Consider the following 72,089-nt stretch of genomic DNA (forward strand, 5'->3'; position numbering starts at 1 on the left):
CTTCCCGGGGGATACAGTCGAATGCCTTCTCCAAGTCCACAAAGTACATGTAGACTGGTTGGGCAAACTCCCATGCACCCTCAAGGACCCTGCCGAGAGTATAGAGCTGGTCTACCGTTCCACGGCCAGGACGAAAAACACACTGTTCCTCCTGGATCCGAGGTTTGATTATCCGGCGTAGCCTCCTCTCCAGTACACCTGAATAGACCTTACCGGGAAGGCTGAGGAGTGTGATCCCACAATAGTTGGAACACACCCTCCGGTTACCCTTCTTAAAGAGAGAAACCGCAACCCCGGTCTGCCAATCCAGAGGTACCGCCCCCGATGTCTACGCGATGTTGTAGAGTCTTGTCAACCAAGACAGCCCCACAGCATCTAGAGCCTTAAGGAATCCCAGGCGGATCTCATCCACCCCCAGGGCCTTGCCACCGAGGAGTTTTTTAAACTACCTCAGCAACTTCAGCCCCAGAAATAGGAAAGCCCACCACAGATTCCCTAGCCACTGCTCCCTCATAGGAAGACGTGTTGGTCGGATTTAGGAGGTCCTCGAAGTATTCCCTCCACCGATCCACAACAGCCGCAGTAGAGGTCAGCAAAACACCATCCTCACCATACACAGCGTTGACAGTGCACTGCTACCCCCACCTGAGGCGGCAGATGGTGGTCCAGAATCGCTTCGAAGCCGTCCGGAAGTCGTTTTCCAGGGCTTCCCCAAACTCCTCTCATGTTCAAGTTTTTGCCTCCGCGACCCCTGAAGCCGCACTTCATCTGTTCACTCGTCGCTGTCAAATTTGCGGGAAACTGCTCGAATATGTAATCAACATGTATTACAACAATTTGACGATACTATTAAAATCTTCAACCAAAATGTATATAGTTTATGTATTGTCCATATCGTGCAACCCTAGTGTATAGTATTGATGTTTTCGCAAATTAGTAACCTTTTAGTATTGATACTTTTTTGAGACGAACCTACAACAAACTAAAACCTGCAACTTTAGATACAAGATTCGTCAGTAGCTCTACGAACAAATGAATGTCTCTTTTCTACATTTCTTTGAAGAAAAAAACATGTTGAATACCTTTGAGAAAACCAACTTTTTCCATGGCCTTCAAAACCTTGAATAACCTGTGTCAGAAATGTATTTTTTTCCTCTTTACCAGTTCATTGCTTCAACTGAATTTATTCTTCCTTTGAAAAAATATTTTCACGGCATTACAGCTGTATTTTGTAACATTCAATTAGATTTTTCATGTCAGATTTTTAAATTGGTTCTAATTATAAGTCAAGTAATGAAAAGTTCCCAAGCATATTGCATGTAACCTTTCACATATCCAGAAACTAAAGGTCAATTTTCCAAGCAGCATGTGTTATGCGCAGTGAAAAAAGATGGCGTACACCCGGTTGTCTATGTGAAACCAACAGACTAATCACAAAAGACTTAAATGTCATGAATTCATGACCACAAAAAAACTCTGTATAGTGTCAATTACACGTCAAACCTTTTGTGCGTCAACACTACGTTTCAATCAGACGCTGGCTGAGCTCCTATTACACGCACGTTGCATTGTTTACATGGTGGAAAGGTCCATAAGTAGTTCTAAATGCTCTTTATTTGATTGGATTTTACATTATTAACATTCGAGCAGAAACACACTGTTGTCCCCTGACTGCCATGATAAGCTGCAGAGTGAGTGGCTCCATTTGTTTGCATTTATTGACCAATCGAGACTCTGAAAACATACAGACTGAAAAAACAAACCGCGAGAACATTATTTAGCGTGGGTGAAAATTGAGATTTAAAAATGAGTCGACACAATAGAGATGATTCCAATCCTTCATGCTTCTGTCTGAAGAAGCTCTTTTTGTCACAATCAATCCTAAAACTGTTTAAGTTTATTTATTGGCAAACAAAGAAAATGTCATTTTATCAGTTCTACAGTTATGCTTCACCTTCTCTGCTGCAGCAAAACCAAGGTATTGGTCTTTGTCACTTCAAGTTGCCGTGCATTCTGCAATATAAACATGTTTATTATGCTGCATTGCCGGGAAATGCAGCCGAGAAAACCCAATGGCGTTGAAAATGGAACGCTTTGGAATGCAAAGAAATTCAGTGTATTGTACTATGCTGACCTTTGCTAACAGCATGAAAAGGACACAAAACAACCCCTCTGACCTCCTGCAAAACAGCAAGTAAATATGTTCATATACTGTATAATAGGCCATAACTACTTTTCTGTTTGCAGAATCCACTCAGGCAAGCTCCTATGGATGGACTGGCTATTATGTAAATGAAAGTACTGTACACGTTAAGCGCAACACATGGAGTGCTGATGACAGATTTCCACTGATTTGACTTGATTGAATGATATGTCTGAATTGAATGGTAAAATACATGTATAGGGTATTGGTTTAGTTCATGTTCAACATACTTTAACAAAGTTAATGTTATATGAGTACCTGAGAAGGTTAAACTGGTCACGATTTATAAAGCCTTCACAAACAAATTGAAAATGTGGCTCATCAATGCCTACAGCTGCCAGTACTAAAATATCATGTTAGATAAATGTTATGTTGTGATCTTGTATTTTATTTTCTATCATATTGTATATGTATTTTGTGTTTTCTTTCTTTTTCTCTCGCTGTCTTTTCTTTTTCTTTTAAAATGTAATTTTACTGCCTGTTTTACATCATGGCCAGGGGACTACAGATGAAAACTAGCATTCTGGTTAATTATGGCTTTTTTAACCATGTGTAGTCATATGTTTTATAAAATTCCATTGTCCCCTTTAAAATAAAATAATCTAATCTAATCTAATCTAATTTTACATTGCATGAAAAAATATCAAGTTCCCAGTTCCATGTCCAAAAATAGGTAGCTTGACTTGTTGATTTGCACGTTATTCGACTGTATAATAGATACCTTATAGGACCACTTGTAACACTAAATATTTATGAATGTAAATGTACAATCCACTCATTTTATCATTACATAGTTGCCTCTGCAATTGAGACAATATTTTATTTATTCCCTAACAAATTGATGCATAACAAAAAACTTTTGAAATATCAAATTACACCATTAGATAACAGTGAGTTTCAGAAGATCTGTGTTTGCATGTAGTTAATTTTCCTGTCAAATATTAAAAAACTAAATACTTTCAGCTAGAAAAATTAAAAGACCCCTTTAATGTTAGCAACATTGACACTTATATCATAGTTCCGCATCTTAAATCTTCACAGGTAAAATCCCCCCCCAAAATAGACACAGTAGTAATTTTAGGCTAAGGTCTGAGCACATTTTGGAACGCCCACCTTTATCTCCAAAATGTGGGCAGGTCTGCATCAGTGTGCTGACGTCACCTACAGAACACTAGAAGCAATTTCATATTGAGTAAAACATGTTTTGGTAGCATCTTTGTACCGCAAATAATTTAAATAAATGATCAAAGACCAGGGTGTACACCGCCTTCCGCCCGATTGTAGCTGAGATAGACTCCAGCGCCCACCGCGACCCCGAAGTGAATAAGCGGTAGAAAATGGAAGGATGGATCAAGTATTTCTCTAAGATGCATTGTTGTAGGCTGTAGTAATACAACTAAAGAAGTTGTCAGCATGCATACATTACCAAATGATGGGAATATTGAGCAAAGTATGGACCTCTTCAGTCGAATTGATGAACGCAAAATGAGACGGACAAAGCGAAAGGAGTGTATTTTGTAGCAATCATTTTAATCATTCTGACTTTTTAGAAAGAAGGTTTTGGTTGGAGTTTCACATAAAAAATACAATCCTGAAGATCAGGAGCACCCTCAAGGGGAGAAGCAGACCTGGTACTAAAGAATGAGAGAAAAAAAAAGTAAGCTGCTAGTATTCTATTTTGTGCCCTCTTTTACTGATGTTTTCCTCATGCATGAAGAAACACAGGCTACGGCGTCTATGGAAGAGGAGATTGAAGAGCAGGGAAGCCCTGAAATTGCTTTTTTTTTTTTTTTTTGGCCCATAATTGTTAACCATATCTGCTTTGAAATAATCATAAACCAGGGTGACAAAAACATGCAATTAGAGTGATCAAAAAATTGTTTTACATGTTTTTATCCACATTGTCAATGCGGAGAAATGGGCTCCAGATCTGTAAAGGATCTCACACCGAGAGGTAGTGGCATATAGAGTCTGGCAAAGAAAAGTTCCAAGTACAGTTAATTATCTACTGATTACTCAAAAACGAATTGATATTTTCGGAAATGATTGCCAGAATCATTTTCAGGAGCACAAATTACATAGAAAGTACTTGGAGAAATTTTGGTCACCCGGGCGCTTTGGGTCCTTTAAGTTATTTAATAATGACTCACATTATTTCCAGTCTTTCGCTCGCTACATGAAGTAATGTGGTGTACTAGACCTGGCACTTGTGCACGATCTAAGTAGCAATGTATACCTCCAACAAGGTTTTCAATAATGTCAGTAATAACAACTACGGGTATCAAAAAAATCTATATTTTCAAATCAATCGCAATTCTTATTTGTTACGATTCTTGATCGTTAAAAAAATCAGAAATGAAATGAAAAAATATATGTATACTGTATACACATATACATTAGAGATGTCCATGATAAATGCTTTAAAATATAATATAGGAAATTATCTGTAATGGTTTCAAAATTATCGGTGTCGGTTTCAAAAATGTATGACTTTTTAAAATGCCGCTGTGTACACGGACGTAGTACAGAGCGCCAATAAACATTAAAGGTACTGCCTATGTGTGCCAGCCCAGTCACACAATATCCACGGCTTTTCACACACACAAGTGAATGCAATTCATACTTGGTCAACAGCCATACAGGTCACACTGAGGGTGGCCGTATAAACAACTTTAACACTGTTAAAAATGTGCGCCACACTGTGAACCCACACCAAACAAGAATGACAAACACATGTCGGGAGAACATCCGCACCATACCACAACATAAACACAACAGAAAAAATACACGGAAACCCTTGCAGCACTAACTCTTCCGGGACGCTACAATATACACTGCCCTGCTACCCCCTAACCCCCCCCCCCCCCATTCCTTGCAATAGCTCGTTGAGAAATGTTGTTCTAAAACTGTTCGACAATTTGCTTACAAAGTGGTGACCCTCACCCCATCCTTGTATGTGAATTACTTAACATTTCATGGAAGCTGCTTTTATACCCAATCATGGCACCCAGCTGTTCCCAATTAGCCTGCATACCTGTGGGATGTTCCATATAAGTGTTTGATGAGCATTCCTCAACTTTATCAGTATTTATTGCCACTTTTACCAACTTCTTTGTCACGTGTTGCTGGGATCAAATGCTAAATTTAATGATTATTTATCAGTTTGAACATCAAATCTGTTGTCTTTGTAGCATATTCAACTGAATATGGGTTGAAAATGATTTGCAAATCATTGTATATTTACATCTAACAAATTTCCCAACTCATATGGAAACGGGGTTTGTGTATATACATATATATACATATATATATATATATATATGTATATACATATATATATATATATATATATATATATATATATATATATATATATATATATATATATATATATATATATATATATACATATATATAAATATATATATATATATATATATATATATATACACATATATATACATTAAGATATACATATACACATGTACAGATATGTATGTATGTATATATACATATATACATACATATAAACATACATACACACATATATATATATATATAGATATGTGTATATATATATATATATATATATATATATATATATATACACACACATATCTATATATATATATATATATATATATATATATATATATGTGTGTGTGTGTGTATGTATGTATGTATACATATACACACATATATGTACATATATACTTTATATATACATCCATACATATACATATATGTACATACATATGTAAATATATATACATGTATGTACATATATACATACATATGTACATATATAATTATATGTACATATATACATGCATACATACTGTACATACATACATACATACTGTACATACATACATACATACATACATATATTTATATCTCGTGGTTTTTTTTACGATATCTGTCCTGTTTCCAAACAAAAACTGTTTTTTTAAGTAAGATTTATTTATTTATTTTATGGAGGAATGTAGTTCATTCCAGCCACCCCTGCAGCCCCGACAGGGACAAGCGGGAGAAAAAGGATGGATGGATGGCGACATTTTTTCAATCAAGAATTATTTTGATCCGAGAATCATTTCTGAATTGAATCGTTACCCCTAAGAATTGAATCAAATTGTGTGGTGCCCAAAGATGCCCAGCCCTATAAGAAGGCATGGTTTGCAGTGGATCATTGGCTGTGTAAGGGGACTTTGCATTTAAAGAAGTTCCAAGCAAAATATCGAATCGAATCGAATTGGGTGGTGCCCAAAAATTCACAGCCCGAATAACAGGTACATATCTTTGAGGACTTACTTGAAGAATAGAGTTGGATGAGCATTTCTTCAAGCCCAAAATAGGAACAGCCTGATTGCTCTGTAAGTCTTCTACAGTCTGGACCAACACCTGGTTCTGGTTTGCAAGGTCATCCAGGTAAGACCTGAGACAATCAACTGTCCTCTGCAAAAATGACAACACTTCACAATCAAAAACAAGTGGGATATTTGCAGTGTTTTCACAGGATGAGAGTATAATAAAGCAAGTCAGTCAACAATAAAATGTGTGTGATCATTAATCAAGTCAAAGGAAAAAACTAATTCCTATTCAAAACAAGACACCAGTAACCGTCCAAATATTCAATGTGTATGGAATGCCTTGGGGCTATTTCGACATTTTGCTTTTACAACAAGAACATTGAAATACAGAGTGGAATAAGGGATGTACCAATTAACCGGCAACAAATCAGTATCCGCTGGTTTTCGTTATAAAATGCCAATTAATCCAAGCACAAACACGATCCCCTCTGGACGACACCGTATTTATTTTTAAGCGGATAGCAGCTGATTGTGTATTTCTATACACAGTGCGGGGCCACTCCCCTACGCTAATAGTAATCACCTCCATTATTACAAATAAACTGCATTTCTTAGTGTCTTAAGTGTCATTTTCCAGTACAACTATAACTGGAGGATGAGGTTAAACATGTTACACAGTGATAGCAAATCAGGACCAAGCAAGCTAATGGATATGCTAACCGTTAAGTCAGCTTAGGTGCTCAGTGAACTTTAAAGGGGAACCACATTTTTTTTTTTTTTTGACTACCCTTCACAATCCTTATGAGAGATAAGAACACCTATGTGTTTTGCAGTCTAATTCGTAATAATCAGCTCGTTCTAGGTGGCGATCACAATGCTACTAATGGGAGCAATCCATTCTGCCTCGAAATCATTCACATTTTTATTTTTTTCACGACAACAACACTTTATTCATGTGCCGTAACCCGTATAACAACCAAGCTGTAGTGGCTTTGTAACTGTAAGAGCGAACACTGAGGAACTGATGTTCTAGTGTTGTAACATATCACCTTGCACACAAAGACACTTACACTGCTACTAGGTTTAGCTAGTCACTCTCTTGATGGATAGTTGTCCGTTTGCTCCAGCTGGCTGGGTACGTTTTTTCCAGTTGATTTTGTGTAGGCGGAGAGAAGTTTCTATCACTGTAGGGTTGGTTAGCGCAAACACTAACAGGTAGTCTTTCGTTGTGATGCAGTTTCTTCCTTGCCAGATACAAAAAGCCATGTTGTCAATAATATTGTGTAACAAAAAGGACGCCATTTCTGTCGGCAGAGCTTGGCAATCTCCACATTGACACTGACCAAATCATGCCGATCCTAACTCTCCCAGCTTCAATCTGCTCCATCATTTCACCCTCTTTTATCCTCCATTCATTCAGCTGCAAAACAATAAAGTTGTGAATCCTCATTTGTCCAAAAAGTAGTCGTCTTTGTCCTGTTACCAAGTCTGCCACGATTAGATGGTTGTTGACGGAAGTCGGGCATGTGTTGCTATGTGCCCTGAAATAAATAAGCCAAGGACATAAGTTCTGGTAAAGCTTAAAAAAGACCAAAATGAGGTAAATATTCTACATATTGCATATGTAATTACATCATATTTATACTTTAAAAAGTGTAAATAAATTGTTTATGGAGGGTTTTGAAGTTGTTTTGGAGGGCTTTGAAGGCTACATAGGGGGACTCCTATTAGCCACATTTTGCAAGGGTGTTTTTTTTTCTCTTAAGAGTCTAAAAAAAGATGTGCTCTTGTCTCTTATAATGATTGTCCATCCATTTTCTACCGCTTATTCCCTTTCGGGGTCGCGGGGGGCGCTGGCGCCTATCTCAGCTACAATCGGGCGGAAGGCGGGGTACACCCTGGACAAGTCGCCAACTCATCGCAGGGCCAACATGTGAAGTGTAAAATTCCCCCAAAAGTGCAGTTTCCCTTTAAGAAGTGTAGATGGAACCACGTTGCATGTTGCAAATAAGGAGCTAGTTTAAATATTGTGTTGATATTGTTAACTTACCATAAATAAATGGACAAGTGCGAATGCAGATTTTACTGTTTGATTCGCTAGTTTTTTGCTCCTGAATAAATCCAAATATGTTCAAACCACAGTCAAAATTTCACACATCTAAGTTGGAAGTAAACTTAAACTATTAACCATAACACTTAACCAAACGGACAAGTTATTGACGCGGATGTGTCACTGATCACGCGCGCTGACAGTTTTGTGTGTGTGTGTGTGTGTGTGTGTGTGTATACAGCTGCAACTGCATATACCAGAATGGGACTGACAATCAACACCCAGAAGACAGAGGTACTCTGTCAGTCCAGTGCAGACCTCCAACAAAACCCCACAATAGAATAGAATAGAATAGAATAGAAAGTACTTTATTGATCCCTGGGGGAAATTCAGCACCACAGTTCGCTCACAATAAACAATAATAATAATAAATAAGATATGACATATATTATATTTATAATATATGAATAATATAAATATAGTCTACATTTAAGTGCAGTCAAGAAGGAACATATGCATTATACAGTCTGATGGCTGTCGGTATGAAGCACCTCCTGTGTCGTTCCGTGTTACATTTTGGGAGTCTGAGCCTTCCACTAAACGTGCTCATTCTCTCCACAAGGTCCGAGTGTAGTGGGTGGGAGGTGTTGTCCAAAATGGCTAGGAGTTTTGCTAGACTTCTCCTCTCTGACACCACCGCCAGAGAGTCCAGCTCCACTCCCACCACGTTACTGGCCTTCTCAACCAACTTGTCCAGTCTGTTTGCGTCCGTCACTCTCAGCCCGCCGCCCCAGCAGGCCACGGCGTACAAGAAAGCGCTCACCACCACCGACTCGTAGAACATCTTCAACATCTTTGTACAGACGTTGAAGGATCCTAGCCTCCTGAGGAAGTAGAGGCGGCTCTGTCCCTTCTTGTAGAGGGCCTTAGCGTGCTTTGACCCCTTCAGCTTGTTGTCCATGTGTACTCATACAATAACCCTCACAGCAGCAGGGCAACAGCTGCTCACGATGCACACCTTCAAATACCTGGGAAGCATTATGTCGGACACCTGGTCAATGGATGATAAGATCCAGAACCGCCTCACGCAAGCATCAGCATCTCTTGGTCGTCTAAGGAGAAGGGTTTTTCAGAACAGTAACCTCAAACTCCACACCAAAGTGCTGGTCTAAAGAGCAGTATGCATCCCTGCATTACTGTACGGATGTGAAGAATGGACTATTTACAGCCGCCATCTGAGAAGCCCAGAGACCTTCCATGTAAGATGTCTCCAGAAGATCCTTGGCATCACATGGAAGGACTGAGTGCCGCACACAGAAGTGCTGGAGAGGGCAGACAGCTGCAGCGTGGAGTCCATCATGACCCAACATCAACTCAGGTGCTTGGGGCATGTCATCCGAATGCCCAACCATAGACTCCCACGCAGAATCCTCTATGGTCAGTTACACCTAGGCCAACGCAGTGCTGGTGGGCAGAAGAAGCGGTTCAAAGACCAAATGAAGACCACACTGAAGAGATGCCAGATCAACCCCTCTTCACTGGAGGAACTTTCTTCCTGCCGAGACCTCTGGCGCTCCCACTCCTCACAGGGAGTGGATTATATAGGGGAACAGCGCACACAACACTGTGCAGCAAAGCGTGCAAAGAGGCATACTCGCCAAGCCACCCCTGGTTCCCCTAACACCTCCTTCACATGCCCGGTCTGTAATCGCGCATCTGTGGGTCCAGCACCGGACTGTTCAAACATAAGCAGACTCACAATTAAAAGAAGGTGGTCATAATCGAATCGATAGACAACCATAAGCAAGCAAGTAGGTGTGCGTGTGTGTGTGTGTGTGTGTCTGTGTGCGTGCATGTCTCCTGCGCCGCAGCGCCATACACACAGGGGAGCGTGCCAGTAGCTGTTGCAGGGCTGTGTGTGAGGTCTAAGACTTGCAACATGCAAGACCACAAGATCTTGGTCTGAGGAACGGTTGTTTCCCCAATTTAGAACTTGACACAAACTGCACTGCGCCCTAGTACTGTAACTATCATGATCGGTAACATTAAACAGCAAATCAATTATTGAAATGACATACTTGCCATCTAAACAATACCCCGTTTGTTGACAAGAACATACAGCCATGGAAGCACATTCAATCTCTGTATTGAGCAGAGGTAAAACATACCAGTGAAAGATTCAAAATAGCTGCCATTAGAGCAAACTGCTGCTGCTAGCCTGCTAAGCTAATAAAACAGCTCAAACTATGCCTGCGACTCAGACCGAGCAGGCTACATTTTCACATTGGCTTAATGTTGTCAAATTATCAATTCAATGTTGGAAAATTGTTAAAAGTACAAAAGCCCTTAAATGTATATCTTTATTAAAGAAATGTAAAGAGATTTATAAGCTTGTTTTTGTCTTTTTGAATGTTGTATGCTATCATATTTTTCTTTTTGAATTATTATTATTAATTTTATTTTTTTAATACATTTGTATTTGCTTTTAATTTCTTCCCTTGACATGTGTCAAAGACAATGACAAATGACTGCTCAACTTGGTGAATGGTTAATATTGTTGCGATATTTAGAAAGTGCCTTGGTTTTTGTGTACATTGGGAAAATATTTTTGTGTGTACATTTGTTAAATTAAAAAAATAAATTTAAAAAAGTCTCAGACCGAGCATGGACTCACTGACGTCACACGTCATTAGGCAACAGGTACTGCTTTTTAAAAGGCACACATTCACACACAAACACACACTGAAACTTAGCTTAACTGCATTATGCCAGATAATTGAAGAGTTTTTTAAGTTAATAATGGTAAATGGGTTACAGTATTTCCTTGAATTGCCGCCGGGCATATAGTATGCGCCTGTCTTGAATTACTGCCGGGTCAAACTCGCTTTGCAAAATAACTAGCGCATGCTTAGTATTACCGCCAGGTCAAACTCGTGACGTCACGAGTGACACTTCCCCTGTCATCATTTTCAAAATGGAGGAAGCTGATTTCAATACCGGTAATTTGAAATCGCATAAAGGAAAGAAGATTAAGAGCTATTCAGTAGGATTTAAGGTCCAAGCTATTGAATACCAGTATGCTAAAAAGAACAGTAAGCAGCTATGTTTTATTAATATACCGTCGCTGCATGTGTCAAATATGAGTCATTAAATGACTCCCGCCTCCTGGTGGTAGAGGGCGCTAGTGATCCTTCTTGCGACTACTCGGCTGCAGAAGAAGTTACAATGAGTGAGGTGATATGTGCTGGGAAGGATATGGCGCAGGGGTGCACGATGGACATTTTAGGATGTAACACCACTACTCCTATGCTGGCTGTGTAAACAACCGGGCTGAAAAAAGCATGTTCCAGTCCTAAATACCCAGTGTATTATTTATGCCCTGCGATGAGGTGGCGACTTGTCCAGGGTGTACCCCGCCTTCCGCCCGATTGTAGCTGAGATAGGCGCCAGCGCCCCCCGCGACCCTGAAAGGGAATAAGCGGTAGGAAATGGATGGATGGATTATTTATACAATAACACATCATGGTGGCAGCGGTGGGATAAAGAGATCACCCACGTAGCAGAACGCGAAGGGGCGTTGTCCGAGGAGAATTCTGTCGTCGCCCGCACTACACGTGAGAAGCCGAGCTAACTGATAGCAGCGGTCTGATAGCAGTTTTTTAAACTGGACTTTCAATCGAAGCATGAGGTAATAAAGGAAGATCTCCATCGAATCAGAGGGACTTTTAAAACTGAAGAAAGATCAAGAAGACTTCTATAAACAAGTTATCAATGCTTTTGATCAGAAGGAGATGGTATGGACTTCATTTATAAGTAAAGATATGATCATAATAACATTTTTTTTATTAAATGTGCTTTTCATGATGGTATCCCTACATCACACTCAATTTTTTTACTGCATGCCTTTGGTAAGTGCCGGAGTGAGAAAAGGTTTTTAAAACATTAGCGCATGCTTACCTTTACCGCATGCCGTTGGTAAGCGCAGGAGTGAGAAGAGGTTTTAAATTCATTAGCGCCCCGGCGGCAATTCAAGGAAATACGGTATTCTTGTATAGCACTTTTCTACCTTTAAAGGTACTCAAAGTGCTTTGACACTATTTCCACATTCACCCATACATTCACACAATGATGGCGGAAGCTGCCATGCAAGGCACTCAACACAACCCGTCAGGAGCAAAGGGGACAGCAAGAACACAAAGAATGTGACCAGGATGGCGTAAGCCGGAGATAAAACAAGGAACCCTCAAGTTGCTGGCACGGCCGCTCAACCATCTGAGCCACGCCTCCCAAAAGTGATGAGCGGTAAAAATGGACGGATGGATTGATATTTATTCATACTGTAACAACCTGCTGATGGTAATGTTTTATGTTCATGTGGTTTTGATATGATGTTAATTTTTCCCATGACCATAAACACACTTTCCGTGCCTGAAAGCAGATTTGCGGAGGACGAAAAAATGTCGTTGTGTGTCTGGGGAAGCACGGACACGAAAGTGTTTGAATGGAAGTTAAAACCTTTTGGAATTGTGCTATTTATTAGCATAAGATTGGCAATAATTGTTCAAAATGGCGTCAGACTTAATGTGACTTATTTCGGAGGCTACACAACATGACATTACTTTAATTTGCTTTCCCGTAAAAAAAAAAAATATTTTAAGGCGTGGCGGCGATGGTATCGCCGTCGCGGGATAACTTTTACTGTATATCATACAAGCATTAAAAGAAGAACTCTACAATAAAACCAAAAATGTACCCTTAACATTGTGGAGCAGCAATGACAAAGATGCGTGTACAAATTCTGTTCAACAGTTATCACGACAAATTCCCCCCTTGTCATTGGCGGTAAAAAAAAATATGGGGAAAAAACAACACAATTGTAACATTAATACTTTGGATGCAGATAGAGTTGAAATTGTGTGCGACTTTAGATGTCGTTTTGAATTTAAATGACTGAAATATATGCCTTTCGGGGTTCCATTGTAAAGTATACGTCCCGCAAGCTGTATAACTCTGTGTGATTATTTTCAAGAAACAAGATAATTTCAAAGCAACAAAAACAAGACTCATCAAAGAAAACAATATTACATGGGAAAAAGACCAGTACTAGATTAAAGCAAAGGCAAGCACTAAACAAACAAATCACCTAGACCTCACAATTCCCCTGAGTTACATTGTGGTTTGTTTCAAAATGAAGGCAAGAAATTGACGTTATGACAGTAATTTGCTCTGATTGAGCAGACAAACAATATCCCCTAATGATCACCTCACAAGGGGAATAATACAAGTTCCCCAGACATATTGGATGGCAGAATGAGGAGATGGCTCTTTTATTGAGCTGCATGTTGCTTTATTGTGATTAAGAATATGTGTTTTTAACTGGACGGTACATAGAGGGACAGAGTTGACGATTAAATCACACGACACACGCTTTGCAGATGAGGGAAGGTGAAAAACACGTCATAAAGTGCAGGAACTGACAATCAACTTCTGTTAAATAATGCATTACTATAACCACAGGCTTGTTGTTAGAAAGGCCTTTGCAGGATTCTTGACATAATGACTGCCCTACTTTAGACATCGCCAACATAAGGGGCATATTGAATTGGCATTCATGTTTCAAATGCTGGCCAAAACTGGACATCAATATAAACAACTGAAATTAAAGTACAGGAGCCACGGATAAAGAACCAATAGGGGAGCTGCATTACATCACACTATGGGGTCTTTATAGTAGAGACTGTGCATAACAATCCATTAGGAGAGTTGCAGCATCAAGAGAGAAATAAAGAAAAAACATTTGTAAAACCAGCTCATTTGTCTTCAGCTAGGAGTCAACGCTCACGCGTCCTCTGCGCACGGCAAATCTAGGCCACGCACAAAATCGAATAAAAAGATAAGCGCATAACAGTGTGCACGTCTGCCGTCGCTCACATGTGCGCCACTGAATGCTCAAGGAGTTTTGGCGTTTGCTCACACATATGAAAAATTGGAGTGTCAAAAAAAAAAAATTCCAAATAGGAAATGGATGCATGGATCTCGATTTTTATTTGTAACGATTTTTAATCAATTAAAAAAAATCATATTTTTTTTTTTTTTTTTTTTATATCGGTCTTCTCCAGCTAGTCAGGCAAATCATATTGTTGATGTCTTTATCTATCTTTGGCAGCTTGGTTACAGATGACCATGCTAATTTACGCTCTTGTGTCTGACACTATTTCGATTTGATGTTAAATTATTTTTTTTTTTTTTATTATATTTTTAATTTTGTAATGGTACTTTAATTATTATTAATAGTTAATAATTGTTGATGTAGATCCCCACATTTGCTGTACAGATTTACTCTAGAAAAGACAAGTGTGGGATACTTCTCTTGTTACAGGGCTGTTCATTGCGACAAATTTACTCGATAATGCGACTAAAAATAGACTATTTAACTTGAAAAAAAAAAAACTGTTGCACATGTGCGAATGGGGATTACAACCATTTCATCGCCTTTTGCTCCTAAAAGAAATCTATACAAATTTGATCAAAAGAGAGTAAATTGTTCACCCACCTCTATAGCATGTTTGAAATAAATGTATAACCATAACCAAATTGACAAGTGATAGATCTTAGTTGGAGGAACTGGTCAGTTTTTTCACCACCTTAGAACTTGACACAAACAAACTGTACTGTGCGCTAGTAACTAAGTAAGTCAAAGTAATATTGAACAACAAATTAATGATCGAAGTGACAAACTTGCCATTCAAGTTTTACCCCATTTGTTGACAAGAACACACTGCCATGGAAGCACATTCAATCTATATATTTAGCAGAAGTAACACAACCCAGTGAAAGATTCAAAAGAGCTGCCGTCAGGGCCGACAAACTGCTGCTGTTAGCCTGCTAAGCTAAAAAAAGCATCTCAAGCTGGACTTGCTGACATATCACATCATTAGGCAACAGGCACCACCTTTCAAAAGACACACATACAATGCTCTCATATGACACTTATCTCAAACACATTATGCCAGATATTTGAAGGTTTCTTATTTCTTTTTTTTAAGTAATGGAATAATTACTTTAGGGATGTCTCGATCCAGGTTTTTGCACTTCCGATCCAATACCGATATTGTTTTTGCACTTCCAATCCTATACTGGCCGATACTGGCCTATCCGAGCATGTATTAAAGTTTAAAGCTATTTAGCCTACTTAGTTGTCAGATTCATGCTGGAAAGGATTTTAGTACTCTTGATAACAACTAGCCAGCTGAATTAGGTGAGTTTGAATAATACACAATAATTGGTATTCAAGGATAAACACAAAATATCAAAAATTATACATGACAAACAAAATGGCATCATTAAACAGTAAAAAAGTGAACAGTATAAAGTGCAAATAATTCTGTAAACATTATCAAAAAAAGCAAAACACACAAACAGCCTGAGTGGGATAAAATGTCTATAACTCAGCATCAATACTTGCTCTTGAACAAGTGTAAACTTTAAAAAAAAAAAAAAAAAAAAAAAAAAAAAAAAAAAAAAAAAAAAAATCTTCACACTCCCTTCAATTGTTAGCCCCAGTCAGGGGGTGCAAACAATTGAAGTCCAAGTATAATGGAGAGATTCTTTCTGACAAAGACGAGCACTTCAAGATGCTCAGGTGTCAGCCTGCTCCTGTGTTCATCTATAATGAGCGCTAAAAAGCCTCTCACTCTAAAGAGTCATTAAAATGTCTTACAACTTTACCATCACGCTTGACTTTATTGTGGGATGTTTTGCACTCCACCTCTTCATCTTTTTCATTTTGTAAGGTAAAATAATCCCACACAGCTGACATTTTTACAGTAACTTTGAATTCACACGGCCGTCTGAACGGTTGGAACACAGACTTGTGGATGTTTTGAAGGTGTGCTGGAAAATGCGGAACGGAGTGTAGGGAGCAGCAGAAGAGTAGAATGTATTATTTAAATCGGTGCGTTGGAAAACACGGACCGGTGTTATTTTAAAAACTGGATCTGGATCGGCATTTTCCCATGCCTTGCCGATACGCATTTTTTGGCAAATATCGGCGGCCGATCCGATCCAAATATCGGATCGGGACAACCCTTAATTACTTTCTTTAGTATTTAATTACATTTATTAAATAATATTTTTTGTGGTAAACTTTTTTGGTAAATTACATACAAAATTAGATACAAAACAAGATACAAAAAAATGGTATGTGCAATGTATATGAATGTGAACATGGATGCCTAAGTGTTAAACTCCATCACTGGCTAATAATGATTATTATTATTATTATTATTATTATTATTGTTGTTATTATCATCATCATCATCATCTTCATTATTTTATATGTATTATTGTCATCATTTATTGTCATTGCTATTGCTATTGTTCATATTGTTATTATTATTGTTATCATTATCGATATTATTATTGTTTAGTCATTGTTGATATTATCATTATTATTACTCTATGACATCACCCAACTAGTTAAACTATATGAATTAGTATCAATAAGAGGAATACATCTAATTTTGTGTGTGCGTGTGTGTGTGTGTGTGTGTGTGTGTGTGTGTGTGTGTGTGTGTGTGTGTGTGTGTGTGTGTGTGTGTGTGTGTACACAAACAATCCTATATGCAATTTGAGTAATACTAATTTTCTGCAAATGTAAAAACAAATATGAATTCTGACTAAAGAATTGGTGCCGATGGAAACTAAGATAAGGGATTTGGGTACACTATCTGGAGTACAGGGCAGGCGAGTGGGGGATCTTATGTTCGTGGATAACTCCTCTGGCAGGGGGCTCCCCTCGTCTCTTTTAATGCACAGCATAGGACACATAATAAGTACACGATCTGGAGTACAGGGCAGGCGAGTGGGGGCTCTTATGTTCGTGGATAACTCCTCTGGCAGGGGGGGCTCCCCTCATCTCTTTTAATGCACAGCATAGGACACATAGCAAGAGTGGTCCTCAGGTCCTGTTGATCAGGGGCAGTAGCTCCACAGCCACAGATCCACTATTAACCACTAATATCATAGTCAAAATGAAAGCGTGTTCCCATAGGCACCATAAACTGTTAATAATGTTTGGACAAAAGTGTATATTATATATACTATTATATTTATAGTATTTATATAGGTGTGTGTGTGTGTGTGTGTGTGTGTGTGTGTGTGTGTGTGTGTGTGTGTGTGTGTGTGTGTGTGTGATGGATATGTGTGTATTTGGGTATATGCATGTGTGTATGTATGTGATTGTGTGTGTATATGTATGTATGTGTGCATATATATATATATGTATATATATATAAATTGTATATATATGTGTGTGTGTGTATATGTGTGTGTTGTGTACATATGTGTGTGTACATATCTATCTATGTAAGTGTGTGTGAATTTAAATGTATTTCATAGACAATATATAGCAGCAACCACTGAATTGAATTATATTATATATATTATTGTATTATATATATATATTGTATATGAATATGGGTGGGACCTAATAAGTTTACTTCTTCCCACTCCCTTTTGAGCCAATCTTGACATCTACAAAAGATTAGTCACATGTAATGTTTTCAATGTAGGTGTAAAAATAATGTATCTATATATTTCTTTTGTATTTTATGTCATTCTCTTGTTTTGTTTGCATGGCTCAAAATAAACCATTCATTCATTCACTATAATTAATGGCTTTTAAAATTAATTTTCAGAACACGGCCTTTCACACAGCATCATGAAGTAGTTGGCAGGTTGGTGTTCCTGGCTAAAATATTTCTGTGTATTTCCTATAATAATGTCTACCTATAAAAACACAATTTCTACAAGGTCAATTATTTTCATGTTGCTGTTGACATTTAAACATGTCCTCTTAAACCAGGGCACTTTATCTTACATTTTTTTATTTAATGTTTTTGTTAGCAAAACAATTGAGCATCAGTAAAAGGTTTTTTTTAAGGAGATTGGAGATTATATATTTTCCTTTTCTTTTATTATTTTCAATTCTTTTTTATTGTATCTCAAAACACCTCTTAAGCTGTTAACATATTATACAAAACCTACTTTTCTTACTTGTTGGTACCTGTTTCTTTGTATTTAGGATTCTAATCAGTCCCGAAAATGTTATATCAGGGCATAGTGGAGATATTTAGTTAGGTCAACAGATATTTCCATTTATGGGTTAGTTTATGGGCCATACTATATCGGGATACTGTCACGTGCGGGTCGCATTTTAATGCGGGATCGTTCCTCCAACGCAAACATAGACACTCTGGACAACAACTAAAAGGTAAGAATGATTTAATAACAAAACACTGGTACAAAAACGGACAAAAAGAAACGCGTGGCGAAAGCACAGAAGCTAATGCTAACACTAGCACAGGATCAGGTAACAAAAAATCTAGTAATTACCAACGAAACAGTTGCATACCGCAAACAAGGGACCAAGACCGACTGACGGGACAAGGCAGGCTTAAATAAGGAAGTAATTAACAAAAACAGGTGTGCGTCTGGAACCCTCAGCAGGTGAAATTAATATGTTGCCATGGTGACCAAACTGACTCACAAAAGGTACACAAACAACAAAGGGAGTCCAAACTAACAGAAAATAACTAAACTAAACATGATCCAGACTACGGATCATGACAGTACCCCCTCCTCAAGGACAGATACCAGATGTCCATAAACAAAAACAAGCAGGGTCAAGAGTCACGGGAGGGCGGAGGGAGGAATTGGCGGTGGGTCGCCAGGCCAAGTGTCCCCGAATCCACCGAGGCAAAGTCAAGTGGCGGCGGCGAGTGGAACGCCGCTGCAGCCGGCGAGGCGGGCGACCAGGGAGCGGCCACATCCGTGGGCGACAGGGAGGTGGATGCACTTGGCGTGGCGGACGACCAGGGGGCGGCCACATCCATGGTCGACGTGGAAGTTGGCACGTCGGCGCCGTCGTAACAGGCGTGGACGCAGCAGAAGACGAGGAGTCAGGCGTGGACGCAGCAGAAGACGAGGAGTCAGGCGTGGACGCAGCAGAAGACGAGGAGTCAGGCGTGGACGCAGCAGAAGACGAGGAGTCAGGCGTGGACGCAGCAGAAGACGAGGAGTCAGGCGTGGACGCAGCAGAAGACGAGGAGTCAGGCGTGGACGCAGCAGAAGACGAGGAGTCAGGCGTGGACTCAGCAAAAGACGAGGAGTCAGGCGTGGACGCAGCAGAAGACGAGGAGTCAGGCATGAACGCAGCAGAAGACGAGGAGTCAGGCGTGGACGCAGCAGAAGACGAGGAGTCAGGCGTGAACGCAGCAGAAGACGAGGAGTCAGGCGTGGACGCAGCAGAAGACGAGGAGTCAGGCGTGGACGCAGCAGAAGACGAGGAGTCAGGCGTGGACGCAGCAGAAGACGAGGAGTCAGGCATGGACGCAGCAGAAGACGAGGAGTCAGGCGTGGACGCAGCAGAAGACTTGTCAAGCGTGGACGCAGCAGAAGATGAGGAGTGAGGCGTGAACGCAGCAGAAGACGAGGAGTGAGGCGTGGACGCAGCAGAAGACGTGTCAGGCGTGGACGCAGCAGAAGACGTGTCAGGCGTGGACGCAGCAGAAGACGAGACTTGGCATGGTTCTTGGCATGGCGGTGCTTGGCGGCGTGGAGCTGGTACTGGTACTTGTCGTAGAGCTGATACTGGTATTTGTCGTGGAGCTGGTGCTGGTACTTGTATTTGTCGTGGAGCTGGTGCTGGTACTTGTATTTGTCGTGGTGCTGGTACTTGGCGTGGTGCTGGTACTTGTACTTGGCGTGGTGATGGTACTGTTACTGGTCGTGGAGCTGGTGCTGGTACTAGTCGTGGAGCTGGTGCTGGTACTGGTCGTGGAGCTGGTACTGGTCGTGGAGCTGGTGCTGGTACTGGTCGTGGAGCTGGTGGAGGCGGCCTAGGAGGAGGTTGCGGCTTGGCTGGGCGCAGTTGTGCCACCCCCCCCCCCCCCCCCCCCCCCCCCGCACCGCCCCCATGCCCCAGCCCCCCCCCCAAGGGGTGGATACCAGACGCACTTCTTGCGGTCTGGAACCGTCTTTCGGGGTGGGTGGAGGGAGGTTAGGAGGTGGGTAGAATCCTCCCCTAAAAAATGTTTAGCCAGTTCATTTTCCTCCCCTAAAAAATGTTCAGCCAGTTCATTTTCCTCCCCTAAAAAATGTTCAGCAAGTGCATCTCCCTCTCCCACCTGAGATTGTGTGGGAGGACAAGAAAACGTCCGTGTCGTGGGCGGGACTAGAGCCATGGGGGGCGGAGCTTGGAAATCAAAAGAAGACTGAGGAAATCTAAATTTCAAAAAAATGTCCTGGTAGTGTTTTATCTTTGAATTATAGTCTTTTGTGGGTGACTTACACCTGGAGACAGAAGGCACAACAAGAACATTATGGTCCGTGACTTCCTTAGATGACGCCGGCGGAATGATGTCAATGACGTCATCAGAAGTGGGCGGAGTGAGGTCATGAAGAGTGGATGGAGTGAAGTCGTAGCCGGAGTTCATTTTGTTAGCAGCCCAATCAGAAAATTGTTTGGCAAAATTAGTGACTTGATTACCAAAAATCGGTGGCGAGGAAAACTTTGCTGCTTGTAGCGTCTTGCTGTCCGGAGAAGTCTGAGGGAGCGGTGCGTCCCGGTAGCGAAGTGGAGCTCTTTTGGACGGCTTCCGTCTTCGCTGACGCGTCCGGTACTGTGGTGGATCGATGTCCTCGGGCCATACGGAGGTGATCGGAATCAACTTGCCATTAGGACCCCACATCAGGTCCTGGCGCTCCAAGGGCGAGTGGCGTAGAGTCTCCGCTTCCATTGCTCTCCACGTACCTTGCTCCACATCTTCAGAGTCTATAGCGAAGGAACTGTATGCTTGGTCCCTTCTGTCACGTGCGGGTCGCATTTTAATGCGGGATCGTTCCTCCAACGCAAACATAGACACTCTGGACAACAACTAAAAGGTAAGAATGATTGAATAACAAAAAACTGGTACAAAAACAGACGAAAAGAAACGCGTGGCGAAAGCACAGAAGCTAATGCTAACACTAGCACAGGGTCAGGTAACAAGAAATCTAGTAATTACCAACGAAACAGTTGCATACCGCAAACAAGGGACCAAGACCGACTGACGGGACAACAGGCTTAAATAAGGAAGTAATTAACAAAAACAGGTGTGCGTCTGGAACCCTCAGCAGGTGAAATTAATATGTTGCCATGGTGACCAAACTGACTCACAAAAGGTACACAAACAACAAAGGGAGTCCAAACTAACAGAAAATAACTAAACTAAACATGATCCAGACTACGGATCATGACAGATACGAGTCCAGGTCCATATCGCCCAACCCTACACTCGTGTTAGCGACAGTGCTAGCAGAGTTAAGGTGTGTTCTTTGTTTGAGTGTTACATTAGGTCTTATGATGGCATTGTTTGTATGTATGAGTGCACGTGTACCTTGTGTGATTGTTAATAATGAAACTTTGATATTTAAGACATTTCATATTTCTACCGATTTTTTTCTATGCTCCAAGAATTTTCTTCGCTACATTTTTTTTCATTTAGTAGCCCCGGTGATAAAAGTGAACAAGCTAAGCCTACAGCCCTGTGTTTCCTTATTTATATTTGACTTTATCAAATGTTTGGGTAGCATTTTGTTAAACAACATTTTATTTTAAGAGATATAAAAATGTATCAGACCACTTTGTCTATTTTATGGGGGAATATAGTTAATTATAGGACTGGCACCCGATGTAAAAAAAAAAAAAGTATTGTCCACTATCAAAGCAGATGCAAAAAGAGCTCTAAGGCAGATGGAGAACAATTGGTGGATCAAGAAATCATAAGAAATTCATAGATGGAGAACAATTGGTGGATAAAGACAGCGGAAGAAATTAAACCTCTTGCAAATGCTAACAACACGCATGGCTTCAATGACGTAATCAAAAACATCTATTGGCCCCAGAGCAAAAACATCGCACAAGTCAGACCTGCAGATGGCCCCACCCTCATAAAGGAACAACAACACATTTTAGAACGTTGGGCAGAGCACTTCAGCACCGTACTAAACCAGAGCAACCCCACAGACCCGAACATCCTAGATGAACTCCCCAGCTTCCCCTTTGTCCCTCAACTTGATGAAGTTCCTGAATTTCATGAAGTTCGGAAATAAATCAATTGTCTTAAAAACAATAAAAGTGCAGGTTCAGACTCCATCCCAGCTAAAGTATTGAAGTGCGGAGGTTACCTTCTTACTCGCCGGCTACATCAGCTCATGTCTGTCATCTGGACAACTCACAAAGTCCCGCAGGACTGGAAGGACGCCACCATTATCAGCATATATAAAAAGAAAGGTGATAAATCGTCTTGTGACCACAGCAGAGGTGTCTCACTCCTTTCAGTCGCAGGCAAAATCCTGACAAGGATCAGGTTCTCCCTCCTGGCTGTGCACATTTCAGAGAACATCTTGCCAGAAACCCAGTGTGGATTCCGTAAGGACAACGGACATGATTTTTGCCGCATGGAAAATACAGGAGAAAGCCAGAACACACAAACAAGACCTAGTTTTATCGATCTGTCGAAGGCTTTCGACACAGTAGACGAAAAGCTTCTCTGGAGCATACTAAGCCGGTTTGAAATCCCATCTAAATTACTCATGATAGACCAACAGTTTCATGATGGCATGCAAACCATGCAGGATTTGAATTGGTGGACAACTGTCCGACCACTTTAATGTCAAGATTGGAGTGACACAAGGATGTGTCATAGCCCCGGTTATTTTCAACAGATTCCTTACCGCAGTCACCATCATTTCCCATAAGCATCTGAAAAACACAGATGGAGTCAGCATTAGTTTCCATCTGGATGGCAACTTATTTAACATCCGGCGCCTCCAGGCAACCACCAAGACTACAGCCCTTCAGGTCTGTGAACTGCAGTATGGCGATGATTGCACGCTGATTGCTCTCACCTCCGACTCCCTTCAGAATGCCCTCAATGTGATAGCTGCCACCTACAGAGCTGTCGGTCTTCAGATCAACATCAAGAAGACACAAATTGTCCACCAGCCAAGCTCTGCACATACTCCTGCATTGACAATACCCCTCTGGAAAAAGTACCACACTTCAAATACCTCAGCAGTATCCTCTCTGACAGGTGTAATGTTGACGCAGACATCAAAGCCCTCATGGACCTTTGCCTAGGCAATATTTGGTCGCCTAAGATCTTGGGTCTTAAACAATAAGAACCAGAAGACAGCAACCGAGGCAAAGGTATACCAGGCCATGTGTGTCCACATTACTGTATAGCTCTGAAGCTTGGACACCATACAGACGACACATCAAATCGCTGGAAGCTTTTCACGTCCTCTGCCTCAGAAGGATCCTGGGCATCACATGGAAGCACCACATGACCCACACGGAGCTCTATGAGCGTACCAACTCATGCAGCATAGAGGTGCTTTTGGCTGCATTGCAGACAACTACGCCGGCTAGGTCATGTGATCCACATGCTTGCAGCCCTACTTCCACGACAAGTCCTCTACGCCCAACTCCAATCAGGCCAGAGGTCTACAGGAGGGCAACGTAAGAGCTTTAAGGACAACATGAAGGTGATGCTCAAGAACTTCAAAACATTCCCCCTTCAAACCTGGACGGTATTGCAGCATACAGAGACCTCTGGCACTCGTCCTGCCTCTCAGGTGTCTCCCATCTGGAGGAGAAGACAACCCTGCGACGTGCAGAGAAACGCAGACAACGGCATGAGTGGCCTGCAAGAACTACCCAACCAGGTTCAACACACACCTGCCCCACGTGTGGAGAAATATGAGGATCAGCAATTGGTATTTACAGCCACATGAGGTGGCACGAGCACACCATGCGCTAAACACACCGTTTGCCCCGGGAGTTATGAAGTCATCATCGACAACAATGGACTGTGATAAGCAAACAAGTACCGTATTTTTCGGACTATAAGTCACAGTTTTTTTTCAGTTTGGCCAGGGGTGCGACTTATACTCAGGGGCGACTTATGTGTGAAATTATTAACACATTACCGTAAAATATCAAATAATATTATCTAGCTCATTGACGTAAGAGACTAGACGTATAAGATTTCATGGGATCTAGCGATTAGGAGTGACAGATAGTTTGGTAAACGTATAGCATGTTCTATATGTTATAGTTATTTGAAAGACTCTTACCATAATATGTTACGTTAACATACCAGGCACCTTCTCAGTTGGTTATTTATGCGTCATATAACGTACACTTATTCAGCCTGTTGTTTACTATTCTTTATTTATTTTAAATTGCCTTTCAAATGACTATTCTTGGTGTTGGGTTTTATCAAATAAATTTCCCCCAAAAATACGACTTATACTCCAATGCGACTTATATATGTTTTTTCCTTCTTTATTATGCATTTTCGGCAGGTGAGACTTATACTCTGGAGCGACTTATACTCCGAAAAATACGGTAAGCACGTGTACCTTGTTTGAGTGTTAATTGTTAATAAATAAACTTTGATATTTAAGACATTTCATATTGCCGCCAATTTTTTTCTGTGCTAAAATAATTTTCTGTGCTACAATTTTTTTTCCTTTAGTAGCACCGGTGATAAACGTGAACAAGCTAAGCGTACAGCCATGTGTTGCCTTATTTGACTTTATTAAATGTTTGGGTTGCATTATATTAAACAACATTTTTATAAGAGATATAACAATTGATCGGACCTGTTTGTCAATTTTATGGGGAAATGTAGTTTTTATACAACAGGCACCCAATGTACAAAAAAGCATTGTTATTTAATTGAGAAATGTTTTGAATCGAGAATTATTTCTGAATGGAATAATTACCCACAAGAATTGAATCAAATCAAATTGTGTGGTGCCCAAAGATTCACAGTTCTTTTAAAAAGTGCAGTTTGCAGCGGATAATTGGCTGCTTAAGTTGGCGTTTAAAAGAGGTGCAAGCTGCAAACATAACCCTCAGTCTTCCTCTCCAACTATGTCAGCTCTGCGCCCCATTAATACAATATTATGAATAAACTAATAAAACAGCAATACAAGGTTTTTTGCCCATTTTACAACAATGAAACATCCTGAAAGGCTCCTTCAGTGAGCTTTTTAAATAATATACTGTAAATATAAAACAAAACATAAAAAAACATAATATAAAAAACTGCGGTATGTGGCAAGGTGTTTGCATTGCACAAAAATAAAAATAGCACAAGATTGCCCATTTAATTGTTTTATTTGCACATTAAAAATTCTTAATAAATTGCTTTTAGTGCATGTGATTTCATTATGGTGATAGCTTGTGGGGGGGGACGTCCTTTTGTCTGTTTATAATAATAATATATATGTCGATAATCATATTTAGTTTGTACAAAAGTGCGTCACTGCTGTATATGAACCTGTTTAGACAAACCTGCAGTGGAACAAACCTGCATTGTATTAAACGTTGCTTCTTTTTCAGTGGACAAGCTTTTTGATAAAGTGTCCGCATCAACCTTCAGGACAAGGGAGCTTCTGGGTTCTAAACATGTAACCTTGTTAAGAAGGTCCTCCAGTGGGCCCGCCTGACCAAAAGCCATCTATGAAACCTTGTTACACCTGTTTTGATGCACAGCCTAGCTTGCACAGACTACATTCTGAAGCTAAATGATGTGACATGACAATCCGGATGATTAGAAAACCTCGCTTTTTGTATTGCAAATATGAGTTTGGATAAGTGTTCCTGATCTGTGCCGCTCAGATGGAAACATAATGCAATTTGCCACCTGTTACAAGTGCTGCAGCTTTATGAAAGCAGCCCCTGCACGTCCTCCAGCCATTTATCTAACACAAACGAGGTCACCTCCTGATGGTCATGTCATGGGGAAAGAGGAAGCATTTTGTTTTGGGTTTTTTTTGGATGTGTTATTGCTTCATTGCTGGTAAGGTAAATTGTGTAAATTGTTTTGGACACATCACTTGTACATGACCAATATCTTCTTTTTATGTCCTTATGTTTCGGGAACCCACTTAAAGATACAGAGCACATAAGACAGCGATATAATCGGATGTAAGACAGTATTTCTCCTTGAGAATAGTCTGAACTAGATCGGTCCTCTTATCTCAAAGTTCAAGGAGCCCTCAAAATACAATGACTAAAATATTATTAGCTGACATTAAAATCATGAAAATTGTCAATTTTGTTTTAATGGTCTTGAAATAGAGGGCTTTTTTTCAGGATTGTCTCATATTTAGATAAATACAGTAGTTCTTCTACATATGAGTTAAATTTGTTTTGTGACACAAAACTTAACTCAAAACACTTGCGTCTCAAATCGACATCACCCATTGGCCGCTCCACGACAGCACAACTGTAACACGTAACATGCCTTTAAAAAAAAAACTAACAAGATAAGAAAAATATATAAATAATTAGACTTAGGCTTCCTTTTATTGTCATTCAAATATGAACTTTACAGTACAGATAACTGCATTTTGTTGCATTAGCTCGTTGTAGTGCAGGATAAAAGAGCAATAAGGTGCAGATATAAATAAATAGATTACTGTACAGATAAATATATTGCAGTTTTATTAGTGTGTAAAAAAATCCCATAAAAACGTATTACTAACTACAATAGTTCTATGAAATGATAATGTACTGCATTTATTTTGGAGAATGGACTTCTAGCTTCTTCTCCGTCAAACACACCATCTGCAGCATTTCCATATTTTCATAAATTAATGTCCGCTGTTTAGATGTTATTTTAACATTCTCGTCTGGTGTTAGCCTCATATTCCTTCATTATGGTGCAGACTTGCAGTGTTGCGCTCAATTTCCTTCACCAGTTTGGCGACAGGCTCTGATTTTGATTATTTATTTATTTAATAAAACAATTATCATCCATGTGTTTTACTCAAAACAGTCCTTCACACATAGTTTCATCCTTTCCATACTAGGAAAAATAAAATAATGTCCATCACTTATTATAAACTAATGTTAGCAAGTAAAACCGGTTCACTGTGACATTTGCTGCGCCAACTAAATGGTGGGGATGTCTCTAACTAAAATTTTTGCTTGCAACTTAAAAGCGTAAAAATCAGCCGATGGACAGTTTTTTTTTAGAATAGAATGCCTTGAATTATCACTATACAATGAGACATGTGATGAGACACAAATGAGGTAAAATGAGGTTACAAGCAACTCCAGTATCAGTGCGACAGTCTATAAATATGCAAAACATAGGAAGGAAAGAAAAGAAAAATAGTGCAAAAGGAGGTAAGGTAAACAGTCCAGTCCTGAGAACGAATGTTCTGAATGTGTTGTTTAAACATTATACTATATACATACATACAGAAGCATTCATACTGTGGGTGGAAAGTAAAAATTGCATACAGAGAGGTGCTAAACTATAAAATCAGTGCCTATGAGAGTTCACTGTGGTTATGGCTTTAAGGTAAAAACTGTTCTTGAGTCCGTTTGTCCTAGACCTGATGACCCTGTTGTGCCTTCCTGAGGTTCAGCAGGTCAAACAGGTCAAAGCCAGAGTGGGATCTGTCCTTGATAATGGTTCAAAACACTCTGAAGTTGAGGCACTCTTAAATTGCATTAAATATGCCGGAACAATCTTGTAAATTATAATATAAAAAGACTTAAATATTCTGCAGTGCACCACACTGTGAGGATTTCATAACATCTTATCCCTCACATGATTAATTGAAACTTTTATTAGTAGATTGCACAGTACAGTACATATTCCGTACAACTGACCACTAAATGGTAACACCCCAATAAGTTTTTCCAAATTGTTTAAGTCGGGGTCCACGTTAATCAATTCATGGTACAAATATATACTATCAGCATAATACAGTCATTGATTGATTAATTTATTGAAACTTTTATTTGTAGATTGCACAGTACAGTACATATTCTAAATAATTGACCACGAAATGGTAACACCCGAATAAGTTTTTTTCAAATTGTTTAAGTCGGGGTTCACGTTAATGAATTCATGGTAAATCATTCAAGTTAATGCCCCTATAAGCTCATCAAAACAGTAATTATACCTTTCAAAACTGGACAAGTAAGAATTTGTAGCAATGCACCCGAACGCCTCCCTAGGTAGGTGTTTAGGGCACGTCCAACCGGTAGTAGGCCACGGGGAAGACCCAGGACATGTTGGAAAGACTATGTCTCCCGGCTGGCCTGGGAACGCCTCGGGATCCCCCAGGAAGAGCTGGGCGAAGTGGCTGGGGAGAGGAAAGTCTGGGCTTCCCTGCTTAGGCTGCTGACCCCGCGACCCGACCCGAAGCTAAATGGATGGATGGCATCTACAAACCCTGTTTCCATATGAGTTGGGAAATTGTGTTAGATGTAAATATAAACGGAATACAATGATTTGCAAATCATTTTCAACCCATATTCAGTTGAATATGCTACAAAGACAACATATTTGATTTTCAAACTGATAAACATTTTTTTTTTTTTGCAAATAATCATTAACTTTAGAATTTGATGCCAGCAACACGTGATAAAGAAGTTGGGAAAGGTGGATGTAAAAACTGATAAAGTTGAGGAAATTCTCATCAAACACTTATTTGGAACATCCCACAGGTGTGCAGGCTAATTGGGAACAGTTGGGTGCCATGATTGGGAATAAAAGCAGCTTCCATGAAATGCTAAGTAATTCCCAAACAAGGATGGGGCGAGCTGTCGTATTTTACGCTTCATAATGCGCCAGACATTTTCGATGGGAGACAGGTCTGGACTGCAAGCGGGCCAGGAAAGTACCTGCACTCTTTTACTACGAAAAAACGCTGTTATAACACGTGGCTTGGCATTGTCTTGCTGAAATAAGCAGGGGCGTCCATGATAACGTTGCTTGGATGACAACATATGTTGTATAGACCTTTCAGCATTAATGGTGCCTTCACAGATGCGTAAGTTACCCATGCCTTGGGCACTAATACACCCCCATACCATCACAGGTGCTGGCTTTTGAACTTTGCGGCAATAACAATCCGAATGGTTATTTTCCTCTTTGTTCTGGAGGACACCACGTCCCCTGTTTCCAAATATAATTTGAAATGTGGACTTGTCAGACCACAGAACATCTTTCCACTTCGTATCAGTCCATCTTAGGTGAGCTCGGGCCCAGCGAAGCCAGCGGCGTTCCTTTGTGTTGTTGATAAATGGGTTTTGCTTTGCATAGCAGAGTTTTAACTTGCACTTACAGATGTAGCAACCAACTGTAGTTACTGACAGTGGTTTTATGAAGTGTTCCTGAGCCGCTGTGGTGATATACTTTACACACTGATGTCGGTTTTTGATGCAGTACCGCCTGAGGGATCAAAAGTCCGTAATATCGTCGCTTATGTGCAGTGATTTTTCCAGATTCCCTGAACTAGTTGATGATTTTATGGACCGTGGATGGTAAAATCTGTAAATTCCTTGCAATAGCTCGTTGAGAAATTTTGTTCTAAAACTGTTCGACAATTTGCTTACAAAGTGGTGACCCAGACATGCACCTGGGGATAGGTTGATTGGCAACACTAAATTTGCCCGTGTGTGCATGTGAGTGTGAATGTTGTCTGTCTATCTGTGTTGGCCCTGCGATGAGGTTGCGACTTGTCCAGGGTGTACCCCGCCTTTCGCCCGATTGTAGCTGAGATAGGCGCCAGCGCCCCCCGTGACCCCGAAAGGGAATAAGCGGTAGGAAATGGATGGATGGATGGATGGATGGATGGACCCTCGCCCCACCCTTGTTTGTGAATTACTTAGCATTTCATGGAAGCTGCTTTTATACCCAATCATGGCACCCACCTGTTCCCAATTAGCCTGCACACCTGTGGGATGTTCCATATAAGTGTTTGATGAGCATTCCTCAACCTTAACAAAATGTATTGCCACCTTTCCCAACTTCTTTGTCACGTGTTGCTGGCATCAAACTCTAAAATTAATGATAATTTGAAAAAAAAAAAAAAAGGTTTATCAGTTTGAACATCAAATATGTTGTCTTTGTATTATATTCAACTGAATATGGGTTGAAAAGAATTTGCAAATCATTGTACTCCGTTTATATTTACATCTAACACAATTTCCCTACTCATATGGAAACGGGGTTTGTATATACTATCAGCATAATACAGTCATTGATTGAGTGACACGTTTGGGAAGAATATGTCTCCCGGCTGGCCTGGGAACGCCGGGAAGAGCTGGGTGAAGTGGCTGGGGAGAGGAAAGTCTGGGCTTCCCTGCTTAGGCTGCTGCCCCCGCGACCCGACCCGAAGATGGATGGATGGATAGTTTGATGGCATCTATATAGATTGTGCATTGTTTTGTGAATGTTGTCTATCTATCTGTGTTGGCCCTGCGATGAGGAGGTGGCAACTTGTCCAGGGTGTACACCGCCTTCCACCCGTGCACAGCACAGCTTAGATTGGCTGTCCCCGACAGAGACAAGCAGTATAAAAATTGGATGGATGTATTTTGAACACCCATAGTACGCAGTGTCGTTTGCTCACCTGCAGTATCACCTCTGGTCTTTGAGTCGTGTCCTCATCCAGGCATCTCAACTTTTGCTCATGCAACCCTTTAAGCTCATTTAAAAGCTGTTTCATCAACTTTGCAGGTTTCTCCGAGCTCTCTTCGTCACATTGCAGCTGCGATGCAGAGAGCAGGTTTAAAGCAGAATGATCCTCTCCGGCGTTTAGCGTCATTAATGCTGTTTATACACTGCTGCGTTATACAACAACGACACATCACTAAGGGGGGACAATAGCTGGCAGTTGCGGTGCGTTTCGTGCTGTTTGTATCTCTTTGCTGCATCGCCGCGGTCAACAATGCAGTCTCTATGTGCGGTTACCACAACAGAGGCGGTGGAGGTACAATAAATTCAATTTCTAAGGACCTGCGCTTCTAAAGTCAGTTTACCGCTGCGATGACGTTGCATTATTTGATTGGCTGTCAGTCTTCTATGTGTTGCGTAATTATGACGTTGAATCACGCGATTGGGACCTCGCGAAAAAAGGCGGGGTATAGGTTACAATCCGGAAGTAAACATTGTCCCGTCAAGCTCACCGTAGCGAGGAATGGCTCGTTAAAGTTGAATTCGTACTACTCGACGACAAAAAAAGGTAAATATTTCCCTCCGTCTCTTAAAAGCGGGTCGTTTTGTATTCCGAATCAATGACAATCTACTCAAGCATGCCCTGTTTGTTTTGAATAGACGTGTTGTTTATCAGCGGTTTGCGCATGTGTGCAGCATACTGAGCTTTTGTAACTGTTGTAGGCACTATACCATCCATCCCATCCTTTTTTCTGCCGCTTATTGCCTTTTTGGGGTCGCTGGCGCCTATCTCAGCTACAATCGAGCGGAAGGCGGCGTACACCCTGGACAATTTGCTCTCATCGCAGGGCGCCACAATACCAATGTGAGCAATTTGCAAAATGCGCAACCCTATTTTGCAAATTTGTATAATGCGCAATCTTTTTTGTAAATTGCTTACAGCTATATATTTGAATAATGTGTGGTGCACATTTTGCAAATCAATGGGCGTAATTTGTATAATGCACAATCTTTTTGGCAATTTTGGAAATTACTTCCAGCTATATATTGATTGTGTTGGAAGTTCTGGCTACTAACCTTAACCCAGTGGTTCTTAAAAGCCTACTGAAATGAGATTTTCTTATATAAACGGGGATAGCAGGTCCATTCTATGTGTCATACTTGATATTGCCATATTTTTGCTGAAAGGATTTAGTAGAGAACATCCACGATAAAGTTCGCAACTGTCGGTGTTAAGAGAAAAGCCCTGCCTCTACCGGAAGTCGCAGACGATGGCGTCGCGAGTGTGGGGGCTCCTCACATCCTCACATTGTTTTTAATGGGAGCCTCCAACAAAAAGTGCTATTCGGACCGAGAAAACGACAATTTCCCCATTAATTTGAGCGAGGATGAAAGACTCGTGTTTGAGGATATTGATAGCGACGGACTAGAAAAAAATAAATAAAAAACAAGTTAAAAAAAAACGCAATTGCATTGGGACGGATTCCGATGTTTTTAAACACATTTACTAGGATAATTTGGGGAAATCCCTTATCTTTCTATTGTGTTGCTAGTGTTTTAGTGAGTTAAATAGTATCTGATAGTCGGTTGGGTGTCTCCACGGGTGTCTTGACGCGCAGTGTCTCAGGGGAGTCGACGGCAGCTATGGACGGCACAAGCTCAGCTTTTATCCGGTAAGAACTGATTTTTTAACCCCAATTTTTTCACCGAAACCTGCTGGTTGACATTCGGTTGGGATCCATGTTGGCTTGACTGCGCTCTGATCCATAGTAAAGTTTCAGCTCTGGGAATTTTAAACAAGGAATCACCGTGTGTTTGTGTGGCTATAGGTTAAAGCTTCCCAATTTCATCTTTCTACTGTGACTTCTCCAATATCAATTGAACAAATAGCAAAAGATTCAGAGACACAGATGTCCAAAATACTTTGTAATTATGCTGTTAAAGCAGACGACTTTTAGCTGTGTGTGTGCGTAGCGCTCATACTTCTTGCGTACACGTCATCATTACGCGACATTTTCAAGACGAAACTCCCGGGAAATTTAAAATTTTTATTTAGTAAACTAAAAAGGCCGTATTGGCATGTGTTGCAATGTTAATATTTCATAATTGATTTATAAACTATCAGACTGCGTGGTGGGTAGTAGTAGGTTTCAGTAGGCCTTTACCTTGTTGGAGGTACCGAAACCCACCAATTTCATATACGCATTCACCAAACCCTTCTTTAGTGAAAAATAAAATGTTATTTTTTTTTCAAATTCAAGACAAAGTTATATGTTTTTGGTAACACTTTAGTATGGGGAACATATTCTAAGGAACAAAGACTTAATGTAGGGTTAGGGTCAGGGTTAGGGTTATAATAAGGCCATACCGAATAAGGCATTAATAAGTACTTAATACTGACTAGTTAAGAGCCAATATGTTATTAATTTACATGTTAATAGGCAAATAATCAATGGTGAATATGTTCCCCATACTTAAGTGTTACCATGGTTTTTTTTTACTTGTGCACAAAATGAACCGTTAATGAACATTCCTTGTTCAAACAACAAAGCCAACACAGTGCATAAACCCCCAAGCAATCACACACCTGCAAAAATCAGTCAGCTGTTGCCGTATTCGTAATACGCCGATAGGGAGAAGTTTGTATCTACGTGAGGAGTCGGGTGCGTTTTGCCCTCCGCCGAACCCCTGAGGCCGACTCACCGAACCCCTAGGGTTCATTCGAACCCAGGTTAAGAACCACTGCCCTAACCCTAATCCTTACCCTTGATGCCATCCACGCAGTGTTGGGAGACTGTTTTGCTTTTCTTCTTCTGTTCAATGTAGCTGTCCGTCCGGAATTCCGCCAATTCTTCTTCAGCCGTCTTTAAACCATCCATTTGCACGGTCGCGCCATTTTCAAACAAAATTTCGTCTTGCGATATGAAAATTGCTTGCGCACAATGGAAATGACGTATAATTTGCAAAGTGTGCGAGTTTGGTGAAATGCTTACAACATCGCCAGAGTGAATATAACCGTGCCGGGAAAAAAAATGATAAGCATTCAGTAAAAGTCATGTCCAGTATTTAGTAAAGAACTGACTGCATCACTTCAAAAATATGTCGCACTGCGCCCCATATGATTCTCTTATTCTACTTCTAAACAATCAATACCATGGATCAAAGTCGCCCACCTTGAGATTCAAGGCTAAGTTGTATTTTTTGATTTTCATAGACTATTCACTTCATCTTTCTAATCCCAATCATCCCTCCTCTCTTTTCTTATCTGTCGTGTGGTTATATCCCCCCCCCCCACCCACCTCAATGGCGTTGACTGTGCTACTCTCACACAAACCTAATCCCTCCTCCTTGTAAAAATCAAATGCTTTTTGATTATCATCAAAATAGAGATGATTTGTGTATTGGGGTACTGATGGTGCCAGGAAAAGTAGGTGTGACCAAACGTTTTACAGCATGTGATAGAATACGTTAGGGCTGGTTGAAAACTGTATCACGGTGTAGGTTTTTTATATTAGTTGAAAGTGAAAATTATTTTTAAAGTTAAAAGTTAAAGTACCAATGATAGTCACACACACACTAGGTATGGTGAAATTAGGACTGGGCGATATGGCCTTTTATAAATATCTCAATATTTTTAGGCCATTTCACGATACACGATATACGATATATATCTCAATATTTTGCCTTAGCTTTGAATGAACACTTGATGCAAATAATCACAGCAGTATGATGATTCTATGTGTCTACATTAAAAAATTCTTGTTCATTCTGCAATAATATATGCTCATTTTAAAGGCCTACTGAAACCCACTACTACCGACCACGCAGTCTGATAGTTTATACATCAATGATGAAATATTAACATTGCAACACATGCCAATACGGCCGGTTTAGTTTACTAAACTCCAATTTTAAATTTCCCGATGAGTTTCTTGTTAAAAACGTCGCGGAATGATGATGCGTATGATGAGGCGTGTTTGTGTCGTTATTGATTGAGCGGACATTTTTTAGCCCAGCATCACTTATTGCTAAAAGTCGTCTCTTTTCATCGCATAATTACACAGTATTTTGGAATCTGTGTTGCTGAATCTTTTGCAATTCGTTCAATTAATAATGGAGACTGTAAAGAAGAATGCTGTTGGTGGAAAGCGGTGGATTCCAGCTGCCTTTAGCAACCGAATCACAGCCGGTGTTTTTTTGTCTGTTGTGAAGCTTTAGCGAACATGTTTCTCTATCACATGTCAACCAGCAAGTTTTTGGATGAAAAAATTGTGATATTAAGTCGGCTCTTACCGGAGACTTGTGTGGAGTTAGCGTCCTCCTGCAGCAGCTGTCATCTTGGCTCATCTATTGGCTTCTCTCAGAGACACTGGCAATCACCGCAGCCCTCCGTCTTCCAGGTATGACATTATAATGTCCCTAAAACACTAAACACAATAAGCAGATACGGGATTTTCCAGAATTATCCCAGTAGATGTGTCTAATAACATCTGAATTGGTCCCACTGCACTCGCCTTTTATTTATTATTTTTTTAATTTTTTTGTAGTGCTTCACTCTTTCTTTCCTCAGCCACAAATCTTTCATCCTCGCTCAAATTAATGGGGAAATCGTCACTTTCTCCGTCCGAATCGCTCTTGCTGCTGATGGCTATGATTATAATGTGAGGATGTGAGCAGCCCTACGACCCGTGACGTCACGCGCACATCGTCTGCTACTTCCGGTACAAGCAAGGCTTTTTTATTTGCGACCAAAAGTTGCGAACTTTATCGTCGATGTTCTCTACCAAATCCTTTCAGCAAACAATGGCTATATCGCGAAATGATCAAGTATGACACATAGAATGGACCTGCTATCCCCGTTTAAATAAGAAAATCTCATTTTAGTAGGCCTTTAAACTTTCATGCAGAGAGGGAAATCACAACTTGGTCAATTTACCAAAACTGTATTTATTAAACAGTTATTTGGCAGCGGCACAAACATTCATGTCATTTCAAAACAGAAAGTGCAAGATTGTCAGAGACATTTTAAAACAAGCAATTAGTGCAGTTTTGTGCATGATGTCACTAAGATGACATATCAAAACAACACTATATTAAAGAGCACTTTTTGTACAGAATGCCAGTACAATAGTTTAAAACAAGTAAAGAGCACTTTTGTGCATGATGTCACACAAGATATTTCAATAAGTGTCAAATAAAAATGAGCTGCACAATAGGTCCCTGCGGACGTTATCTCCTTCAGTTGACTTTTTTTTTTTCATACGGTGTTGATCTGGAAATAGTTTCCTCGGCATTTTATTGTTGTGGCACCGGACGGAGATGTTGATGCAGGGTTTCAAGCACTCTTTATTCTCTACCAGGTGAATTTTCAAATGATGCTACATTAGCAGTATTGCTACTTATTTTTAGCAACACTTTTGCCACATAAATGTTGAACATATTCCCGCTTGAAGCCAAATGGCCGCCGGACGATAGATCCTGTGCTGTTTTTCTTGGTAATTAATTCTTCCTCCATTTGTAACCAGATTTGCACCTCCTTTATCTTGTATTAGCACCCGCACCTCACCGTTAGCATCACAGCTATAGTTACCATGTCGCTACCTCTCTGCTCCATGGGAGCGTGTGACGTTGCGCACATGACAGTATGACGTGTGTAAGAGGGTGCGCTTGTTTTAAGTCTCTGTGTGAAGGAGAGACAAGAAAGAGTGAAAAAAGCCCATAGTGTAATGCCCACTGCTAAAAGCAACTGCGTGAGAACGTATACTCAAATATCACGATATAGTCATTTTCTATATCGCACAGAGACAAACCCGCGATATATCGAGTATATCAATACATCGCCCAGCCATAGGTGAAATTAACTTCTGCATTTAACCCATCTCCTTGTTCACCCCCTGGGAGGGGAGAGGAGCAGTGGGCAATCAAATCCAATCAAAAATCCGTGGCAAGATCTGAAAAATGCTGTTGACAAACGCTTTCCATCTGAACTGACTGAGATTGAGTTGTTTCGCAAAGAACAATGGGCAAACATTTCAGTCACTATGTTGGCAAAACTGGTAGAGACATACTCTAAAAGACTTGCAGCTGTAATTGCAGCAAAAGGTAGTTCCACAAAGTATTGACACAGGGGGGCTGAATACTTTTGCACAATACCCGTTTCACTTTTTTATTTGAAAAAAAAAAAAAAAAAATCATGTATGATTTTCTTTCAACTTTACAATTGTACAACACTTTGTGTTGATCTTTCACATAACGTTCCAATTAAATATATGTATGCTTATGGTTGTAATGTGCCAAAATATTGAAAAGTTCAAGGAAGGTGAATACTTTTGCAAGGTGCTGTATATTGATATTGTTTTATGGGCACCAGCCTGAGGTGGGACTCAACTTTTTACGGCACTGACAGAATTGACTGTATGTTCAATTATACTTGATTACTTACAATTGTGTAAAAAAATTCTGTGGTTCAGTTTATATCAGCAATCTAACAGTACATGTCAGGTTTGTTATGTTTAACTACTAGGATGTGACGGAAAATGGACACCAGGGGGCAGTATGTACAATAATTTATTATATATATGGTAAATAAATATATATATATACACATATATATACATATGTATATATATAATTATAATAAAAGTACTAAACAATACTAATGAATAAACCAAGGATATGAAGTGTGACAAAAACTCAAGAGTGTATGGTGTAAGACTAAGTGTGTAAATTAACTGAAGTGTGTGTTACCAAGTGTTGAAGAGAGCGAAGGAACAAGGCAGTCCGAGGGGCAGGCAGATGAACATCCAGGGCAGGAGAGGAGAGGCTAAATCCGTGTTCAGGCGAGGGTCGGGAATCGAGGAAGGCAGTCCAAACACACAGGGGGAAACAATAGACGATCTCGAAGGGGAAGACCCTGCGGGAGATCAACACGGACGTCAGAATCACGGAGGGAAACACAACCACAGTGAGCGAACATCAGGCTCACGGTACACAGAGAGGTAACTAAGTTCCCGTGCCGATCCTTGGGTCCACTGGTCCTTTGAGTATGCCCTCATCAGTTTCAGGTGAGCAGATTGGAAAATGAGAGCAGGCTTGTCGCTGCGTGGACGTGAGCGGGGCGTGTCTGTGTGCATTGTCAGCGGGTCCTCTGGGTGAAACCGCAGCGAAGGAATATGCAGACTTGCGCGTGTGGCACAACAATGTTCAAAGAAAGTGGGGAACTGTATGTCTATAGTCACATTTATTATAAATACTAGTGCTAAAGAACTGCATATGTTGCTAGAAAACACACCATTTTTCTGGTATTCTGGTTCCAAAGGTCATCAAAGTAAAATTAAACGTAAAAACAATATGCTGGTTTGCAACATACAGTAATAACAATCCTTCAGATGTTTGGCTCCTGAACCTCTGGAGACTGTTCCTATTTGAATACATCACCACCAAAATAAAAAAGTATACCACTGTGTTATTAGACAGTTAGCGTCTTTCTTTGAGCTTTCTCATCTATCCTTTTATCCGCAGTTCCACCTTTTTTTCCACGTTCATTGTGCCTTTTTGCCCTCTAAATGTTTCATGACATTTTAGTATTTTTTTCTCAAAGCCATGTACGTGTTACAATTTCACCCCTTAGCATACTCAACCTTTCTACTTAGAAAATCAATTAATTATTTTCAATAATTTACCTTCAGAGCATACCAGATAAAGTAAAGCACATTTTTGGTGTGTGTCAAATGGGTTGTTGTAACTAATGTGTATTCTCTTGGTGTGCAAGCCATTAAGGTTGGCCTTGCCCCTTGGCTTGAAGGAGTCATTGGTGATTAGAGAAAGAGAGGAGTCTTGATAGAGCATTAGTGAGTGACACACACACTCACACAGCCTGAATAACACTCTTTGCAGTTGTGCACATTCATTTTTCATGAAGCAGACTCATAACAATTAGTCTGGTTACCGCCTGGGTAATCTTAACATTCTGACATCACTCTTTTAATAATTCTGAATCCAAAATCCTTGTTTGTTTTCACAGTGAAGACATTAGCTTTTTTTGGCTGATAGTGCCACACTCCTTGGCCAAATAAGAGCAATGCATTGGCAGGGGCTGAGGAAAATAGGTTTGATTCACTACAGCTTTCACACAAATAATTCCACAAAATAAATGTTTGCCAATGTATTTCAGGAAATACTTTACGCTGACAACCATAACTAACACTTTTCCATTGCACGTTGTGGCATTGGTTTGTGTTGTCCTGTTTCCTACTCAAAAATAATCTCATCATAGTAAATCACTAGACAATGGGAAAACTGGAGATTTCCCGATCCTATTTTTTAGCCTAAAATCCGAGCCGATTTCAAGTCCCGATTCAACACTTTGACTTAGATTATAGAACTGTATTTTTTTTTCTAGCAAGTAACTAAAGTGAACACATTTTTATAGTTTGTAAAAGTTGCTAGTATTGTTGTAAATCATGTGTGGTATTAAATTATACGTATATATTTATTTATTTAACAAAATAAAGTAACTACTATTAACTTCCATTTAAATCATCTGGGTTTTTCCCTCAAAGCCTTCCTGTATGCAAAGACTTCTGAGTATGTAAACAATAACAAAAACAACCCAAAAACCTATTTTGTAATAATTAAAATAGGAAAAATAAATATTGTATATTGATCTAACCACTTAATTATTAATTATTATTAATAAACTATTATTGATTACTAATACCGTATCGATAGTATTAACATGTGGATCGATCACACCTACAAACCCCGTTTCCATATGAGTTGGGAAATTGTGTTAGATGTAAATATAAACAGAATACAATGATTTGCAAATCCTTTTCAACCCATATTCAATTGAATGCACTCCAAAGACAAGATATTTGATGTTCGAACTCAGAAACTTTATTTTTTTTTGCAAATAATGAATAACTTAGAATTTCATGGCTGCAACACGTGCCACAGTTGTTGGGAAAGGGCATGTTCACCACTGTGTTACATCATCTTTTCTTTTTAAACACTCCATAAACATTTGGGAACTGAGGAAACTAATTGTTGAAGCTTTGAAAGTGGAATTCTTTCTCATTCTTGTTCTATGTATAGTCAAGGGTCTCCGCTGTCGTATTTTACGTTTCATATTGCGCCACACATTTTCGATGAGAGACAGGTCTGGACTGCAGGCGGGCCAGGAAAGTATCCACACTCTTTTCCTACAAAACCGGGCTGTTGTAACACATGGCTTGGCATTGTCTTGCTGAAATAAGCAAGGGCGTCCATGATAACGTTGCTTGGATGACAACATATGTTGCTCCAAAACCTGTATGGACCATTCAGCATTAATGGTGCCTTCACAGATGGGTAAGTTACCCATGCCTTGGGCATTAATACACCCCCATACCATCACAGATGGTGGCTTTTGAACTTTGCGCCTATAAAAATCCGGATGGTTATTTTCCTCTTTGTTCTGGAGGACACCACGTCCACAGTTTCCAAATATAATTTGAAATGTGGACTCGTCAGACCACAGAACACTTTTCCACTTTGCATCAGTCCATCTTAGATGAGCTCGGGCCCAGCAAAGCCAGCGGTGTTCCTTGGTGTTGTTGATAAATGGGTTTTGCTTTGCATAGCAGAGTTTTAACTTGCACTTACAGATGTTGCAAGCAACTGTAGTGCTGTACTGACAGAGGTTTTATGAAGTGTTCCTGAGCCCATGTGGTGATATCCTTTACACACTGAGGTCAGTTTTTGATGCAGTACCGCCTGAGGGATCAAAGGTGCGTAATATAATCGCTTACATGCAGTGATTTCTCCAGATTCTCTGAACCTTTTGATGATTTTACGGACCGTTGATGGTAAAATCCCTAAATTCCTTGCAATAGCTCGTTGAGAAATGTTGTTCTAAAGCTGTTCGACAATTTGCTTACAAATCCTTGTTTGTGAATTACTTAGCATTTCATGGAAGCTGCTTTTGTACCCAATCATGGCACCCACCTGTTCCCAATTAGCCTGCAGACCTGTGGAATGTTCCATATAAGTGTTTGATGAGCATTTCTCAACTTTATCAGTATTTATTACCACCTTTCCCAACTTCTTTGTCACGTGTTGCTGGCATCAAATTTTAAAGTTAATGATTATTTGCACAAAAAAAATGTTAATTATTTTGAACATCAAATATGTTGTTTTTGTAGCATATTCAACTGAATATGGGTTGAAAATTATATGCAAATCATTGTATTATGTTTATATTTACATCTAACACAATTCCCCAACTTCTATAGAAACAGGGATTGTACTTTACATTGAAGTTTTAGCAGGTTATGCGTATGTGTGTAGCATTCTTAGCCATTATAGTGATTTAGCACTTGGAAAAAACAGTATTTTTCCGCCAAAGTGATGAGGATTAGTATCTTAGAAGTAGCCTCACACTGTGGATAAACAACACATTCATTGTAGCTTCCTCTCAAATTCGAGCCAGTGTTCTGGCAAACCCGCACTTTCCTATAATTCATGCAACTCATGCATGTGTGTAACAAGGTATCCAACAATGTAATTGTGTCTGCCTGAGCGTGCACCCCTTTTGAAAGGAATATTTCACAGAAATACAATCTTCAGCCATGTAAACACTGCGACACAGCTGCAGTAAAGATTGGCTGGGTTGGGCATCTTATCAGTCGATCAGTTAAAATAGACATATATCGACCCGCGATCCGATCACATGTTCAGGATTGAGACATCCATCCATCCATCCATCCATTTTCTACCGCTTATTCCCTTTCGGGGTCGCGGTGGGCGCTGGCGCCTATCTCAGCTACAATCGGGCGGAAGGCAGGGTACACCCTGGACAAGTCGCCACCTCATCGCAGGGCCAACACAGATAGACAGACAACATTCACACTCACATTCACACACTAGGGCTAATTTAGTGTTGCCAATCAACCTATCCCCAGGTGCATGTCTTTGGAAGTGGGAGGAAGCCGGAGTACCCGGAGGGAACCCACGCATTCACGGGGAGAACATGCAAACTCCACACAGAAAGATCCCAAGCCTGGATTTGAACCCAGGACTGCAGGAACTTCGTATTGTGAGGCAGACGCACTAACCCCTCTGCCACCGTGAAGCCCTAGGATTGAGACAGCTCTAGTTAAAATTATGCGGCATTAAACACAATGGCCGTAAAAAGACGCAAACAAAAGACAATAATGCATTAGGGTTCAGTGTTTCCTATAGATCTGAAGTTTCATAATGGAGGTGGCGCGCCAGATTATGTCATCGTCCAATTTGCATAATTCACCATTATGCAAAACTCAATGTTTGGACGGCTGCAGCTGAGCTTTTTGGTTTGCATCATTAGATATGTGTAACGTGTTTTTAAAGCGTATTCGGCAATAGTATATGCGCTCCAAATTGTGTTCACATGATGTCCTGATGGTATGGAATGATGACGTTTTCATACGTTTTTGTACTATAGAACATGTAGTCATCTTTCCAATGGTGGGGAATAAAAATTAAAAAAAAGGCTGAATATGCATATTTAAAAACAAATATTTGTTTTTGTTCATTATTGGTGTCAACCTGTTCTTATTATATGATGCATTTAGCTCTATTCTAAATGTTGTTATGCAAACAGACACATTTTATAGGTTGCCCGCACGTTATTATTTGGTAACCCCCGCATTACCTGATCATACATTTCATTGTTTGTATAGTGTTAAACATGTATAGTAAATGAAAAAATACAAAAATATGTATTTCTAGTGTAACGATTGAACTGTTGTGAAAGAGTTTTTCAATGCGCAACTCCAAATTCATACACACGCGCAGATGCAAGGGGTGCGTGACTTCTAAAAGGGAGCATGTCTCGCCAGAACACCAGCAAGAAATGTTGGCACTCGATGGAAAAGTGTCTGCAGACTCTATTTAGCAGGATGATTAGCTGTTAGTACTGCTAGTGCCACTCCACTTAATCTGTTTTGTGACATAATAACCTTCTGTAAGGTGGGCGGGGTTGGAGGCGCGGGGGTGTAAAATATATTCAGGCCATGTCACGGATACAAAGGATTCTGGGTATTTGTTGTGTTGCGTTTATGTTGTGTTACTGTGAGGATGTTCTCCCGAAATGTGTTTGTCAATCTTGTTTGGTGTGGCTTCACAGCGTGGCGCATATTAGTAAGTGTTAAAGTTGTTTATATCACAACCATCAGTGTACTCTGTATCACCCAGTATGCCTTTCAATCTTGTACGTGTGATTGCGGAAGCTGCACACAACATGTTGCCAGACTAACAATCGGTTTGTACATGTCGTTGAAGGTGTCTAAGGCAATGACTTCACAGCACGCCCATATTCTTGTCATCAGGATGAACGCTAATTGGATATTCGCGAGAACGTTAGCGGCTCCAATTGTCTTCATTACTCTGTGAAACGGGTTTAAATAGCTCTGTGGGTGGTAAAGGTGGCCGACCTCTTATGTATTTCAGCGGGCGGGCGGTTGCGGTTCTGATAAAATGTTGGTTCGGGTGGACGGCGGGTGGATGATGACTTTGGTGATGCAGTTGCGGATCATATAATTGCCTATCCGCGCATCTCTACTGTGCACATATTTTGCTCCTCCGAGGTATACTTTTTGGGTGGGACAAATGCGTTATTGTTATCTCCATAATTGTCTACACCTGTCGCCATCTAATACAGCATTGCGGTCTTAAACACACGCAGAGACTCCACGTTAGTAAAGTTAGTGAAATAAAGTGAAACAAAGCGATCGGTTGGAGCAACCCTGGGAAAAGGTTGTTCATGTTAATCATACTAATAATGTTAATGTTTCAGCGTGGCATAGTAATGGAGCTTTGTGCTTATACACGATAGCAGGGGTGCCCATTACGTCGATCGCGAGCTACCAGTCGACCGCGGGGGGTGTGTCAGTCGATCTCCAGCCAGGCTTTAAAAAAAAATAGACCTAAAAATTAGTGATCATCAATCTTCACCAAGACGTCACTTAAATGACATTCACGGTACCGGAGGGTCTTGTGAGATGACGCTGGCTGCTGCAAGATCATTATTAAGAAAATATGACCGAGAGGAAGGCGAGAAACACTTTTTATTTCAACAGACTCTCGCGCCGTACCTTCCGTTAAAACTGTAAAGGCCGACTGAACATTTCCTATCTTCACAATAAAAGCCCTGCTTCATGCTGCCTGCGCTAACTAAATACAGAGTCTCGGAAAACTGCCGTGCACAAGCGATCCCTCTTATTTTGTTGGCGCAGGCAGCATGAAGCAGGGCTTTTATTGTGAAGATAGGAAATGTGCAGTCGGCCTTTAGAGTTTTGACGGAAGGGACGGCGCGAAAGTCTGTTGAAATAAAAAGTGTTTCTCGCCTTCCTCTCTGTCATTTTTTCATAATAATGAACTGGCAGCAGCCAGCGTCATCTCACAAGACCCTCGGGTGCCGTGAATGTCAATCAAGCAAGCTACGGAATTTGCCGCCAATGTTTTTCTTGTAAAGTGTATGGAAGCTGGATGAATTAGATGCCAAAAACCAACCACTTTCATGTGGTATTGTACAGAAAGGACAACTTTTTTTCTCCTCCATTTGAAAATGTGGGCGTTATCATGATTACTGTCTGATTCCAATCAATGCAAGTCATCAGAATCAGGTAATACACCAAGTTATATTCTTGTCTTTGTGAAAGAAAGACATCTATATGTGTTACACATGCTTGTATTATCATTAAACACATTTAACTTGTTTACAAAAATGTCTCTTTCATAAATAAATAAATATAAATGAGATATATAAATGGTATATAAACGGGAAGAGCTAGACGAAGTGGCTGGGGAGAGGGAAGTCTGGGTTTCCCTGCTTAGGCTGTTGCCCCCGCGACCCGACCTCGGATAAGCGGAAGATGATGGATGGATGGATGGATGGATATATATAAATGAGGTAGATCCCCTCGAGTTGGTCAATTGAAAAGTAGCTCGCCTGCAGAAAAAGTGTGGGCACCTCTGCACGATAGGGTGTGGCGTGGACGGGCACCCCCTTCACAGGGCGGCTCTTTTCCGCCACAGTTGTGCAAGTGTTTGATTTGATATGCAGCGGAGCCTGCTTTTTAAATGTTATTATCCCAGACGATCACCCTAATTTAATTGTGGCAGCCAAAGTAATGATTTTGATTAAAATTTGACTTTTGTGCAGCCCGACTTCCCGGTGCCCCCCAGTTTTCCGTTAGCTTCCTTCTCTTAACACCCTCATTCCCTCCCGAGATGCCAAAGCCAAGGTCAAGAAGAAAGTGCAGCCTTCCTCTGTCATAGGCTATTCCCTAGATGCCTTACACCTCACTATGGCTGATATGCTTCAGGAATGTTCCCTCCTCCTTTATTGTGACCGTCAGTCTCAAGGTCAGCTCCTATGGACGTTCACGCTTATCTGTTTCCCCTGCTTTACCTCATTTTTTTCCCTCGGCTATCTTTGCCCCTAGTTTTTCCTCATTCACTGTATCAGTAAACAGTAGCACCCCTTCCCCCACACACACCTCAGTTGGGGGTTTCATGATGCTTTGTCTGACATATCTATCTTTTTAATCCGTCTCTTTGTCTCTCCATATTTCTGAAACTGAGTTTTTAGAAGGCCGGTGCAGCTGGGAGGCGTCAGTGTGCCTTTGTTGCTTGCTGTCTCCCTTCGTCACACTGGTCACAGCCCCATATAGCCCGCAGCAATGTCGCTGGTTGATTGGATGCTGTTGTTGTTTGTAAGCCATGTAAGTCAGCCCTGAGTTCTGTGCCTATCTTTTTTTAATGTTGAAGCCAGACAGCAAGAATCAACATCTGACCTATATCCAAATAAATTAAATATTTTTTAAAAGGTTTTCATCACATCTGCCTTGTTTTCTTCTTCATTTTGGTCATCTGTGAAATTGTCCACCTGGCCTTGCAACTCTAAAAAAGATAGCATTCAGAATCTAGATTGATTTAGTTGGTTTGCTGACCCACAGGAGAATGATCAAGTTAATGGAACATGTTGTAATTTTTGTTAGCTTCCTTCTACCTGCCCGACTTGCGACTATTACACAAGAAGCATGGATTTCCAGCTGTCCACAGTATAAGACCCATAAATTCAAATGCTTAATTTTTATAGGCAGCTCTGCATTGACTGAAGTGTCTGCTCGTTATATATCCGGCAAGTGCTGCAAGTCTGAAAGGAAACTGTCAATAGCAATCCCAGCTATTGATATGGCAGTGGGCCGGAGATGTAACTTGGCCACCCGACTCTGCGCTATCCCTCTGATCCCACTACATCATAATTACATTAATATTGACAGACCCTTGACAATAGTCACATTACTATTGATAGGTACCTGTCAATACAGTGTTTCCCCCAAATAAAACATATTCATTCATAACTTGTAAACTGCTCGATAAAAAGGCTTTGAAAAGAATATTGGACCCGGTTGGGTTTACTCGTCTCGAGAGTGTTGCTGTGGCAAGGATTCTCACCACCTGGCTTTGTGTGTATAGCGACAGACCGATAGATTTATTTTAGCTCGCATAGATCAAGGCTACTCTTGACATACATAAATAGTCCCGCACACTTCCACACACATGCGTGTCACTTAATCTGCACATTTTCTGCACAGGCAAAACTTTCAGATGAAGCTAAACAAATGGAGCCTGTTTATTGGTTAGGATGCACATTCAGGACTGTTTTTTTTTTTTTCCTTAAATCCAAACTCCTTTTCCGTCACAGGCGAGGATCTAAACATGGCAGTCTTTCAAATTCAACTCAATGAATTTGTCACACCTGCTTACCTCATTTTTTTTTTCCCATTGATTTGCTAATTCTGATTTAACTGGACGGTGAATCCTGCATCCATTGAAACATCATGAATACACAGACAGGTCCTCACCATTTCGGCTTATTACATTAGATCTGTTTTATTTTTCCTCCTTCTCTTCAGCAGTCTAAAGTGACCATATTACCCCTTTCTGCCAAAACTGCCATATTTACCCGGCGGAAATCTGTTTTAAAGCCTCATGACAAATCCTGTTCAGCGAGACACAAAAGCCACTGTCAAAAAGGGCCTCTCACTCTCTCACCCTATTGCTCTGTCTCTCCTTGTGCTAGTTAGTCGCCTTCTTTCTAAGCGTTTGACTTGAGGAAAGGCCAGATAAAAACGGGGGGAACTGAGAACGTTCTGCAGCACAAAATAGCCCAGACGTCACAATGTTACGAGCCCGTATGGAGTCGACTCCAGGGAGAGGGAGATTGTTCCACATTTAGCTGATGTTTACGGTGTACCACAGCCTGCCGTTAGCCTAATCCCTCGTGATGTGATTTGTACACACACCCCTATCTCCAGAGGGTGCAGGCACCAGTAGCCCCCTAGCTTCACCGTGTGTGTTTCGTGGATATACACTTGAGGGAGACTAAGACCCCTCCCTATTCCGCTTCTTTGCATTGCACATCTCAAAGGTTGCATTATGGACGGCTTTTACATATGAAAAGTGATTTCAGTCCCTAAGTATAAGGAGAAAATAACCATACAAACAAGAAGGCCTTTACCTCAAGGGCCCCGGTTCTCCCAAGTTATCCCTTTTTAGGTACTTTCTCAAATAGATCCGCTATGGTTCTGCCAGTAGTCAAGTCACACAAAGTTTTCTGCACTCAATTAGTTGGCAACTTTGAATAACCAAAACAAGCAAAAGAATGCCTGTGTGCAAACTAATCACTCAAAATAAGTTCTGTTTTCCAGCAGGTATGGATCAAGAGGGCAGTAAGGTAGCGGGATCTCTTCCAGATACATCTTGTGACCCACTGATCCCAGTCCTGCGCATCAGCCAGCTGGATGCTCTCGAGCTTGACTCGGCCCTGGAGCAACTCCTATGGACACAGTTTTCCAAGTGCTTCCAAAACTTCCGCCCGGGCCTTCTGACACCTCTGGAGCCCGAACTGAAGGCTTTGCTGCAGCTGATTCTGTGGAGGTTCACTTTGTATCCTAACAGCACCACAGTGGGCCAGTCTATACTGAGCCTACGCTACCATAACACCTTGTCCACATCTGCCCGCTACAAGCCTCTTACCCAGAGGCAGAAATTGGCTCTGGTTTTGCTAACAGCTGGTCCCCGCTGGCTTCAAGAGCGCACGCACAGCCTTCGACTGTGTCTTGGTTTGACTTCAGGAGTGTCTGAAGGTGATGGCGCATTTTCACAAAAAGCCCTCAGCATTTCTCTGACTCTAATGTCAGGCGTAGCCCGTCTTGCAAGCCTTGTCAACTTCCTTGTGTTCCTCAGCAAAGGTCAACACCCAGTCTTGGCTGAAAGGATCATTGGAGCTCGGGCCGTTTTTAGCAAGTCCAACGTGACGCGGGACATTACATACCAATACATGAATCGCGAGCTGCTGTGGCACGGCTTTGCAGAGTTCCTCATTTTCCTACTACCGCTCATCAACGTAAGAAAACTAAAATCAAAAATGTATTCCTTTCTACTCGGGGCAAGCGGAAGTGACATAGAGAGTGCACGGGGTAAGGATGAGGTGTGGAAAGAATGTGCGTTGTGTGGAGAGTGGCCGACCTTGCCTCACCAGGGAGGCTGTCAACATGTTTTCTGCTACTACTGTATCAAAAGTCATATTATTACAAACAGTTGCCCCACCTGTCCTAAATGTGGTGCAGAAGCAAGGCAGATAGAGCCAGTAAAGATGGAGGTAGAGATGTTTGTCAGGCAGTAGATTAAAGGAAACTACTTTCGTGTCACGTGTTCATACTTGTACAAATTAAGGGGGCAACGTTGTGACAGCCTCACAGTTCAGTAGGTTCCCTGGTGTTAGCTCATGGTTGTATATGTACATTGGTAAAGAAGGGAACAAAATGGCATACAAAAAACTGCTTACCTTTTCACATATGATGATTTTTCAAATAAGTCATAAAAATCTACAAACTGTTTGCAGTTAACTCTTTAATAATTACACTTATTAAATAGAAGATACACGTACAGTAAGTATAGGGATGAGCATCTTTGGGCACCTCAAAATTTGATTACGATTCAGGAGTAATATTAAATTACAAATCGATTATTGATGCACCTTAAATGTATAAAAGGCTCCTTCTTTGGCTTTTGACATATGCGATAATGTATTGTGTCATTTCAGATTTTGGTTTGCAATTGTTCACAGCGTGGATGTAGAAGACTAGATATGGGGGAACTGAAGCAGCCTGCTAAGAGAGGTGCCTACACTACATATTGAGCAACAATAATTTTGTTTTGATAGTTGTGGCTTTTTTTTTTTTTTGGTCCTGTTCAGCTCCTCAGGCAAATCATATAGTTGATGTAGATGCCCATATCGGCTGTTCAGATTTTCTTTACAAAAGAGAAGTGTAGGGTACTTCTCTTGTTGCCTTATTTGAATTTGACTTTATTAAATGTATTTATATTATCATTTGGTGCAGCCGGGCCGGAGCAGGAGGGGATAGAAAGAGAAAAAAAGGAAGACAGAGGGGGAAATTGTGGGGATAAGAGGGGGATCAGACAGAGAGTCAAAAACAACAACAGCAAACACAACAATAACAACAACAACAATAGAACAACACCAGCACATAAGATATGTACAAATATGATCGTAAAAGTGATAGCAAATAAGCATTTAGTGAAATAAATAATAATATAGAAATGATAATGAGCATTTTTACACTAAAACTGGAGCAATACAAATACCAATAGAAAAAGCGCTATTGATCACGAACAATACCAATAGTTTACCTCTATTATCAACAATACAGTTGTTCAAATGCAACAATACTTATACATAATGATAGCTAGAAAGATAATTAAAGAAAATAAATGAAATAATTAAAAAAAAAAGGAATACCGAAAGATGGAGGGTAAGAGAGAGAGGCAACCTATATTAATCTTGTAGATTGTTATAGTAATAATGGGTTAAGATAGTTGTGGCTTTTAAACCCACGGAATGCCCAGACACTTTGCCCCCGACCCCCATAAGCACACAGCTCAAAGATGTGTGATCTATTAATTCATATCGAGCTCACAGTGTTGTCGCACATTGTGGATATTATTATCTTTCCTGATTAAATAATGTACTTGCTAATTTCCTGAGCTAGTTCCAGTTAGACTTCTGCTGAAGTGTAGGAATTTATTTTAATGTTTTGCTACTTCACATTCAGACTAGCATAGCGGTTAGTGTGGTTTCTCCTGTTCTGTATTTCTGTCCTTTACTTTGTGTATGCGCCCGCACATACACACAAAGTGCAAAATGAACTGCAAAACCTGAAAACCGCAGTTGATAAGGGTAAATTGTCCAGTATTGTTGCACCCCTAGTATGAATGCACTACACAGTTCAAAAATTATCTTTGATTAACAACTATGGTTAATGATGATGTCCTTTCTGAACACACAACGACCGGCTATGTTTAATGTATGTGCACATATATTGACAGTCCTCTGCCCCTTCTGTATCACTGGCTGGACTTCGCACTGAACTATTTGTCTTTGGCGCAATGCACAGACCACCGAGAACCCCACAGAGCATATATTTGATGAAAGAATGTGTTGATTTATGCTGCCAAATTCTCTCGCAGTGCGTGTTTGTTGAAATGGGAATATTTGTTCTGATGAAAAATGCAGAAAGTCGGCTGAATAAATAATGGGAGGAATTTCTGATGCCTCTCATCACGACCAAATTAGCATTTGTTGTGTATTTTGTTGCTAAATTGTATTTCAACATAATTAAAATTGATTTAGGGCTTTCTCCAGGGTGTTTATTCAGTTAAGCGGAGGGGGGAGATGAGGAAAAGTTATAACAATCAGCACACTTCTCTCTAGACGGGCCTGGTCGTTCTAACTCCTATTATCCGTTTTCACAGCACCCCAACATCCTCGAGATCAAGGGGGCAGCCGGGGGCTTGGATTGACTCACACACTCACTCACTTGACAGCGTGCCTCTCTTTTCCCTCGGCCCGTCTCTCTTTCACTTGCCTTTCCTTCCCACCCCCTCGTAATCTCCAGGGCCCTTGCCCCCATAAGACTGTCGTAAACTGTACCAAAACCCTGGCAGTCGTCTTCTTCCTCGCAGGCGAATTACTCTCTAATCCCTGTAATGAGTCCAAAGATGCTTATTTATGCTGGAGTTAACCTCCACCAGTGAGCCTAGCCTCGGGCGAAACGCACCCCAGCTGAGTGAAGCCTTTCCTGGCTGACAAGAGGAGTAAGATGGTGGGTTGAGGGGGGCTACTACTACCTCCCACCACTCCTCCTTCTCCCTCCCGTCTTCCACTCTGATCACTGGGGCTTAATTGCTGATTGCTTAAACTATCAATCCAGACGATAAGAAGCCTACTGCGGGAAGCTGTCTCAGATCAACATGATCTTAACACTATTTAGCAGGGTAATGTAGAATAAATTAAGCACTATTACGTTTAGGAATGATCTACTTTCCAGCAAAACTGCACACTCCAGAAACCGTATTTCTTCAATACAAGCCACGTATTGTCTAAAATATGCTATATTCATTTAAGTACCTATTAAAGGCATGGGGTCCTTAGGTAAAACAATTTCCAGAAGGTCACAGAAGATCAATTTAAGTATGAACTTGCATGCATTTCCTTTTTCTTTAATGTTTCTGTGCGACATGTTGGTTTTTTTTTTAAATACAGAAAAAAAGATTAAATAAACTTTATAATGTTTTTAAATAACACTTTTACAGTTACACCTGAATGTTAAGATTAACAGTGTTCAACGTTTTAACTGTGTACAAGTACTTTATGAAGGAGACAGTTTAACAATGGAGAGGATCATTTCATATGGGAAAACATGAACAAATTAGAGCTCAACCAGCTGCCCAGAACATAATGTTGGTCTTGCATCAACATATATGAGGGTGAGAACACATAGTTTATTGATTTCGATATTGCTTTACCTCTTTTTACACTAATAAATGTAAAAAAAAAAACGCAATGTGAGAAGTCCACTCGCCTTTTCTGCTGCATCGTCAATATTAAAAGGTGCGTACACATGTTTTTTGTACGCTTGCATGACAGTTAAAATCTAAGAAAATATTTTAAAGACTTGGTCTTCACTTGTTTAAATACATGCTTTTATTTTTTTACTTTGCTCCTTATAACTTTCAGAAAGACAATTTTAGAGAAAAAATACAACCTGAAAAATGATTTTGGGATATTTAATTACATATACCTTTTTACGTTTCAAATTCCCTCCTCTTCTTTCCTGACAATTTAAATCAATGTTCAAGTATTTTTTTTTTTATTGTAAAGAATAATAAATACATTTTAATTAAAATGTTTCATTTTAGCTTCTGTTTTTTCGACAAGGAATATTTGTGAAATATTTCTTCAAACTTATTATAAATTAAAATAAAAAAAAAAATTCCCGCAAATCTAGAAAATCTGTAGAATCAAATTTAAATCTTATTTCAAAGTCTTCTGAATTTATTTTAATATTTTTGTTCTGAAAAATCTAGAATAAATAATGATTTGTTTTTGTTAGAAATATAGCTTGGTCCAATTTGTTATATATTCTAACAAAGTGCACATTGGATTTTAACCTATTTAAAACATGTCATCAAAATTCTAAAATTAATCTTTATCAGGAAAAATTACTAATTATGTTCCATAAATTATTTTTTTCTTTTTTCAAAAAGATTCGAATTAGCTAGTTTTTCTCTTCATTTTTTTCGGTTGAATTTTGAATTTTAAAGAGTCGAAATTGAAGATAAACTATGTTTCAAAATTTTATTTTCATTTTTTTTCGTGTTTTCTCCTCTTTTAAACCATTCAATTAAGTGTTTTTTTCATAATTTATTCTCTACAAAAAACCTTCCGTAAAAGGACAAAAAATGTACGACGGAATGGTAGACTGAAATTCCCATTTTTTTATACATATACATTTATTTATTAAAGGTAAATTGACTAAATTGGCTATTTCTGGCAATTTAAGTGTGTATCAAACTGGTAGCCCTTCGCATTAATCAGTACCCAAGAAGTAGCTCTTGGTTTCAAAAAGGTTGGTGACCCCTGCTATAGACCAACATCCTTTTGTAAATTACTTCTCTAAAATATGAGAAAATAACAACTTGAGGATAATAACTGGCTCTCCAGCTTTCGACAAGCAAACCCGCTGCAGGACTACTTGTATCGGAGAGCTGAAATGCAAGCCAACATAATTCACTACTTGTTTTTTGCTGATATGAAACTAACATTAATATCGGATCAGGACAGTATTATTCCGTGGACACTTGCAAGTTATTTCTCTCTATCTTGCTCTCCCCCATCATAAGGACATTTTGGCAAATGAAACCTGTGCTAATGCGCATAAAGCCAGAGACAGCAGCGGATGGTTGTCAATATTTTATGCACTACATTACATTCATGTACTTCTAGTCCAAGAAAGAGAGATGAGGGATGCATATATGATCACTGTTAATACCACTGGGACATGTCATTGTCTTAACGTTCAATGAGACTTACACCATAAACCTTCTTTGCAGATATTATTCTACAACTCTAATGGAGGTCCTCCCCCAGTCCCTTTAGAAACAGGGAAGATAAAGACAAAGGAGTAGATTAAAGGCTATTAATTGAGCGAGAGCATGGACTGAATTAGCCGCGTCGGGAACAAGGCCCTGGATTTAAGGTAGGTACGAAGGCCCCGCTAAGCCTATCTGTCTTTGGATCTTTTCCAACTCAAAAAGAACAAGACCCGTTCCCATTCCCAGCGGCTATGCAAAGCAATCTGCACATTCACATGTAGCCATTTAGGGGAGCAAATTGGCCCTGTGCCCCTTCTGACGAAGGTTTTAAGAAAAAGGGAATTAGGGCATTGAATATCTAACTAGATCTCCTTCTTTGATGAGCCTCTTAGGCACTTGTCTCTCATCTCCATTTCTTTCATGTGAGGCATTGATTTTCCTGATTAAATAGTTTTTATAGAAAGCAAAAAAAAAAAAATCACTTGTACCTTTTTGTGGATTTGTTTGCATGTCTGTGCTTAATTGAAAGAGAGTTTCTGGCATGGCGGTAATAAGAACTGAGAATAAACTCAGAGCAGAAAACGTTTTTTTTTTTTCATAAGCGCGTCACTTATTACATTTAAATGAAAACCTGCAGCTGTATTGAACAGCTTTAACCTTTTCATCGTAACGTATTCCACGCCATTAGTCGTCCAAACTTCAGACGTTTTTTGACACCTGTGTATTTTTACTTATCTGAAATGTCAATAGGAGCGCCAGATCGCGCACGTTTCATGTGCTCCAGACAAAAATAAAACAGCAAAACAATTCCTCCAAGGTAGTTAAATCCTAGGTGTGCTGGAGAGTTCAGGGCTTGGAGAGTTCTCGCCACACCTGCCGGGCTTTGGATACCGCCGGGCCCAATTATCCTAGTCTACCGCCTCCTTTTAAGCACCTCTTCAGTCTAACGGGTCAGGGGGACAATCAATCACACCTAAAATAAGGAAGTCATTTCCTCAGCTTTCATGTTGTACTTGCATCTCTCACCTCAAGAAGCATCATATTTGGCATGTAGAATTTGAAAAGTTTCTGATGTTATCACTTTAACATACTTTTTTATTCATCTAACTACCATTATTAAATGTTTTGTATTTTTTATTATTATTGTCATTATTTTCTGTATTTCCATCGTGGAATTATTGCTATTTAATAATTTATAACGATATTGTACTTCACAGTATCTTTAATTATTTTTTACCATTATTAAACATAATTTATGATTATCATATTTATTTTCCTTAATTAATTTATTTTTAATTAATGTAATTTATTCATTTATAACTCCCACGTCCAAAGACACACATCTGTGATAAGTTGATGGTCAACACTAAATTGGCCCTCGCGTGTGAATGTGAGTTTACTGTCTCTGTGTTGGCCCTGCGATGAGGTGGCGACTTATCCAGGGTGTACCCCGCCTTCCAGCCGAATGCAGCTGGGTTTGGGCTCCAGCCACCCCCGCTACTCCAAGAGGGACAAGCGGTAGAAAATGTATATATATATATATATATATATATTACAGATGTATATATATATATATATATATATATATATATATATATATATATTAGGGATGTGGGAAAAAATCGATTCAAATACGAATCGAATCGAATACGTTGTGCGATTCAGAATTGATTCTCATTTTTTTTAATCGTTTTTTTTTTTTTTTTATCAATCCAACAAACCACTACACAGCAATACCATAACAATGCAATCCAATTCCAAAACCAAACCTGACCCAGCAACACTCAGAACTGCAATAAACAGAGCAATTGAGAAGACACAAACACGACACAGAACAAACCAAAAGTAATGAAACAAAAATGAATATTATCAACAACAGTATCAATATTAGTTATAATTTCAGCATAGCAGTGATTAAAAATCCCTCATTGACATTATCATTAGACATTTATAAAAATAATAAAAAAGAACAATAGTGTCACAGGGGCTTACACTTGCATCGCATCTCATAAGCTTGACAACACACTGTGTCCAATATTTTCACAAAGATAAAATAAGTCATATTTTTGGTTCGTTTAATAGTTAAAACAAATTCAAATTATTGCAATCAGTTGATAAAACATTGTCCTTTACAATTATAAAAGCTTTTTTTTTTTTTTTAAATATACTACTCTGCTTGTATGTCAGCTGCTGAAATCCTATGTATTGAGTGAAGACAGAATTGTTTTGAATCGGAAAAATATCTTTTGAATCGAGAATCGAATCGACAAAATCGATATATCATCGAATTGTGACCCCAAGAATCGATATTGAATCGAATCGTGGGACACCCAAAGAATCACAGCCCTAATACATATATATATATATATATATATATATATATATATATATATATATATATATATATATATATATATATATATATATATATATATATATATATATATATATATATGTCTCCAATAACAATGTGACCTCGGACTATGTTAAGGTAACGTGCAGAGTTCCACAGGGTTCAGTTCTTGGCCCTGCACTCTTCAGCATCTACATGCTGCCGCTAGGTGACATCATACGCAAATACGGCGTTAGATTTCACTCTTCTGCTGATGACAGCCAACTCTACATGCCCCTAAAGCTGACCAACATGCCAGATTATAGTCACCTGGAGGTGTGTCTAAATGAAATTAAGCAATGGATGTCCAGCAACTTTTTCTACTTAATGCTAAAAAACAGAAATCAGTTTTGCTAGACACCGGCACCTATTTAATAATACCACCATAACATTTGACAACCAAACAATTACACAAAGCGACTCGGTAAAGAAACCGCCGTCTCTCATCTTCGTAATATCTAAAAAATGTGTCCTATTTTGTCCACTACCGATCATTATTTATGCGTTCATTATATCTCGTTTCGATTACTGTAATGTATTATGTTTGTGTCTCCCTATGTCTAGCATTAAAATACAACAGTTGGTACAAAATGTGGCTGCTAGACTTTTGACAAGAACAAGAAAGTTTTTTTTTAAGGCTCCCATTAATGCCCTTTTAGCCTTCATTTCGGTACTGTTATTGCACTGGAGAATAATACAATCTGTTGATCAACTTGACATGGATTTGCATCAATTAACTCTGCTAAGCAATGTGGTCTACATACAACACACAAAGACAAAGATATGTTTCAAAGGGCCAATTTATTTTGGGCACGAACAAATTGACAAAATTATTTTAAATAGCTGCAACAAAACATACATAAGTAACAAACCACATAATAACAACATGTCACAACACAGCTATAAGCCTGGCATCACCCAAGGAAGGCACACATGACATGATTATATGTCCTGTCACTATATGCAGCACCCATACTGCTATACACAAAGCCAAACCAGGCCTTTTTTTCTCTCAAGGAATTGTAAAATATAATCATGTCTTCAGTAGATCAACACTGTACTGAAACCCAGAACACTACGCATTTCCCTAGATTTAGTTTAGAGAAAAGGAAATATTGGTCTTGCCCACTAGGATCCCTCTTTATGTTTGTGAACTTTATAGGCTATACATTTAGAGTAATGTGATTAGGGCTGGGCAATATGGCCTTTTTTTAACATCTCGATACTTTTAGGCCATATCACGATACACCATCAATCAATCAATGTTTATTTATACAGCCCCAAATCACAAATGTCTCAAAGGACTGCACAAACCATTACGACTACAACATCCTCGGAAGAACCCACAAAAGGGCAAGGAAAACTCACACCCAGTGGGCAGGGAGAATTCACATCCAGTGGGACGCCAGTGACAATGCTGACTATGAGAAACCTTGGAGAGGACCTCAGATGTGGGCACCCCCCCCCCCTCTAGGGGACCGAAAGCAATGGATGTCGAGCGGGTCTAACATGATACTGTGAAAGTTCAATCCATAGTGGCTCCAACACAGCCGCAAGAGTTCAGTTCAAGCGGATCCAAGACAGCAGCGAGAGTCCCGTCCACAGGAAACCATCTCAAGCGGATCAGCAGCGTAGAGATGTCCCCAACCGATACAGGCGAGCGGTCCATCCTGGGTCCTGACGAGCGGTCCATCCTGGGTCTCGACTCTGGACAGCCAGTACTTCATCCATGGTCATCGGACCGGACCCCCTCCACAAGGGAGGGGGGGACATAGGAGAAAGAAAAGAAGCGGCAGATCAACTGGTCTAAAAAGGAGGTCTATTTAAAGGCTAGAGTATACAGATGAGTTTTAAGGTGAGACTTAAATGCTTCTACTGAGGTAGCATCTCGAACTGTTACCGGGAGGGCATTCCAGAGTACTGGAGCCCGAACGGAAAACGCTCTATAGCCCGCAGACTTTTTTTGGGCTCTAGGAATCACTAATAAGCCGGAGTCTTTTGAACGCAGATTTCTTGCTGGGACATACGGTACAATACAATCGGCAAGATAGGCTGGAGCTAGACCGTGTAGTATTTTATACGTAAGTAGTAAAACTTTAAAGTCACATCTTAAGTGCACAGGAAGCCAGTGCAGGTGAGCCAGTACAGGCGTAATATGATCAAACTTTCTTGTTCTTGTCAAAAGTCTAGCAGCCGCATTTTGTACCAACTGTAATCTTTTAATGCTAGACATGGGGAGACCCGAAAATAATACGTTACAGTAATCGAGACGAGACGTAACAAACGCATGGATAATGATCTCGGCGTCTTTAGTGGACAAAATGGAGCGAATTTTAGCGATATTGCGGAAATGAAAGAAGGCCGTTTTAGTAACGCTTTTAATGTGTGACTCAAAGGAGAGAGTTGGGTCGAAAATAATACCCAGATTTTTTACAGAGTCACCTTGTTTTATTATTTGGTTGTCAAATGTTAAAGTTGTATTATTAAATAGAGGTCGGTGTATAGCAGGACCGATAATCAGCATTTCCGTTTTTTTGGCATTAAGTTGCAAAAAGTTAGCGGACATCCATTGTTTAATTTCATCAAGACACGCCTCCAGCTGACTACAATCCGGCGTGTTGGTCAGCTCTAGGGGCATGTAGAGTTGGGTGTCATCAGCATAACAGTGAAAGCTAATACCGTATTTGCATATGATGTCACCCAGCGGCAGCATGTAGATGCTGAAGAGTACAGGGCCAAGGACCGAACCCTGGGGAACTCCACACGTTACCTTAACATAGTCCGAGGTCACACTGTTATGGGAGACGCACTGCATCCTATCAGTAAGATAAGAGTTAAACCATGACAGGGCTGAGTCTGACATACCAATTCGTATTTTCATACGCTCTAATAAAATATTATGATCGACGGTATCGAAAGCAGCGCTAAGATCGAGGAGCAGCAACATAGATGACGCATCAGAGTCCATCGTTAGCAATAGATCATTAGTCAATTTTGCGAGGGCTGTCTCAGTCGAGTGATTTGCCCTGAAACCGGATTGAAAGGTTTCACATAGATTGTTAAACGCTAAGTGTTCATTTAGCTGCTCCGCAACAATTTTTTCGAGGATGAAACACCGGTCGGTAGTTTACCATGAGGTATGGATCGAGGTTAGGTCTTTTAAGGAGAGGATGAATAACCGCTTTTTTGAATGCAACGGGAACAGTGCCCGAGGAAAGTGATAAGTTTATAATATTTAGCACTGATGGACCTAATAATACAAAAAGCTCCTTGATAAGTTTCCCAGGAAGTGGGTCAAGTAAACATGTTGTTTGTTTTATTCCATTTACACGTTGTAACAATCCTTCTAATGTTATTTCATCAAAACGAGAGAAACTATATATCTCGATATTTTGCCTTAGCCTTGAATTAACATTTGATACATATAATCACAGCAGTATAATGATTCTATATGTCTACACTAAAACATTATTGTTCATACTGCATTAATATATGCTCATTTTAAACTTTCATGCAGAGAAGGAAATCACAACTAAGTCATTTGACCAAAACTGTTTTAATTAAACAGTTATTAGCAGGTGACTTTTCAAATGATGCTACATATTAGCAGTAATGCTACTTTTTGTAGCAACGCTTGTGCACCTCACTTGTCAAATTAAAGTTGTCTATTCGACATATTCCCGCTTGAAGCCGAACCACCGCCAGACGATGGACCCCTTGCTGTTTTTCTTGGGAATTAATTCTTCCTTCATTTGTTACCAGATTAGCACATTTTTTCTCTAGTAATACCACTCACACGGCTTTGCTAGCATCACAGCTAACGTTACTCATGCTATTACCTCTCTGCTCCGCAAGGGCGTATAGATATGTGACGTATGACGTGACAGTATGTGACGTATTTAAGAAGGTGCACTTACTGTCTGTGAGAAGGAGACACAAGAAAGAGTGGGAAGAACCTGTAGTGTAATGCCCGCAGCTAAAAGCAACTGCATGAGAACGTATACTCGAATATCACGATATAGTCATTTTCTATATCGCACAGAGACAAACCCGCGATATATTGCGTATATCGATATATCACCCAGCCCTCGATGTGATAATCAAACACTCTTGAAATCTAGAATGAAAGAGTATATAAGAGAATTGACAAAGTGTGTGTACATTCAGTGCTGAATGATGAGCAGAGACAGAGTTTGGTGTGTCTTCTTTAGCTTGGAAGCCTGGAAAATATTTTTGTGCCATTTTCCGTTTGATGCTCACTATCATGCTAATTAGCTGCCTGAAAGCGGGTGACTCCACTGTACAAAGAGCCTGCATGTCTTATAGCACATACGCTGCAATGGCTCTATCATTGTTGTCTTGGCTAGCAGTCCCTCCGTTAAAAACCTTAAGTGGTGGTGGAGGTGGAGGTGAAGTGGCATCGGACTCTTTACTAGCTACGTCGGAGCATGTTGCTGTTGTAGCTGTTTCAGCAGATTTGAATTGCTGTTTTGGCCAGTAGATGGGATCTTTGATCCAAGACACAACTTAAATTTAACTAAAATGTTCTTTTTTTGTGTGTTCGACAAAAGAAAAGTAGTGAGAATATCTCAATGATAAGAAACTCGACTGCGGTTCCACCATGAAGTCTTGTTAGTAAACACAGACACGCCCCCGCCCTCCTCTCCCCACACCCACACCCAGACACACACCCTTTGTAACACAATAATATTCAGAAGGACGACATCGCAACACTCCAATAAAACACACTCAGATCTTCTGTTTCTACCCGATACTATATAAAAAATAACATAAAATAACGCAGTAACGCATCATGTAGTAATGGTAACTGAGTTACTGAATATAAAAAAATAACGTGTTAGACTACTAGTTACCACCGTGAGTTAAAAAAAACTCTGGCTTATTAGTTATTCCCAGAGCCAAAACAAAGTATGCAGGCTTTAGAGCGTTAACTATTCAGGCTCCAGTACTCTGGAATGCTCTGCCGGTGACAGTCTAAGTTAGAGATGCTACCTCAGTAGAAACTTTAAGTCACATCTTAAAACTCATTTGTATACTCTCGCTTTTAAATAGACCCCTTTTTAGACCAGTTGATCTGCTGTCTCTCTTTTCTGCTCTGCCCCCCTCTCCTGCATAGAGAGGTTATTAGGTGACGACGGCTCAACCTCCACAAATGAGGCGCGTGCTGTTCAAAGTCGGGACCCAGGATGGACCACTCCTCTTTGCATCAGTTGGTGACGTCTTTGCGCTGCTGACATGTCTCCAATCAAGATAATCCCCTACTGGCCTCCCAATGGACTGGACTTTCACATGAAGTCGGGACCAGGGGTGACCAGTCCTTACGCATCAGTCGCTGATGTCTTGGCACCTCTACGTGTCTACATGCAAGAAGATCCCCTGCTGGCCTCACTATGGACTGGACTCTCACATTATTAACTGTATCCACTCGGCATCCATTGCACCAATCACCCAGGGGGGATCCCCACATCTGCAGTCCCTTCCCAGGTTTCTCGTTGTTGTTGAGTTTTTTTCTTGCCCTGATGTGGGATCGGAGCCGAGGATGTCGTTCGTGCATTGCTAAGTACCGTACTTGATTGACATAACGAGTGCCATGCTGCTGTGATCGTGTTGCTAATGAGAGACAGGATAAGTTTGTTGGAAGTTGATTATCTGCTATAAATATTAGTCTCATCTACAATTCATGTCTGCAGTTGTTTTTATGGTGTGAAGTCGATATGTGTGTCATTATTTAGCTATCAATGTCCCTGTTGTTCAGCATGAATGTTTACTAGCAATATCAAGATATGCGGTTGAGCCCACGAGAGATTCATTCATCTACTTTATTAATACTATTAAGGATATGTTCTTTATGCGAACAAATATCACCGACGACGCTATAAAGTGGTCAGAGCCAAGTGCAGTAAAGCCTTTCCTGGCTTTCCTGCACAACAACAACTAAACTTTTAGTTTCTGTTATGAAAATCGACAACGAAAATACGGTGGATTGGACCAACAATAACAATAATTATTACTAGGACTTAACATGCCATTAGTTTATTGGTACAAGCAGGTCTCCGTAGTTTTATATTTAGGCATAGCAACCACAAAAGAACACAAACTAATGCAACTTATTGTCCTTTCTTTACGTTTAGTTACGCTATTAAACACTACTAATATAGTTAAGAATAAATTCGATTGCATCACAGAAAGTTTCTCAAACAAATCAAATGTTCAAACAACAATTTTACAAAGTAATCGCTGCAGACACGAGCATGGATCGTATTCCACAAGATGATGAAAGTGATATTTTTAAGAGCCATTTCCTTTGACGCACTTTTGTTTTTTCCGGACTTTATTACTACCTATGTGAGCCACTTCTTTCTGGACTCCATAAAAGCAATTTTATATCTCTCTGTTTGAATTATTATAACACCCAAGAACAGAACAGCAATACCTCATTTTCTGATCAAACGCTACACTCACTCTCACTTGTTTTAATACTATGCTGTAGCTGCTTGACCATCGTGTGAATTAAGCCGCGGAGAAAATAATGCAACCCTCCTATGGTAGAATTTTGTGGGGAAATAATTGTAATGTATGTCTGTGCTATTTATTACTTTATTATAATATTTGGGGGGTTTTCAGAAAAGTATTTCTCAAATGAAAACTGCCTTTTTTCTACATCTGAAACAGATGTAGATTAAAAAAAATAGAAGAAGAAGATGGAAGCAAACTTCTCCTGACCTGTCTGGGTTATTGCATGACTTAGGATACAAGTAGCCAGCGGATAGGATGAACAACCAGAGGGCATCCTGGGGATTATACGCAGGTGTGCTGCAGTCTGCCCGAGGTCGTGTCTGTTTGTGTTTTCAGGCCATCTCTAGCTAAGACTAAACGAGCAATAATCTGTGTGCATACTTCCAGATGTCCCAATGAATTTCCTGTGACTTAAGGCACCAGCTGAGCTCTTTGAAACTTCTGATAACTTTGCAAATGTGATTGAACCTCTATTTGTTCAGGAATGCGGTGCATGTCTCCAAATTCCTTTTTTGCCCTCAAAGAGATATATATATAAGTGAAAGCATGTGTTCGGCTCCAGTGCCAGTCTACCTGATATTACCTTAACAAAATCACATGCACTCCTAACTATAGTCTTAAAGCAATATTTGACTTACATTTACAGTTGCTGGAATGTTTGTTGACTGTGATTTGAACAAACATGTCAACCTTGTTTGACATCAACAACACGAGAGAGATGACAGTCTCTGCCAAAAATCCAAATCTTGTTTCAGTGCCCAGACAAATAAGAGACTTATCTTTACCTAAAGAAGAGCAGGTTAGTCACACCTCTTCATTTATAACATGTTCTGAATAACAATATATAAAGCCCGCTGAATAGTATCTTTGTATCCTCTGGATAGCCTAGTGGTTAAATATGCTACCCAGTAGCTGAAGGGCCATTAAATCAAGTCCTGCCCAAGTCACTTTTTGTTTTTACTTTTGATTAAATAGTACAGTAGGAAGTAAACAAAATAATCTTTTCTGTGCGGTGCATGTGGCAGGGATGGATTGGAACAGAGAACTTCCAAACCAATGGATAGCAGTTTTTCCAACTGAGCTATCCACTGTATTTGAGGAAAGTCTGCCACCTGTACACATACAGTACATGTATATATATTGCTGTATATTAGGGCTGTCAAATGATTATTTTTTTATTAGATTAATCACATTTTTGAATTTTGATTAATCACAGGCAGTGTTGGGATAAACGCGTTACTTTGTAACGCTCTTATTTTCGCCTTGTTTTTTTTTTATATTCAATAACTCAGTTACTTGTTACTGCATGATGCGTTACCGCATTATTTTACGTTATTTTTTATATTGTATCGGCTAGAAATTGGGAAGATCTGAGTGTGTTTTATTGGAGTGTTGCAGTGTCGTCCTTCTGAAAATTATTATGTTACAAGGAAGAGAAGACAATTGCTCAGATGTTATTTAGCTAACCTTTCGGTTGGAGTGAGAGGACTTGAACCCAGGTCCTTTTGGGCTCCACTGACCTATCCTGAAACATACTAGGGTCATACTCAGGGTCATTGGTCATACAGTCTGATGCCTGACTCTGACAGTAGGTCACAGCTGTATGAGCATCTGTTCAAAATATTGCCACACGAGTTGGGCTAGAAAATGTACCCTAAAAACAGGTCCAAGCAAAATGTAGTCCTAAAAATTCTCAACTTGTTCATCGTGACGCTGGTTGTCAAGTATCCGTGTAGCATTGGTGTGCCTTAAAAATGAGTTAAAAAAGGTATGCCACAAAAGGTGGAGAGTGTCTGCAATGCAGAACACATTTTTCTATCGGACAGGAGATATATTGCTAACTAAGTATTGTCAGATGTGGGCAAATTCCACGTTTGTTTCATATCCGGCGCCTTGAAAATGTAGGAGCTTCAAGACTCAAAAGCATCAACAACAAAGATTCCGTCTGACCTCGGGAGCAGAAATGAAACAAATATCCATTCTGTTTTCTCCCCAAATAGTTCCACCAATATAAATGCAATATCACAGGCTATAAATCATTTAGGAATTCATTCGAAGTAATACATTTATTTGGGGAACCGGCGGGCGGGGTCATCAATCAGGTGGCTCTTGAAGAAAGTTATATATTCAAAAGATTCAGTTATTCATGTATTCACCCATTCACAAGGCCCCCCATGTGTGTTTATGGCTGTATGTGTGTGTGACCTGCGGTGTAACCATACGAAGCTGCGGGCTAGTGCACTTCCCCAGGGGGCTCTCATCTTTTACTGAGCCCTGACAGAAGATGGAGGCTGGGAGAGGGGGTCCGCTGCATTAAAAAGCCTTTACCTAGCTCTGATTTATCACCCGCTGCCTCACTCACACGCACGCCAACCTCACGCCATCTCACCATTCGTCGCCGCAGCTGTGCTCTACACGCACATTCACACCCCATCAAACGCACATCTTAAGATGGCCGCCTTGGAGGAAAGCGTAGGAGATTTTTTGAAGCGGTGGCACTGTACCACGGTGGTGTTGTTTCCGTTTAAATGGTAGTAGCCTATTTCATTCGGGGATTTCTGTACACAAATTGCGGGAGAACGTCAAAGTTGCCATAAATTGTTGTGATTTTCCCCCTGTAAAAATAATTATGGTAAGACTTCAGTATACATATTCTAAGTAGCAAAGACTTAGAGAGTTAGGGTTAGGCCATGCAGAATAAGGCATTAAAGGGGAACATTATCACAATTTCAGAAGGGTTGAAACTAATAAAAATCAGTTCCCAGTGGCTTATTTTATTTTTCAAAGTTTTTTTCAAAATTTTACCCATTGTGGAATATCCCAAAAAAAAAGGCTTTAAAATGCCTGATTTTCCCTATTTGTGAAGCCACCGTCCATTTTCCTGTGACGTCACCTAGTGATATACATGCTATCCAGGTGGATAGCACAGCAAGATATAGCGACATTAGCTCGGATTCAGACTCGGATTTCAGCGGGTTAAGCGATTCAACAGGTTACGCATGTATTGAAACTGATGGTTGGAGTATGGAGGCAGATAGCGAAAACAAAATTTAAGAAGAAACTGAAGCTATTGAGCGAATAGCTATTGACGCTATTCGGCCATGTCTGCCTTAGCATCGCCGGTAAAATGTGCAGACCAAACGATCCGCACTTTCGCATCTTGTGACACTGGAGCAACTTAAATCTGTCGATTGTTAAGTGTGTGTTTGGCATTACATGTGGGTGGAGGCAAATGCTGGATGCAAATATAGCTACAAATGTACATACAGCTAGCCTATAAAGCATGTTAGCATTGATTAGCTGGCAGTCATGCCGCGACTAAATATGTCTCATTAGCTCATAAGTCAATAACATCAACAAAACTCACCTTTGTGATTTCTATGACTTTATCGTTGGAAATGCATCTGCAGGATATCCATACATCTCTGTGCCATGTCTGCCTTAGCATCGCCGGTAAAATGTGCAGACCAAACGATCGCATCTTGTGACACTGGAGCAACTTAAATCCGTCGATTGCTAAGTGTTTGTTTGGCATTAAATGTGGGTGGAGGGAAAGGCTGGATGCAAATATAGCTACAAATGTACATACAGCTAGCCTAAATAGCATGTTAGCATCGATTAGCATGCCGTGCTAATCGATACACATTCTACGTAAATCAACTTGAATCCGTCCCTGATCGTGTTGTTACACCCTCCGACAACACACCGACGAGGCATGATGTCTCCAAGGTACGCAAAACAGTCGAAAAAACGGAAATTAACAGAGCTGATTTGACTTGATTTTTATAATGTGTTTGAGAAAATGGCGTTTGACTACCTAGGTGTGATCGCTCCGAGAGCAAATAATAGAAAGGCGTTTAATTCGCAAAAATTCACCCATTTAGAGTTCGGAAATTGGTTAAAAAAATATATAGTCTTTTTTTCTGCAACATCAAGGTATATATTGACGCTTACATAGGTCTGGTGATAATGTTCCCCTTTAATAAGTACTTAATAATGACTAATTAAGAGCCAATATGTTACTAATTTCCATGTTAATAAGCAACTAATTAATGGTGAATATGTTCCCTATACTAAAGTGTTACCATAACAAATTATTATAGAGAAATTTTCTGATGAAAAAGTAATCAAACAAATGTAAACAAAATAATTTGAGACAAGTATCTTACAAACATGGCAAAAACATTTGCAAAATAGGCTTTGTTCATCACAACAAAGTACACGCTTACAGGGTTTCACCTCGTTTGCCAAGATACCAATGACATCATTGTATAATTTGCTATGATGGTAAGATTTTCCTATAGGCTCCAGCACCCCCGCAACCCCGAAAGGGATAAGCGGTAGGAAATGGATGGATGGTAACATTTTCTTTAAAAAGGCTCAATGTATACATACATTGTTTTGTACTGTCCAGCTACTCAGGCAAATCATATAGTTGATGTAGATGCCCATATCGGCTGTACAAATTTACTTTACAAAAGAGAAGTGTGGGATACTTCTCTTGTTGCCTTATATGTATTTGGCTTTATCAAATGATTTATATTCATGTTTGGCGCAGTCGGACCAGAGAAAGAGGGGATAGAAAGAGAAATAAAGGAAGACAGAGGGGGAAATTGCGGGAATAACACAGAGAGACAATAACAACAATAACAATAGAAGAGCATCAGCAAATAGGATACGTACAAATATGATACGAAAAGTTAGTGAAGTAAATATTCACACAAAAATGACAATGTACATTATTGCACTACAAATGGAGAAATACGAGTACCAACATACACTTAAAAACAAATCTGTTAATATTAATTATTATTAACAAATATTTATTAAGTCCATCCCATCCATCCATTTTCTACCGCTTATTCCCTTTCGGGGTCGTGTGGGGCGCTGGCGCCTATCTCAGCTACAATCGGGCGGAAGGCGGGGTATACCCTGGACAAGTCGCCACCTCATCGCAGGGCCAACACAGATAGACAGACAACATTCACACTCACATTCACACACTAGGGCCAATTTAGTGTGGCCAATCAACCTATCCCCAGGTGCATGTCTTAGAAATGGGAGGAAGCCGGAGTACCCGGAGGGAACCCACGCATTCACGGGGAGAACATGCAAACTCCACACAGAAAGATCCCGAGCCTGGATTTGAACCCAGGACTGCAGGAGCTTCGTATTGTGAGGCAGACGCACTAACCCCTCTGCCACCGTGAAGCCCATTTATTAAGTCATTTTGCTATATTTTTTTTAGTTGTTGCTGCTTATTGTACAGCCACATGTAGCGCCTTTGTGGCTCCCTAGAGCTTTTTCAAAAATGTATGAAAAATGGAAAAAGATGAGGGAAAAAATATATATTATTGTAATATTGACTGATTTTCCGATGTGTGCTCTTATAGACTACAGCAAACATAACCCAGCTTGCAAAGACTGTAATAAATCCATCCGAAGAAGACACCCTGCTATTTCCTTTAACTTGGACACACACATCTACACTTTTGGCATTTCTAAACAAGTAATTTCCAGGGGTTATCTCACCCTCTGAGCAGCCTCCATTTTACAAATTATTTTGAATGTTGTAAAAATGTGTAAAATAAATATTACATTTCAACATTTCTGTCAACAAAGATTTGCGTCAGCCTATGGCACATAATAATTTTGACAGAAGGCTAATATAGCTAATATAGAGACTTACATCAAGTGTTGCCGTCATTATAACATTTTACATTTTTTGTGGCTCCAGACAGATTTGTTTTTTTGTATTTTCGGTTCAATTTGGCTCTTTCAACATTTTGGGTTGCCGACCCGTGGTGTAGACACTAGACTAACAACATATCTAGCATCTTTTTCTGGTGTTGTTATACACTGTACTCATGTCTAAAGACTCTACTTCTGTCTCTTGATGTCCTTGACGAAAAGCGGGCTGCATCGAGCAGGACGTCGCATTTGCTTCGCGCTGCTGCTCCTGTTGGATATCCTCTCTTTCAAAGCGGCCACTGTCCACTTAGTATTTTCACATTTTGTTGTTCGCTCTCCGCGGGTATATCTGGGATACATTAAAGTTACGTCCACATCGCAGACTTGCTGACTCTGTTTCAGACAACCGTGTCCTTGTTGTTTACTTCATCACAACATCCTGTTTCGGGGCCTTGTTTTTGGTGGTCGAAGTCTTATTTTGGTGGCAAAATGTTCAGTGCATCACTAGTCAATAGTGTACAAATAATAGGCTGTAGATATCTATTTATACTGTAACGACCGGCTGACGGTAATGTTTTATGTTTGCGTGGTTTTGTTTTGACGATCATTTTTCTCATGATACCAAACACATCATCCGTGCCTGAAAGTGAATTGGGAGGGAAAGAGGAAGTGTTGTTGTGTTTTGGTGACGAAAGTGCAGAGGAGGTAAAACCTGTTGGAATTGGGCCGGTTAATATCATAAGATTGGCAATAAAATTTAAAAATAGCGTCAGACTTTGTGTGACATCTTCTGGAGGCTATAATACATTAAATGACTTGTTTTCACATAAAAAAAAAATGTTTTCAAGCAATGATTTTGCCATGGCGGTGCGCGACATTCAGTTACCTTAAGGGGAAACCCTACCTTTTTCTATGCTGCATTCCATTTACCTGGAAAGTGGGGAGTCGGAGCTGGCAATGACGTCACTGCTGAGTTGACAGCATTCTAGTTATTACACTTATTATGAACCAGTTTCCATGCTATCTGTGACATTTGGCTGGCATCGTGGTATGGTTTTTGTTCTCTCGTGGATGCAGTTGGAGAATGGACACAGCGTGAAGGTAGGAATGATGATTTATTTATAACTACAAAACAAACTAAGAACATAAATACTTGCACAAGGCACTAAGACAAAACCAACAGAACTAGCATGTGAGCTAGAAAGAACAAAAGACGCTAGCATTCTAGCTAGGGAAATAAACAAACGAATAACGTGGAAGCTAACAAGTATCATAAATAATCTTTACCACAATGAGGGATAGCGACGTCACCTGTTGCATCGAAACACAAATTGGACTGCGAGGACGAATGGCAAACAAGGACAGGCTTAAATAGAGGGGATAATCAAAAGGCAGGTGCGCGTGAAAGACAATAGGCATGTGACACAAAATGCGTTACTATGGAAACGGAACAAAACAGGAAGTGCCACCAGGAACTAAGTAAGACAAAATCAAAATACTAACAGGATGTGATACAAAAGAGAACAAAACCAGAATATGACATAATCCGAGCTGCGGATCATGACACTATCACAGTTTTCCAAGATATTGGAAAGATACTCCATTAAAGATTATTCAGTTACATAGAAAAGCTAAATATTCTTTGTGAACAGCAGTAACCGATAGAACCACTAACTTAGCATTAGTGATTTTGTAAAATATCAAATGACATAGAAAATAAACAATATGCTGTTGGTATGTTCCTAGATCTCACCAAAGCTTTTGATACAGTGAATAATGAACTGGTACTCCAAAAATTATACAGATATGGGATTGGAGAAGTGGCCTTTTCTTGGCTCCAGACTTATCTGAAGAATATATCCCAGTATGTCCACAATGGCACTGATTACCAGCTGCTGACAGTGACCTGTGGGCTTCCACAGAGGTCAGTCCTTTTTTGTTCTTATGTAAATTAATGATCTTTTTTTAGTTTAAAAAAAACTAGCTAAGCTATGTAAATCTCTTGAAATAATATCTAAATTCAAATAACTGTTAAATGGAGAGAAAAAAATATTTTATTGTGTTCCCTGTTTTTCTACCTTACATGACCTATCACCTAGAAGTGTGGGGAAATATAAAACTAATCTTAATCCAATTAGTATCATTAAAAAAAAAAAGATCAGCATTATGACTAAGGTGGCATACAAGGTACATACAAATTAGCTTTTCATTAAACTAAAAACACTAAAACTGAAGGATTTGGTCGACTTTAAGACGGCACAATCTATGTATAAAGTAAACAATCACAAGTTACCAGTGTATATTCGGGGATTGTTACAAAAACAAGACTATGTTTGTATAATTTCCGAAAGGAAGAAATGTTTTAAAAAAAAAAAAACGTGAGAACAAGTGCAATGCAGTGTGTCTTTAGTTGGAATCAATGTATGGAATAAGTTGGACCAAGAGTTAAAAGATTGTAAAACTCTAATTAAATTTACAATTATTTTTAAAGAAATCAATTATAAATAAATATGTTGAGAATGCATGCTGAGGATGCAAAATTAATATGATGAAGCTTTCTCATAAACATTTTGTGATGAATGGAAAACAAAAAAACAATGCTCGCATAAGACATTGACAGTTTTTTTTTCTATTTTTGTTATACTGGGATAGGTGTAATAAGCTTTAGCTTCTGCCTATTCCACTTCAGACTATCCATCCATCCCTTTTCTACCGCTTGTCCCAGCTGCATTCGGACTACATGATTTAAAAAAAAATCCTCTCTAACTGTCAAATTTTTAAATGTCTGGATATATTAAGCCTGAAGACGGTAAACAACACGTTTGGTGGAAATTGTGAGTACAAAAAAAACATGGCCAACTGACTGAGTATTATGCACACTGCAGGAAAGCAATTCCAATAACACAATAGGAGTAACAGGTCCTCGATAAAATGTAACTTGATGGCATTTTTTTGTGTGGTTGTTGAGCCTTAAACGCCTTAATTTGCCATCATTTGTTTTCGTAAGAATGAATCAGGTTGTGATTTTGGGAATATGTTAACGTTTTAAATGTTCCTTTTAGATTTCACCTAAAAAAGCACAAGATTTTAACAAAAAATGGAAAACAAATACTGTATTGATGTTGTACTCATTTTATACCGTACAAATTTAAAAGTAAACACTAGATAGCAATAAAAGCACATACTCAGAGCGCATTGTAAAATTACTGGACTGTTTTTATATTAACAAGAATTAATTATATTTACAAGAAGAAACACCATCCAAGCCTTTCATATTGTTTGCAGCCCGCTCTGTCGTACACATTTTAAAGACAGTGTTTGTCCATTTTAAACATTTATTTATATTCCAACACATTCACCCCACCCCCCTCCTAGCATATTAAGAGCATGTTGAAACTATTGAAAGCAATCCATAGTGCACATTTTTGTTGGTAAATGAGAGACGTCATGTCAAAATCTCTAACATGTACATTTACAAGTCTGTAGGACCAGTAGTACTAGTCTGGAGGAGTTGTTAGCTGTTCTAATTCATGACCTAGTGTGGACCACTCCTCTATGACTCGAACAAAGAATTCCTACAACTCTCTGCCTGACCCCAAAGGACTGGACTCTCACATTATCGTGAATATTTTGCCATATCTGTACCCATTTGGCAGCCATTGCATCCGATCACCCAGGATGTAGGTCCAGACCAGTGATGTCATTTTGGTTTGTGCAGCACTCTGAAGCACCTGTGACTAAGAGCTATATACACTGTAAATAATATTTGATTGATTGTTCAATGCTGCCTCTCTGCTAGGTCAGCATTGCAAATGAAAATCTCTTTACCATTGTTTTACCCTGGATCTGACCTGGGCAAATTAAGGCCCGGGGGCCA

The 72,089-nt window shown here is 39.9% G+C and overlaps 1 protein-coding gene across 2 annotated transcripts; it reads left to right on the forward strand.

The window, feature by feature from the left end:
- Positions 1–31,571: 31,571 nt before the first annotated feature.
- On the forward strand, positions 31,572–50,787 carry pex2 (peroxisomal biogenesis factor 2). 2 transcript variants are annotated; one of them, XM_061921982.1, is made up of 2 exons: positions 31,572–31,672; positions 47,844–50,787. In XM_061921982.1, the coding sequence occupies exon 2, from the start codon at positions 47,849–47,851 to the stop codon at positions 48,818–48,820; it is 972 nt and encodes a 323-aa protein (XP_061777966.1). In that variant the 5' UTR covers positions 31,572–31,672; positions 47,844–47,848; the 3' UTR covers positions 48,821–50,787. The 2 variants fall into 2 exon arrangements, with proteins under 2 accessions (XP_061777966.1, XP_061777967.1); XM_061921983.1 differs by having other exon boundaries at positions 31,590–31,672; positions 47,847–50,787.
- The last annotated feature ends 21,302 nt before the right edge of the window (positions 50,788–72,089 follow it).

The sequence above is a fragment of the Nerophis ophidion genome, linkage group LG15 (genome assembly GCF_033978795.1).
Source record: "Nerophis ophidion isolate RoL-2023_Sa linkage group LG15, RoL_Noph_v1.0, whole genome shotgun sequence".
NCBI classification, from domain to species: Eukaryota; Metazoa; Chordata; class Actinopteri; order Syngnathiformes; family Syngnathidae; genus Nerophis; species Nerophis ophidion.

Coding starts and splice junctions, on each gene's coding strand:
- pex2 (XM_061921982.1), top strand. CDS start 47,849: ATGGATCAAGAGGGCAGTAAGGTAGCGGGATCTCTTCCAGATACATCT.